We start from the raw sequence: 72089 nt of genomic DNA on the forward strand, positions 1-72089 counted from the left end.
CATGCCAATGCCACACAGAATACACCAATAGCCATAGAAATGTAAGATTGCATTGTTTTACCTGTGTGTCATTGGAATTACTGACGGATCACTAATGTTCTGTTGTTCACATCCTCATCCTCTGCCTCCACATCCTCACTGTCCTCAGGGTCTACTGCTGCCACAGGGGCATCTCCAGTCTCCTCCTCCTGCAGAAATGGTACATGGCGTCTGAGGGCCAGATTGTGAAACATGCAGCATGCCACTACTATCTGGCAGACCTTCGTGGGTGAGTAGCACAGGGAACCACCTGTCAGATGGAGGCGCCTGAACCTGGCCTTCAGGAGGCCGAAGGTCCTTCAATGATCCTTCTGGTTCACCCATGTGCCTCATTATAATGTTTTTCTGCCCTTGTCCTGGCACTCCTCACAGGGGTCAGCAGCCACAATAGGTTTGGGTAACCAGAGTCATCTACAAATATTGAGGTACAACATTTAGCCACACGCTATCCTATTTGGCCTACAGCATAGGCATAAACCAACATACTGTACACTGGGTGGGGACCAAGGCTCACCTATTAGCCACAGCCTGTGCCTCTGTAGCTGGGACATCACATTTGGGATGCTGCTATTCCCTAGGACAAAGGCATCATGCCCCAACCCAGAATACTTTGCATTGATGTGGGAGATGTACTGGTCTGCCATCTGCACATTCATGGAGTGGAAACTCTTACGATTCCTGTACACCTGTTCATTTTGTTGGGGGGGGGGGGGGAAGCAAACGCAATATGTGTTCCGTCAATTGCCCCAATTATATTGGGGATATGTCCCATTGCATAAAACCCGGCCTTCACAGTGGCCAAATTCTCCACCTAGGGGAAAGCAATGTAGCTGCACATGTGTTTGAGCAAGGCAGACAAAACCCTTGCCAGCACAATCGAGAACATTGGCTGTGACATTCCAGCTGCCAAGCCCAATGTCTCTTGGAAAGAACCAGTTGCCAGGAAATGGAGCACTGATAGAGCCTGCACAAGAGGGGGGATCCCAGTGGGATGACGGATAGCTGATATCAGGTCAGGTTCCAACTGGGCACACAGCTCTGTGATTGTGGCCCTGCCCAGTCTATAGGTGAGTATAATGTGCCTGTCCTCCAGTGTAGCCAAGTCCACCAGGGGTCTGTACATGGGGGTATGTCTCCATCTCCTATTCAACCGCAGCGGTAGGTAACTATGGGACACAAGAGTGAGTAGGCTGTCACAATTTGAACAACTATATCACAACAGCAGTCCACATCGTACAATCATGTTTTGGGACAGTGTAATTTAAAAGTATGTGCCTATATATCCTGTGATGCAGAAATTATCGATAGGCCTGTTCAACCCCCCTAAAGTGGCGACTGCCTTTCCTGTGTGGAGGGACAGGTGGAAGTGAGGTAATGCTGCTGATGGTGTTCGCCGTGCCAGTAGGCGGTCGTGAACCGCTGTGCAATTCCTCATTAGTTTATATTGGGCCCTATGGGGTACAGTGGCCAATGGGGATCTACGCCGGCGGTGAAATACATCGCTGTGGATGTGACCGCCATTTTATTTCACATTCCTCACTTGTTTCCTGACCTTCCATAGGAGAGGACATACACTGCATGTGCTGCGGTGACCTGTGTCTGGAACCTACCATGGCCTGTGTGACTGGGGAAAGGGCCCCAGCCTTTACTTTGGAGGAGATGGAGCGACTGGTCGATGGGGTCCTACCCTAGTAAGGACAGGTGTATGGGCCTCCAGACCAACAGGTGAGTACACTGTGGGAACGATGCATGTGGCATGAATGCATGGAGTTGTGTGTGAAGGCATTGTGTAAGGGGGTGGATTTCCTCTTGGCAGGGTACATGGTGTGCGTTTGGCTATGTGTGTGCCAATGGTGATGGAAATGGGTATGTTGGGCCATATGTGTGACAAGCTGGACTGTTTGTCTAATGGTGTTCTCCTGTCTGTATTGCCTCTGCAGATCAGCGCCCATCAAAGGAAGGGAATATGGGGTGCCATCGCCAAGGAGGTGCGGACCCTGGGGGTCTATGGCAGGTGGAGCACCCACTGTCGGAAAAGGTTGGAGGACCTGAGACGCTGGGCATGGAAGACTGCGGAGGCCTAACTGGGGATGGCCTCCAAACAAGGAAGGGGTGCCCGTCAGACCCTGACCCCCCTGATGGCCCACATACTGGCGGTGGCCTAACATGAGCTGGATGGGCGCTTGAGGGTATCACAGCAGCCACAAGGTGGTGAGTTCAGTGGCTATCATTTCAACTTATGGCTGGTAGGGTGGTATCCGGGTGGTGGTTGTGTGTTAGAGGGTGCCCCTAAGCCCAGGCCAGACATAGCAGCGTAGGTCCTCTGACAGGCTAAGGGTTGCATGGCAAATTCAGGTATCCTAGCTTGTTAGCATTCACTTCTAGGCAGGGCTGCGTGGGTCCCAGGTGTGCTGCAGTTGGTGGTGTGTGCTCCTCCTCATGCCTTGGTGACTAGCCATTTCACTGGTAGTGCAATGCATAGTGCGTAGGCCTGTTACCTGTGTGTGAGGGTGCTGTGTATGCCAATGGCAGTGTTGGTGCAGTCATTGACCCAGTGTATCCTTTGTCTCTCTCTCTCTCCCCCCCTTTCTTGTTTTGTCATCCTGTCCTTATGTGCATTAGCATCATCTGGCAGAGGAGCAGAGGCACCGGCGACAGAGGGCGCTGCATCCCACAGGACCCTGGAGGCAGAGTCCACTGACGCCGAGGGAACCAGTGTGACTGTGGATGAGGGAAGCACCACGGCGGAGGCTGGAGGGTACAACACAGACTCTGATACCTCTTCCGATGGGAGCTCCCTGGTGGTTGCGGACACCTCTGTGACCACCCCAGCTACAGGTACAGCCGTCAACCCCAGTACCAGCACCGCCCTCCCAGTAGCCCCTCAGTGAGTTGCCCAGGCCCGCTCACCCAGGAGGTTGGGCATCTCCTTCGCCCCAGGCACCTCAGGCCCTGCCCCAGTGAGCCCTGCTGCCCTGAGTGAGGAGGCTATTGCCCTCCTGAGATCCATCTCTGTAGGACAATCAACTATTGGAATGCCATCCAGGGGCTGGCATCCCAGATGCAGCAATGCAATGCATTCCTGGAGGGAAATCACGGTGGATTGGCAGCCCAACAGAGATCGATTCAGGCTCTGGCCTGCTCTCTGATGGAGCCATTGTCCCTGTTTCAACCATCTCCCCTCCAACTTCCACTTCCCAGTCCCATTCTCCTCAACCCCAACCCATCCCAATCACACAGGCAGACAAGCATGCACACAATACAACACACAAGAGTGGGACAGGCAAACACAAGCACACACTTCATCTCACAGGCACTCACACAAACACCATATAGTTGCAGACACAACAACGTCCACTGCCTCCACTGTGTCCCCCTCCTCCTTCTACTCCACCTCCCACTGAGTTACATCCACACTCACATCTGCATGCACTACATCAATATCCACTACCAGCATCATCACCACACCAAGCAGAACACACACCTCACTGGCAGACACCTCCACAACATCCATGCACACATCCCCTGTGTCCTCTCCCACCATGTCTGTCCCCCCCTCCAAAAGGACACAAACGCAAGCACTCAGACCTCACCCATCACCCTCAGCCATCCACCTCACATCAGCATACACCCTATGCACCTGCACCCAAATGCAGCAGACATACACCTCCAACAACCACTCTCTCATTCTTCACTCACATTACTCATCCCTCCTCATCCCTAAAAGGTTTTTCCTTTCCCAGATTGACCTCTTCCCCCCTCACCCCCCTGTCTTGCACATATGGGGAAGGTACCAAGGACACAGCCCAGCACCTCAGCCAAACAGTCCACAGTGGCAGTGGTAGCACCACCTACTCGTGGTGGTAGGGATACAAGGCCAACAACATTGAAGGGGAAGGAGCCAGCACCACCTGGGATGAAAGGGAAAAGTCCAGCACCAGCTGTGAGGAAGGGGAAGAAGCCTGCACCACCTGGGATGAAAGGGAAGAGTCTGGCAGCAGCTGTGAGGAAGGGGAGGGAGCCTGCACCAGCTGTGAAGAAGGGGAAGGAACCTGCACCCGCTGTGAAGAAGGGGAAGGAGCCTGCACGAGCTGTGAGGAAGGGGCAGGAGCCTGCACCACCATGCAGAGAGGGGAAGAGCCCATCCACCCCTGCCGGGAAGGGTAAGGGATCCCCAACCCATGACCAGGAGGACAAGAGGCACTCTTTGCCAGCGGAAGATGTCAGGCAAACACCGCCGGCAGCTGTCACGGGGGTCCCACTGCCAGACGTGGATGTGCAGCAATCAGCGAGTGCAGGGCTGCCCAGGAGCCTCCCCCAACCACCACTAGCATGCAGCCTTCAGAGAGTGTAGGGGCTGCCCAGGAGCCTCCCCCAACCACCTCCAACATGCAGCCATCAGTGCACCTCCAACATGCAGGGGCTGCCCAGGAGCCTCCCCCAACCACCATCAGCATGCAGCCATCAGTGAGATCAGGGGCTGCCCAAGAGCCTCCCCCAAACCCCACCAGCATGCAGCCATCAATGCCTGTGGATGCCATGTAGTCGACCCTTTAGGGGATACTGTGCGGGCTGCCCCCTCCAGAACCAGTGAGCAAGTCACACACTTAAGAGACTGTGGCCTTGCACTCCCCAGGACAAAGCAATGGGCATGTTGCCCCCTCCAGAACTAGTGCGCAAGTCCCCCACTTCAGAGACTGTGGCCTTGCACTCCCCAGGACAAAGAGCAAGGGGTATGTTGCCCCCTCCAGAACAAGTGGGCAAGTCACCCACTTCAGAGACTGTGGCCTTGCACTCCCCAGGACAAAGAGTAATGGGCATCTTGCCCCCTCCAGAACCAGTGGGCAAGTCACCCACTTCAGAGACTGTGGCCTTACACTCCCCGGGACAAAGAGCAGTGGGCATGAAGCCCCCTCCAGAACCAGTGGGCTTGTTCCCGCATCCGGCTGAGGTGCCCCCTGAGGTGCCTGATTATTTGCAAACTGATGCCCCTGCAGTGTTCTATCGAGATGTGGTCAGTATTGGAGTTGGGTCTTCAACTGTGCAATGTGGCCATGTGGGCCCTTTGAACTTTTGGCTGGCCAGTGTCCCTTTTTTATACATGTGTACATATATTATTCATTGTCAAATCAGATTATTAATTTTGATGTCGAACTGATTACAATCACTTTCATGAATTCCTGTTGTCCTTGAATTATTCTGCTGATTTTCGGGGTCAAATTGTTCTTGTAGTGCAGCTGGTTGTGTGTATGGTGTGTGTGTCAATGGTGTGTGTGGTCCATGTGTGTGTCACTGTCATTTTCCTCCCACCCTCCCTTGTGTGCTAGGCGGCTGTACTCACTGTCGTCGTCAGCGTTGGTGTTCCAGGTGGAGCATAATGTGGAAGATCATCGGGAAAACATGCAGTTCGGGTTCCATTGTGGCGTGGTTCTTCCCTGTGTCTCCAATGGTGAGTCCTTTCACTTCTGTGCTCTGTTTCCGCAGGCTTTTGTTGGCGTTGGTACCGCCCCGGAAAAGATGGCGGATTCATGTGTCAAAATATGGTGGATGGAACTTTAACTTCCGCCTGGGTGTTGGCGGCTACCGCCGTGGTGGGTGTTGTTTCCGCACTGGCGGTTGGTGTGGTACATTGGCTGTCTATAGGAGATATCACTGCCATGGTCATAATTTGGCGGTATTACTGCCAGCCTGTTGGTGGTATTACTGCCACTTTATCACCCACCGACAGGGTCGTAATGAGGGCCAAGTTGTCTCCAGCTGTACTGTACCAGAAAAGCATAACGATTAATGATCCAACCAAGCCTTTTTGCCACCTTGTGTGGTGTAGCTAATCTGCCAGCACCATTTGGGCATACAGTCCTGTTGGGTGCTCTTGTTTACCACACTGCCTGTGCTGCATGGGATTGGTATTTGGAGCCAGGAGGCAGCAGACTGTAATGACACTTCTTGTAGCATGGTAGGCTTCACTGTGGGACCATTCAGTGAGATGGAGGTGGAGAGATCACTGTCATGGGGGTCCTGTGTCAGCTTGCCCAGCAGGTCTCCAGATGGCTCCAGTAATTGGGTTGTACGAGTGCTGACAGAAGCGATCAGCAGTCAGGAAAGATGGGTTCTTTTCTCTTGAGCAATGCAAGACATTGGTCCTGGTATTCCTGGGGGAAAAGGGGCAGACAGGAAGATATTAGCAAGGAAAGAAGCACCTAAGGGGAGAACTTCAGGGGAGGGCAGTGCAGTGCTGTAGCATCTGCCTCCTTCAACCCTTGTTTCTTGACTGCTTGTCCACTTTGGGGGCTTGGGATCAAGGCCATGATGAGGGTTGAGCTGTAGAGCCTACCCTCCTTTTTTACATGTCCTTTGGCCACTGGCCTGCTTGGAAGGTTTGGGGGGCAAACAGAGTAAAGAGCTGGCAGACTGTTACAAATTGTTGATGGTGTCCAAGAGGGCAAAAGCAAGGAGGGGCCCGAGGCCCCACTGTAGCAGCTGTGGCCCCCACCATTGACAACCACAAGGTACCTCTTTAGATCGGAAAGCAGCCGGAGCAGCATTTAGATGGGTGTCCCACAGAAGCCCACAGCTCCCATGTACCGCTCGGTGACCCCAATGGAACATCTGGAAGAAACGTCAACCCCTAGCAGGATTGTGCTGTTCTTGCTATAGCTGTTGATTCCCTAGACACTTGGGGGGGGGGGGGGTTGAGAGAAGGCAACAATCAGGCCTGATAGGGATCGCCTACAACTTGCATTACATCCTACAACTAAGAATTTCCCACAGCCCTTCTCTACGCAAGCAGACACTTCCTCGACCTCTGGAGGCAACCGTTGAGTGTGGATCACCACAGACTTTGGCGACATGGGAAAATCAAAGCCAACTAAATTGGGGGCTATTTTGTTCCTGGAGCACTGGGCGTGGATAGTAGAGGAAGCCTCCCTGGATGTTGTGGATGAGCTAGATACACACCTGGTGGGAATCAAGATCAGAAGTAACTGGCAGACTAAGTCATTCAGTCGAAACACATGCTACAGGAGGTACTGTTGTGATGTAATTTAGTGAAATGTAATTGTATGACTAGCTAATTTTATTTGGGACCATGACATGTTTCCAGAGGCAGCGTTAGTTCCTTGATACATTTGTGGAGCTATGGTAATTTTATTTACAAGTGGCAGATTCATTGTTTTAAATATATATATATATATATATATATATATATATATATATATATATATATATTACATAGTAAAACGTGGCTTCAGGAAACTTTTTTAAACCTAACTCCACCTTATCTGTTTCTACCATCTTCTGGGGAGAATTCACTTAAATGGCAAGAATGGAGGGAATATGTTTTGAATTACGTATCTACTCTTAATGAGGGTTATGATTTCACTCCAGAAAAAAAAAGAAAAAATACTGTTACACTCTGTAGGACCAATGGGATTGCGACTGTAAAATTGAATTATGAAAAACCCTAGAGGGCCAGGCCAAGGAGATGTTTTTGTGAGTGCTTTGGAGGAATCAGATTTATATCATGCCTCAACTGTTTGTGTGGGAATAGACAGGTACATATTTTATCACAGGAAGCAGATGAAAAAAGAATCTGTAGAGGAATATGTTTCTGCATTAAAGAGCCTAGCTTTAACCTGAAGGTTTGGCCCATTACATGACAAAATAATGAGGGACCAAATCATCATGCACACTGCTAATGAATCAATACAAGACAATCTTTGGGACAAAGGGAAAACTCCATCACAAAAAGTTATAGAAATTGTAAAATGTTCAAAACGTACAGAAAGGTGTGCTAAAGCTGTATTGACAGATGACAAGAAAACGACTGAGAGTGGAGAAACATCAGAAGGGTAAAGAGGTTGTTAATAAAATAAAATCAAGCCAAAAAAAGAACATATTCGAGAAAGGAATATCAGTCATACTAAATCTACTTTTAAGAAAAAACAGCCAGACTATAATACAGAGTTGAAATGTTATAGATGTGGATTTGTAGGTCATTTGGCCAATGCCAAAAAATGTCCTGCACATAATCAGAAATGTTCTGCCTGTGGAATATTGGGGCATTTTCAAAAAGTATGCAGGAGGAAAGGCAGAAAAAATAGTAAAATAAAGGTGTTAGTATAGGATTCAGAATTGGAGTCACAAGAAACCGATAGCAAATAAAATAATATATGTGTCTTGAGTGTAGATACTTCTCCTAAAGTGTTAGAGGTTTGAGATGGGAATAGGAAAAAAAACAAATGTGATGTAAATGTAGGAGGTGTCATAAATACCATCACTGCAGGCTCAGGGTCATATAGTAAATGGGAGTGTATGGAAAGAGCAATGTGTGCCAGGGGTAGGAGAAACATTAAACTCACCTGACATTTCTCCCAAACGTTTTACTGGAGAAAGCATTGTACTATTAGGGTACAGAGAATTACTGTTTGAATTGAAGAATTGTAAAGCTGAGTGCATGCTGTATATTTGCTGAGAATGCCCTTACAAATCTTGCCCATGAAATATGTTGGAAGGGTTTAGAGCCTAAAGTTTCTTTAGTAGAAGCATCAAAGAACGTCCCTGCTGCACCCACTAACAAAGATGAGATGAGAGCATTCTTAGTAATAGAAGCCTTGTATTCCACATATATGATGAATTTTTCAAGAAAACAGGTCCCATTAGAAAACGTTTGAAAAACAAGTGTGATTTCCTATGATCAAAAGAGTGTCAGGAGGCATTTCAGCTAATTAAACATGACATTTGTAATGCCTTGCAAGGATTTGACCCAAAGTTAAGAAGTATATTAACAACAGATGCTAGTTGTAAAGTTGATGAATCTCCAAGATTGGCTTGCATGTTGTTATCTTTTTAGCTTTAGAATATGCGTGCCTTCATGCTCCAGCGAGATCAGTTACCGGTCTCTCCCTGGAATGGATGGATGCTAGGTCGTGTTTCCCCGATTAAACTCCGTGTGTTAAACTTACATCGTGTCCGGACCTTATTTACCACATTTGGCGAGGAGTTGCTGGTTCGACACAACCTAGGTCATCCCGTTTGCTTCCAGCTGACATCCGTCTGCTCGCCAAAATCCTCTACTTCGGAACTGTTATGGTGTCTCAACACTGGTGAGATTGTTCTTCGTCCATGTTCCGCTCACTATTGTGAAGCGCTTCTGGTGTATGCGCATACCGCGCATACCGGCGATTGTATCCTCAAGAGGTGAAGGTGTGGCGAGCGGTTGCAGTGTACGCGCATACCGGCGAGAAGAGAGTTGCTGGGGTGTACGCGCATACCGCACATCTCGGTCACTGGAGAGCGGCTGCAACGTATGTGCTTACTGTGCATACCAGCGAGTGACTCCCTGAGAGGTGAAGGCGGAGTTGTGGTAGATGCGTTGGCTATGCGTAGGAGTCATGGTGGATGTGCTGGTTGTGCGTCGACTTCAATTGCAGACAGTAGGCGTGTCTCCGACACAGGTGGATGTTAAACCGGAACTGGTGTTTTCCTGGAGTGGCATCGCTCTTCTTTGTCGCAAGCTGCACGTCTGGACTGCCAATTCTAGGTTGAGCTTGTTGAACATCTTTTCGGTGATCTACACACCATGGGCCAGATGTATCAAAGGGTTTTACCCATTCTGTGTCTATGGGAAAATGTGTTCCTACATATGGCCCCATATGTTTTACCATTTGTATGTGTGAACTTTGCAGGGCGGCGAGCTTTGCAGATCTTACGGTGATCTGCACACCCATTTATAATTTTTTAACTTTATTATTGTCGGTTTACTACACGTTTAAAAAAAAAGGTTTTTTTTCTTAGAACTTTTGCTTATGTATCTGCTCCATTGTGAATTCTTGTTTTTATGTTTCTTTGTGCTTCAAAACTAAAGTGTGTGAAATTTCTAGAATGGCTTCCCGGGGCAAAATTTTGCCTCCACCTTCGTTTTTATCCCAGCCTGCGTCACCTAATATTCCGTGGGAAGACTGAATAGAAATGTTGGAAAATTACATCTTAGCTTTAGATGGTCTGAATTTTTTCTCCCTTAAGGAAGAAAGCCATTTTATTGAGTGTTTAGGTTGTGAAGGCCAGCGTATTTTCAAATATTTACCTACTGCGATGGGACCTAATGGGCAACCAATGGATGATGTTTTCAGAGAAGCTGTTAAACGGTTGGAGATTAGGTTTGCAAAGGAGGCCAATTTAGTTTTAGCTAGATATAGGTTTTACATGCAGCCTCAGGATCAACATGAAACAATTGATGACATAGTGTCACGATTGAGAGAGTTGTCTGTTAAATGTAGGTTTGGTACTATGACAGAAGAATTGATACAGGATCAACTAATTGTCCAGTGTCAAGATAGGAAAATCCAAGAGAGGTTATGGGCAGCCAAGGATCCCACGTTACGAGAGGCGATTGAAATGGCAAAGGTTATAGAAGAATCACAAAGATGTATAAAAGAACTAGAAAAGAGAGATAAGACAAATGACGTTGCTATATGCAGTGACAACACTTGTGTGCAACAGGATGTCAGTGTTATTTAAAAAAAAATGGTTGGGCCTAAATCAAAGGGAAGAGAGTGTACCTGATGTGGGAGCACATATCATATGGCTGATTTAATTTTTTTTTTTGCCATAAACAAAGAATGTAGGAAGTGTGGCCGGAGGGGTCACTATGCGCGTATGTGTAGAGAGAACAGCAAAATGGTTAAAGATGTAAAGTCAGGAATAAATGTGGTAGGCGGACAAAATGACTTTCCCAATGAGGATAGAATTCTTGTGGTCGGTCAGGGAGAAGAGGTAGCAGCAACCAGTATGGAAGGGAGGATTTCTAAACCCACAGCACATTTTCAGGTAGATGGTTGTGAAATTAAATTGATGATTGATTCAGGATCATTGTATACTATAATTCCTGAAATCCTATTTAAAAACATTGGGAGAACGAAAAGGTATTACCAAAAGATATTTCTCCTGGTGGTTATCAAGGGGAAAGAATTCATTTATTAGGCTATATGTTGAAACAGATACAGTTAGAGGGGAGGGTATTGAAGGTAAAGTGCATGTGGCCTCAGATGGTCCACCTATTTTAGGATGGATGCATCAATTTGACTTGAACATTGTGATTAATCCCAGAGCATCCAATCACATTTTAGTGGTTGAGGATGTACAACTACAGGATATCTTAAGGGGGGCTCGGAATGTTTTCAAAGGAACAATGGGATGCTTAAAAGGCTATGTACATAAAATCATTTAAAAAGAGGATGCCTAGCCTAGACGGCATAAATTGCGGAAGGTACCTCTTGTAGTGAGGGATGAAGTCAGGAAAGTCATTGATGATATGTTGTCTGAAGGTATCATTGAACCAGTTGAAGTGTCTCCGTGGATTTCTCCAGTGGTTATCATTCGGAAATCTGATGGTAGGGTGAGGTTGTGTGTCGACTTGAGGTCTCTAAATCAGAATATTGTGGTGGACACATATCCTCTCCTTAATATCAATGAATTGTTGACAACTGTGAAGAATGGAAAGTATTTATCAAAACTGGATTTGAAGAACGCTTACCACCAGATTAAATTGCATCCAGAATCTAAACATTTAACGGCCTTTGTGACTTCTGAGGGCACTTTCCAATTCTCTCTCATGCTGTTTGGACTTGCATCGGCTGCAAGTGTGTTTCAACACATGATGACGAACATCCTTGGGAATATGAAAAATTTACTTTTCTTTCAGGATGATATATTAATCATGGGTGAAACAGTACATGAGCACAATAACATCTTGAAGGCAGTGTTGAAGATCATAGGAGAATCTGGGTTGTGTTTAAATCAAGATAAGTGCACATTTTTGACGGAGGAAATTGATTATTTGGGGTATTCTATATCCAAAGGAAATATCAAACCAAAGAAGAGTTTGTAGGAGGCCATCAAGTTGGCACCTTCACCTAAGGATAAGGATCAGTTGAGATAATTTCTTGGTCTTCTTGAATACTATTCTAAATTTGTGAATAAATTTGCCGACAAGACCGAGAACTTAAGGAAGCTGCTGCGGAGAGGAAATAGATTTAGTTGGGAAAGAGAGCAGTCGGAGTGTTTTGGGAATATTAAGAATGAGGTCAGTGATGCTGATATTCTTGGTGCGTTTGATATTAGGTTGCATTCTATATTGACAGTTGATGCAAGTGTGACTGGTTTGGGTGCTGTTTTGCCCCAGATGCATGGTAGTCAAGAGAGAACTGTTGCGTTCGCTGCTCAGAGCTTAAACCAGGCTGAGCGTAATTATTTGCATATGGAACGAGAAACCTTAGCTGCAGTTTGGGGAGCTGAGTATTTTCGAATATATTTGTGGGGATTCTAATTCATTTTGCGGAGTGATCACAAACCTTTGTCCAAGATTTTGTCATCAGGAGGGGCAGGTAAAGGTTCGGCAAGGTTAGGTAGGCTAGCGACGAGGTTACAGGAATATCTTTACAGAGTAGAGTTTGTACAAGGTTGTAACCTGTAAGAAGGTTTGTGGGTTTTCTGGGAATTAAAACATGAGCTCTCATTTGAGAGATGTTTTCATAACATATTTAAAGAGGAACAATGTTGTACATAATACCACCCCCATATATCATCTTGCAGAAAATGGTGCAGCTGAGTGCTTTAATAGAGTGCTAAAACATGGTACAATTGGCCAAAGAAGCAAATTTGTCTTGGATAAAGGAAGTGTGGTGTACTGTGTGGGCTTATAGGGTGACACCTTGCAGGTCCACGGGGTACAGTTCATTTGAAATATTGAGAGGTTGCACTCATGTCATGAAGGATAATGTGAGGTGATTGTCCAAATCTCGGATGAGTAAATGGATGAACTCAGAGGTAAAAAGGAAACTGTGTGAAGCTCAAAACTGTGGTGCCTGTGCTTGTCTGTGCAAGTCCTGTCTTTTGTCTCGGGTGCATGCTGGTCTGAATGTGTGCCTGGGATGGGTGGAGGGAGAGGGCTTTGCAACTGGTAACAGGTAGTTGGAGGGGGAACAGAAGAGCCAGCAACACTGGCTGCCGTCAAAGAGTAGGCCAGAGCCTGAAACGATCTGTGTAGCGCAGCCAAGCCACCGTGAATGCCCTCCAGGTAGGCATTGCATTGCTGCATCTGGGATGCCAGCCCTTGGATGGCATTCACTATGGTTGACTGCCCTACAGAGATGGATCTCAGGAGGTCAATAGCCACCTCAGAGAGGGCAGAAGCGCTGACTGGGGCAGGGCCTGAGGTGCCTGGGGCGAAGGAGACACCTACCCTCCTGGGATAGCGGGCACGGGCAAGTGGGTGGGGGGCTACTGGGAGTGCGGTGCTGGTATGGAGGTGACGGAAGATGAAATAGCTGGGGTGGTCCCAGAGGGTCTGCCACCACCAGGGAGCTTCCATCGGAGGAGGAATCAGAGTCAGTAGTATTGGCTCCTGTCTCCCCCTTGGTGCTCCCCTCGTCCTCCAACCTACTGGTCCCCTCGATGTAGGTGGACTGTGCCTCCTGGGTCCCGTGGGCTGCAGCTCCCCCAATCGCCGGGCCCCTGCCCTTTTGCCAGATGATGCTGATGCACACAAGGACAGGATGAGAAAAGGAGAGAGGGTGGGGGAGAAAGAAAGGGAGCACAGGGCCAATTTCAGCAACAACAGCACATGTGGCATACACATCACAAGGACTCCCTGGGACTGACACTGTGCACTATGAACCACAATACAAAATCATTGCCTAGGAACTTCAGCAGAAATTAACTCAAACACTACCATCTGCACACCTACTGAGACACACTAAGCCATGTCTACATTGGTATGCCAGCTACTTATCAATACCAAATGTACATACCACTCTTCATTGCTAAGCAGGATCCGCAAGATTAGCTAAACATGTCAAAGTTGGACTCTTGATCTAGGCAAGACTGCTGGTTTAATGATGACAATACTTATGTTTGTAGGTGACTATGCCAGTCCTACAACAAGTCGCAACTGTCGTCCTAACCCTCCTGGCTCACAAGCAGCACCTCACCAAAAACCCAAACAGTAAAAGGTGATTTGTGGCAACCTTTACGCATAGACTCAAGAGTGTGACACCTCAGGGAATGTTGTGGTTAAACGGAGATTACCCCCTTCTCACATAAACACCATGTCTCATTCAAACACAGGCAATGAAGAAGACGTAGTAAAGTTTCAATAGGTTTTATTTAGAAAAACTGCAATTTGTGATAAGTTGCATGGGATGCAATGATTAGGATAATGAACAGTGCAACAAACAGAATGGTAAAGACAAGAGTCATTAAGACAAAGACCCCTGCCTTCTTGCAATAATATGTAATGACAAAGTATGGGATATGTCCTAATACCCTAGCATAGTGAGCCTAACCTCTTACCTAAAAGAGAGCTAGGTATGTTAAACCTAATCTGCCAATGCCATGTCCATGAGAAGAGCCCCCAACCCTCGTTACCTTGGAATGAGGTCTCTTGCTCACACTCCATAGGGACACGAAGACTGGGTCAGCATCAAGGCGACGTGCAGCATTGATAACAGTGATGGCATCTGGTCTGAATCCCTCTGACTCATCTAAGTGAGAAGTATTTATACAGATCTACTTGGACCCCTGACATAGGTCTGTTCCCAAAAAATAGAAAACAAGACATACTTGGGATGATAACTTAAATAAACAATTCTCTTGAAAGCGTGAAGAGGAAAAGTACCTAATGTGAACACCTACAGTTTGTTTATCTTTGTTGCTTGATATTGATGCCTAAGTGCAGTGGCACTGATAACGCAAACTAAAGCATGGGCCTAACTAAAAACAAGGCAGCCATCTTAAAAGATTTAATTAAATAAATGTGCTAAAACAGAGCAAGCTAGGTAGGGTAAAAGTCACTAGGTGACGGGGCACGAGACTGCAAGCCAAAGTCTAAGCTAACTCCTGTATCCCATTAAAACAAATTAGGATTCACTACACCCTCCTCAGTGCTGTAACAAATATGACGCCACAACTCAACGCCACCGAAGGTGAATGAATCCAAATGCTAAAAATGCTCTGAACTAAAAGCTAAAAGCATAAAAATGAGATAAAAACTAATATTTAAAAACGTGTCAAAATCAATAGCTAAAAAACATACAAAGAGATATAGGGGGTCATTCTGACCTCGGCGGTAAAAGGCGCTTACCGCCGGTCAGAAGACCGCCATAACACCGCCGCGGTCGCGGTAAACCGCCACGGTCATTCTGACCCGCAACTGGCAAACCGCCAAAAACCCGACATCCACAAAAGTCCGCCACACCAACGGGCAGCGCAAAACAGGCGATGACCAAACCTCCACCGTCACGCCAACATAAATACGCCCATGCCATTCTGACCCACAAATCCCCGCAGCGGTCTTTCAACCGCGGTATTCCATTGGCGGTACACACCACCGCGCTCAAAATACACACACCTTTACAAAACACTACCACATTGGACAAATCAAAATACACACACCTGAGACACATACACACACCACTCCCACACACCCAATTAAATATAAAACACACACCCACATCACCCACAAACCCTTACGACCACAATTGCGACTGAAGGACATAGAGAGACAGCACAGCATAGAGTAGACCATCACACAGAGGCAAATGACAACATCACCCACACAATTTCCACGCACAAAACACCATACACCACCACACTCACCACACACTACAACACATACACCACCCCTCAACTCATCCACACCACCCCATGGCACCCCAAAGACACCCCAGGTTCTCTGACGCAGAACTCAGGGTCATGGTGGAGGAAATAGTTTGTGTAGAGCCCCAGCTCTTCGGTGCACAGGTGCAGCACACCACCACTGCCAGGAAGATGGAGCTATGGAGCAGAATAGTGGACAGGGTCAACGCTGTGGGACAGCATCCACGCAATCAGGACAACATCAGGAAGCGGTGGAACGACCTACGGGGGAAGGTGCATTCCATGGTATCAAGGCACAACATCGCGGTACAGCGGACTGGCGGCGGACCCCCACCTACTCCCCCAGAATTCACAGCATGGGAGGAGGAAGTCTTGCACATCCTGCATCCTGAGGGCCTCGCAGGAGTAGGCGGAGGAATGTACTCTAGTAAGGCAAATCTCCACTACTTCATTCCCCCCACCCCACCTGCATGCCAAATCATACCCCCACCCTCACCCCCACCCCCATCACACCAACTCCTTGCAAATCGCTCACCATCACAACCCACCCATCCCAAAACCTAGCCCTGCATGCCTCCCCAAAGCATGGACACCCATCACCAAAGCATGCCCACTGCACACACCCATCACCCCCACAAGCCACCGTCACAAAAAGCCCCCACAAGGGAATGCCAGCACTGGGGTACACGGCCACCCACCCATTACACGAAATGCAACACACAGAAGCAATAACCATACTCTTATACCCCTGCAGGACCCGAACGCCACCACACCGCCACGGAGGGTCCAGAGATGTCCATCCCACCCCCAGAAGAGGCCCCCAGTGATGACAGCAGCTCTGTCTCCCTGGACCCAGATGACCAGCCAGGCCCATCGGGGACCTCTGGACAGTCGGTTCCCCACAGACAGCCACAGGCTACACCCGACCTAACACCCTCTGGGAACACCAGCACAGCTCCCACCCAGCGGGCCCATGCCTCTGTCTCCAGGACACGTCAATCAGTGGTGTGTCCACCACTACAGGGCACCCAGGTTGACCCACCACCCCAACAACAACAGGGACCTGGGGGCAGTGGTAGTGGGCACACCGTCCAGGGGACAGAGGCCCAGGGAAACAGGGGAACTAGGAGGGCTGCTGTGCGACAGGGGGGGGACAGGCCCAGGGAACCGACTCTCCAAGAGGCCCTCTCCTCCATCATGGGAGCATACCACCGCTCCCAGGAGACGATGGCTACGGTACTGGCCAGGTTCCAGGAGATCCAGGTACTGCAGGAGGAACAGTACATGGGGTTCAGAGAGGAACTGAGGAACATTAGTTCCGCAATGGGGACCATCGTCGTGGCCCTTAACCAGATAGTCACCACATTGCGGGACCATGTGGCACCACAAAGGGCCCCTGTCACTAGCCTGGACCAGGAACAGCCTACCACCTCCGCCCGCGCTAATGGACAGGAGGCCCCCACACAACGACAGGCCACCAGAACCCCACCTCCTGCAGAAGAATAACCACCGCGCAAGCGGCACCTGAGATCTCACAAGAAGACAGAGTAGGATGCCAAGACCCCCGCCAGCAAAGGATACCCCCTGATGTCATCCCACTGTCCCACATTGTCACCCTGTCCAACCTTGAACTGCCCCTGCTCCATCCTTCCACAGGCATATGGACAATGCACCTGTGAGACTGAAAACTGGACTCTGCCATGGACATTACTCCACCATCACCCATCACCGTTTTACAATCATGTTCCTAAATGTAGCACTTTATTAAAATCACTTATTGCACTTAAAAAATCTGGAGTCTGCTTGTCTTTTGAATAAATGTATTAGACATAACGGTGCAATAATGTTCAGTCACATTGTGATGACAACATACCACTGTCACACAGCTGTAGTCCATGGGCAAACAAAGCAGAGGTCACGCAGTGGGGCCCACAGCTCTGAAAACGGAAGGGAAAGTCACAACTCAGTTAACAGGAACTGGGGGGAAACTCAGACAGTAGAGAGGCAGGAGTCTTTAAGTAAATGTAAAATGGCGTGGTTGATTCGTACCTGTGTGCTACTGAAAATACTGTTGTATCACAGTGTCCCTGTTGTCTGTGTCATCCCTGTCATCTTCCTCCTCTTCACTCTCCACAGGCTCCACAGCTGCTACAACACCACCATCTGGACCATCCTCCTGCAGGAAAGGCACCTGGCGTCGCAAAGCCAGGTTGTGAAGCATACAGCAGGCCACGATGATATGGCACACCTTCTTTGGTGAGTACATTAGGGATCCACCTGTCATATGCAGGCACCTAAACCTGGCCTTCAGGAGGCCGAAGGTTCTTTCTATAATCCTCCTAGTTCGCCCATGGGCCTCATTGTAGCGTTCCTCTGCCCTTGTCCTGGGATTCCTCACTGGGGTAAGTAGCCACGACAGGTTGGGGTAACCAGAGTCACCTATTAGCCACACACGGTGTCTCTGTAGCTGTTCCATCACATAAGGGATGCTGCTATTTCGCATGATGTACGCGTCATGCACTGACCCAGGGAACTTGGCATTTACATGGGAGATGTACTGGTCAGCCAAACAGACCACCTTGACATTCATCGAATGATAACTTTTTCTGTTCCTGTACACCTGCTCACTTTCACTGGGGGGAACCAAAGCCACAAGAGTCCCATCAATGGCACCAATGATGTTGGGGATATGGCCAAGGGCATAGAAATCACCCTTCACTGTAGCCAAATCGCCCACCTCAGGGAAAACAATGTAGCTCCGCATGTATTTCATCAGGGCAGACAACACTCTGGACAAAACCTTAGAAAACATAGGCTGAGACATCCCTGATGATATGGCCACTGTTGTTTGGAATGATCCACTTGCCAAAAAATGGAGTACTGACAGAACCTGCACCAGAGGGGGAATCCCTGTGGGTTGGCGAATGGGGGACATCAGGTCTGGCTCCAGCTGGGCACACAGTTTCTGTATAGTGGCTCTGTCAAGCCTGTATGTCAGTATGACATGTCTTTCTTCCATTGTCGACAGGTCCACCAGCGGTCTGTACACGGGAGGATTCCTCCATCTCCTCGCAAGTCCCAGCGGACGGTGCCTAGGAAGGACAACATGGAGCACAGAGTCAAGCAACCCACAGGTACGTAACCACAGCTTGCACAGTACACGATTCGCTATGCATTGAATGGCTTGTATGATTGGCAATGCAAGGCCTAGGCCTGTGTGACGCTGTAGAAATTTAGCCATGTGGGCCCTTGAAATGGCGGCTGCCTGACCTGTGAAGTGTGACAATGGGATGTGAGGTCAATGCGCTGGCGTGGCACACCGTGGCGGTAGGCGGTCGGAGTCCGTGGCGCAAAGCAGCATAGGTTAACATTGAACCCTATGGGTCTCAGGAGCCAATGACGATGTGCGCCGGCGGACACGGTATGCACCGCCGCGGGCGTGACCGACATTTTCTATCTGCTTAATCACTCGAGACCTGATCATCCACAGGAGAGGACCTATACTGCAAGTGCTGCTGTGACCTCGGTCTGGAAGAGACAATGGCTGCTGCGACTGGGGAAAGGGCCCCTGCCTTCACATCTGAGGAATTGGAGAAACTTGTTGATGGGGTCCTCCCCCAGTATGCGCTACTCTACGGTCCTCCAGACCAACAGGTAAGTACACAGGGAGCACGTTGTATGGGCTATGCCTGTGTTGAGTGGGGTGGATGTAAGATGGTGGGGAGGGGAGCGAATGAGGAATGCAACGCACAACAGATGAGAGCATGTGCCACATGGCAAGGTTGGGGAGGGGGGGCCACTCACATCGACCATGCAGAAAAGTGATGATATTTCTTTTCCCACCCGGTCCATGTCACATAGGTCAGCGCCCATCAGAAGATCGACATTTGGCGTGCCATCGCCAAGGATGTCCGGGCCCTGGGGGTCCACAACAGACGGGGCACCCACTGCCGCAAGAGGTGGGAGGACATCCGCCGCGGGAGCAGAAAGACCGCCGAGGCTCTGCTGGGGATGGCCTCCCAACCTAGGAGGGGTGCCACACGGCAATTGACCCCCCTGATGTCCCGGATCCTGGCAGTGGCCTACCCCAATTTGGATGGGCGCGTGAGGACATCACAGCAGACACAAGGGGGTGAGTCTCAGCACATTCTGCTATATCAGCGCACAGTGGAGGTGTCTGGGTGGTGGAGGAGGGCTGTGGCTATCTCTAGGCCAGGGCGGTTTCTGTAGGCTAGGCCCCTCCGTTAGGCATGGCCCTGTGCCCCCGCCCCCCACCTCTGTAGGGTGCTAAGTACAGCTATCCATGGCCCGGGCTCACCTATGTGTGCAGTTGTCCTCCATAGACTTGTAGGCCAAGTCACAATAATTGAGTAGTGTACCCCGAGTGCGTGGCGTAGTGCAGGGGGCTTCTGTGTCTGTCCTCTCCGCCAACAGTGCCGCCAATGCATGCACTCAACATGTCTTTCTTTCTTATCCCCCCCTTTTTTTTGGTTTTCCTGTTCATGTGTGCATTAGCATCATCAGACGGAGGAGAAGTGGCATCGGCGCACGTGGGAGCTGCATCTCACATGGCCCCGGAGGGCCCTGCATCCGACTCCGAGTTCACCAGTGAGACGGAGGGCGAGGGGAGCACCACAACGGGGACCCGTGGAGACGTCAGTGACACCGACACGTCCTCGGAAGGGAGCTCCCTTGTGGTGGCGGCAACATCCGTGCCCACCGCAACGACAGGTACAGCCGCCACCCAGCGCACCAGCTCCGCCCTCCCAGCAGCCCCTCAGCGTTCGCCCCGTGCCCGCTCGGCCAGGAAGCCGGGCATCTCCTTCGCCCCAGGCACCTCAGGTCCTGCCCCAGTTACCCCTGCTGCCCTCAGTGCGGAGATCATTGACCTCCTCCAGACGCTCATTGTTGGGCAGTCTACCCTTTTGAATGCCATCCAGGGGGTGGAAAGGGAGGTGCATCGGAGCAATGCATACCTGGAGGGCATTCATTCGGGTCAGGCTGCCCATCAGCGATTGTTCAACGCTCTGGCCTCAGCACTGACGGCAGCCATTGTCCCTGTCTCCAGCCTCCCTCCTCCAACTCCCTCCACCCAGTCCCACTCCCCTGTTCCTCTGCCTATCCCAGACACACCTACAGACCAGCCTGCACACACATCAACACCCAAGGGCAGCTCATCCAGACATAAGCACCACAGATCACACAAGCATTCACCCAAGCAACATCCACATGCAGACATGCCAACAGCCACTGCCTCCTCTGTGTCCCCCTCCTCCTCGTCTCCCTCCTCCCTCCCTGTGACGTCTCCACTCACACATGCAGGCACAACATCATCAGCCACTACGTCCATCACCAGCACACCCACCAGAACACTCCGCACATGTGCAGTCACCACCCCCACTGCCATTTACACGTCCCCTGTGTCCTCTCCCAGTGTGTCTGTCACCCCCTCTTCCAAACCACACAAACGCAGGCAGCCACCCACCCAACAGCCATCCACCTCACGACAGCCTCCGTCACAAGCCCCTGCACCCATAGACAGCACACTTGACTCTCCTACAACCACATCCTCTTCCTCCACTCCCATACCCACTGCACCTACCCTTCCCATTGCTCCTAAAAAGTTTTTCCTCTCCAAAATTAACCTCTTTGCATCACCTGACCCACCCCCTCCATCTCGTAAGAGTCCAAACAGCACCTCAGCCACCACAAGCCCTGCACCTACTAGGACCATAGTTCAGGGCTATTGGAGTCCACCAGCTCCTAGGGCTGGAACATCGGCCAGCAGCAAGGGGACAGCCAGCCCACCCCCTGGGAAAAGAACCAAAAAAGGGAAGGGCCGGCGCGACAGGCCTGAGACGGCTGCCCCCAAGGACACTACCCTTGCACCGTCACCTGGCACATCCACAAAGGGAGGCAAGGGCCCCATAGATTCGGCGAAGGAGGGCAAGGGCAGCAGGGCGGACAAGTCCGGCAGCAGGCGAGCTGCCCAGGAGGGCCCCACCAGCCCCATTTTGGGTGTGACGGAGGACACCCACGGGCCCAGGACTCCAGCACAGGAGGGCCCCGCTAGCGAAAGGTCGGATGGCGACTGAGCGGGAATTATTGGCCAGATCCGGTTCCCCAGGAACACAAGACAAGCACCGCTGAACAGGGCCCCGCCGTCTCAAGAACCGCTGAACAGGGCCCCGCCGTGACAAGCACCGCTGAACAGGGCCCCGCCGTGACAAGCACCGCTGAACAGGGCCCGCCGTCTCAAGAACAGCTGATCAGGGCCCGCCGTGACAAGCACGGCTGAACAGGGCCCCGCTGTGACAAGCACCGCTGAACAGGGCCCCGCTGTCTCAAGAACCGCTGAACAGGGCCCCGCCGTGACAAGCACCGCTGAACAGGGCCCTTCCTGTCAAGCACCGCTCCGCTGGGCCCTTCCTGTCAAGCACCGCTCCGCTGGGCACCGCCGTCTCTGAACTGCTCCGCTGGGCCCTTCCTGTCAAGCACCGCTCCGCTGGGCCCTTCCTGTCAAGCACCGCTCCGCTGGGCCCTTCCTGTCAAGCACCGCTCCGCTGGGCCCTTCCTGTCAAGCACCGCTCCGCTGGGCACCGCCGTCTCTGAACTGCTCCGCTGGGCCCTTCCTGTCAAGCACCGCTCCGCTGGGCCCTTCATCTCAAGCACCGCTCCGCTGGGCCCTTCAACTCAAGCACCGCTCCGCTGGGCACCGCCGTCTCTACACTGCTCCGCTGGGCCCTTCCTGTCAAGCACCGCTCCGCTGGGCCCTTCCTGTCAAGCACCGCTCCGCTGGACCCTTCCTGTCAAGCACCGCTCCGCTGGGCACCGCCGTCTCTGAACTGCTCCGCTGGGCCCTTCCTGTCAAGCACCGCTCCGCTGGGCCCTTCATCTCAAGGGCCGGATCTGTGTCGGGCAGGGCTTCACGAAGCACTCTGGCCAACATGCCTCCTCCATAACCAGTGGAGTCTGTAATCCACCTGATGGACTGTGGCTTTGCACTTCCCAGGATGTGACAGTGGTCAACCCACCCACTGTAGAGACTTGAGAGACTGTGGCTTTGCACTCCCCAGGATGGTACAGTGGGCATGGAGGCCCCTCGTGGATCTGGCGTCGTGGACTCATGTGGCTGAGGTGCCCCCCCTGCCGTGGCGGTCGGAGTGTTAAAGTGGCGGGCTGTGTTGGCAGTTCCCGCCAGGGTCAGAATTCCATTTTTTTTACCGCCTGCCTGTTGGCGGGTTGGCCGCCGCTTTAACACCGACCGCCAGGGTTGGAATGACCCCCATAATGTCAACCATGACAAGCACAGCAGGCCAAAGTAAGGGCAATAAATGTACACTTTGGATTTGGTGTAACAAGCCAATTATCAAATTGGCTTATTGTTATTGTCTAACAATAGTCATGATCTTGAAGAGCATCTTCGAAGCCATCAAATGGAAAGGACCTCAGGAAAGAGGCCACATCATCAGATGTTAGATCAATTACAGGATAGGCAGACGGATCCACGGACCAGTAGTGCGTAGTAGCCTCTTGTGCAGGTCCACCTACAGGAGTGGCATCCTCCATTGAGCAAAGAGCCAAAACGTTCAACAAGGATGGCTCATAAGTGCCCTGTCATGGCCCAATTCCTCTGGATCTGTGCGTTGCTGACCGGCCAGGCGGGGGAAGGGTAGATGGGATAGGAACTGCTTGGAGGGAGATCTGAAAGGGGAAAGGTTAGATACAAGAAAAAATGCCAACAATAGCAATCAAAAAATAAAACATCCCAAGATAATGTAATAATGCGTTCTTTCTACATGGCAAACAGAATTAGGGTTCTCCAGTATCGCAAAGAGCCTAAAATACAGTATATAGCACTTAAGACCAAAAACAAGACTTTATCAGAGGGCCTATGTCAGGAGCTTCGAAAACAACAATATAATTGAGAACTGAACTTAAGAAGCCAAATACCAGCCCAAACAATAACAGCGTTCCGAGTTTACTTAACTCGTTTTCTCTTTAAGACTCTAGAATCTTTGCATACACCAAAAAAACAATGCTACTAATATTCCTCACACTCGCACTGAAACGCAGTCACTCAAAAAGCAAATAATAACGTGAACGATCTGCACAGACTCAAAGTAGCATAGCTATGTTTTCACAGTTCTTCAGCAATTGTATTAAACAATACAATGTATCAAGAAATTATTTCAAAGTGAGCTGCTAGTTGGAAATGAGCCGGTAACCATGGAAACAAGCAACCGCTCGACTCCGGCTGACTGAGGAATGAGCAAGAAACAAAATAACAATTTTCTAGCAAAGTAAACACCGGCGGGGGAAAACCCCGTCGGAACGGGCTCACCGAGAGCAAGTCCACACACTCGCTTTTGAAGGCTTCTCTTGTGCTGGAAGTTCGAAGACTTCAGGAGGGAAGGCAGCTCAATGACGGTTCCAGAATAGTGAGCACTGGAACCTTGGTGTGGCTGGCTTATATAGAGTAGCCACACCCTAAAGATGGCTGCCACTGAAGGATGCTGGGGCATGGAGTCCTAGGGACAAAGTATGTGAAGGATGAGGGCAATGAAGCCACCATCGAGCGCTGCCTCCAGGCAGGTGAACTTTACCACAAAGAGGGCGGGAAAAAAGTGATCTAGCATAGGAGAGAGTGTAACAGTGACGCTCAGGAGAGGCGTGATTGAGACTGCGCCACAGCTTGTCATTACGTTGCACCCAAAGCCTGACAGTACATCCCCTCCCCGAGCGCGGTCGAGGACTGGGCTTAGTAGGATGAAGACGATGAAAACGCCGCACCAAATGGGGGGCGTGTACTTGTGCAGCGGGCTCCCAGGAATTTTCTTCGGGTCCATATCCTTTCCATGCCACCAGGTACCACAACGAAGAGCTCCGGAATCGAGAATCTAGAATGGCCCGCACCTCATACTCCCATTGTCCTTGCACCAATAACGGGGGCGGCCGAGGTAAACTAGACGAGGCAGCAGGTTTCAGCAAGGAAGTATGAAATACTGGATGTATTTTTATGCGGGAGGTAACTTCAACTTGTACATCACCGGATTGATTTGACGGAGGACCTCGTAAGGTCCATGTGGTCTCTAAACTTGAAATTCTTTGTAGATAGCCAAACCTTATCTTTTTCTTTATATATTGGGCCGGTTTGATGTTTTTTATCATAGTGTAGTTTGTAATCTGTTTTCGCTTTTTGTAAGTTAGTCTGTAACCTTGAGTGTATCTTTTGCATGTGGTATAGCATATCTTGAACCGCAGGTAATTTTTGGGTGGTGACTGGCAAATTAACTGGCAACACCTCTGGATGTCGACCATATAATCCATAAAAAGGAGTTTCCTTAGTGGATGAGTGGTATGAATTATTGTTTGCCAGTTCAGCAGAGAAGGTCAGGCCACGTGGTTGGGGTGTCGGAGGCGTAACATCGCAAGTACTATTTTAATGTCTGGTTTAACCTCTCAGTTTGCCCATCAGTTTGTGGATGGTAGCTGGTGGATAGGGCAGAGTCTATCTGTAAGGCTCGACACCATGTTTGCCAAAAGCGGGCAGAGAATTGTGTTCCTCTGTCAGATAGAATGGTCTTTGGGAGTCCATGAAGACAGACGACGTTTTGGAGGATAAGGGTGGCCAAAGCACTAGACGTTGGTTATCCCTTACAAGCGATAAAATGTGCATATTTCGTGAGGCTATCTATGACTACTAAAATGGAATTCAAATGGCAAACTTCTGGGAGTCCAATAATGAAGTCCATACTAACGAGTTCCCAAGAGTAGCTTGGCGTTGGTAAAGGAATTAGTAGTCCTTTTGATTTACTATGCGTGTTTTTGCAGCGAGCACAGACTTCGCATGATTGTACGAAGGATTTAACGTCTTTGGAGAATGAGGGCCACCAGAAGAATCTTTTCATAAGGTCTATAGTCTTTTGAGGACCTGGATGTCCTGCTACTGGGTGTGTGTGCAACCATTGGAAAGCTGTTTGTCTCAAGTCTATAGTTGGTAGGAAAACTTGAGATTCATACAGTGGTAAACCTTGTTGGATGGTATGCTTGGTGCCTTTTTTCAACCAATTTTGCCACTCTGTAATATGGAAATGAGAGTGAATAATGTTTAGGAAGTCTTCAGCGTCTATTAAGCAGAAAACCTTTGTTGGATCTATGATCAGTTGTGGTTTCGTTTCCTCATGTGAGAGAGAAGAGTCTTGTCTTGTTAAGGCGTCTGCTTTTCTGTTCTCCGTACCTGGTCTGAAGGTTACAACAAAGTCATATTCCGCAAAAAATAGCATCCATCGAAGTTGCCGGGGGGTTCACACTCTAGCTGAGCTCATGAACTGCAAGTTTCGATGATCAGTGTATACTGTGATCTTGTGTTGTGTTCCTGATATGTAATGTCTCCACTCTTTAAAAGCGTCTCGAATGGCTAATAGTTCTTTTTCAGCTATGGTGTAGTTTTGTTCGGCGGTATTCAACATTCTTGACATATAGGCGACTGGATGTAATTGTCCATTACAAGGATGACGTTGTGATAATATGGCTCTTACTGCTACATCAGAAGCATCTGCTTCTACTATAAAAGGTTCTGTGACTCTTGGGTGGGCTAGAATAGGAGCAGTAGTGAAGGCTCTTTTGAGTGTGGTAAAGGCTTTATCGGCTTCCGTAGACCAATGGAAGGGAATATTCTTGCGTAACAGTCTGGTGATAGGAGCTACCTTTTGAGAGAAATGATCTATGAATCGCCGATAAAAATTTGCGAAGCCCAGGAAACATTGCACGTCTCGTACTGATTTGGGAGTGGACCATTCAACCACTGCTTGAATCTTTCGTTCGGACATCTGCATCCCATCCGGAGTCAGAGTGACTCCTAGAAATTCCACCGTTCTAACGTGGAACTCACAATTACTCAGTACAAAATAAATGATGACTTCATAAACTACGTAGTAAATCAGGATATCGTCTACATAGACGATTACAAAAATATTGAGATATTTTCTTAGTACATCGTTGAGAAAGTATTGGAAGGCAGCAGGAGCGTTACACAGACCAAAGGGCATTACCTGATATTCAAAGAGCCCATAGCAGGTTTTGGGTTGCGGATCTATTTGTGCCAGAATATCTTTCAATTCCTCCTTAAGTCCTTGATAGAAAAGAGCTGACCTTTTCTCTTCTGGCCAAGAGGTTTCTACTACTAAACGGTTGAATTGAGACAAGTAGGAGATGAGGTCTTTATTGCCTTGCCGTAGCTCTAAAAGTTCTTTGTCAGCCGACATGGTAACAGCGCGTCAATCAAATACCTTCTCGAATTCTTCAACGAAAAGACTCCAATTATACAATAACCGTCTGTCTTGACGTACTAGAGGAACAGCCCAAGAAGCAGCATCGCCGGTTAGATACAAAATGAGAAAGGCTATTTTGGATTGTGGATCTGGAAAAGCGGTCGGACGACATGTGAAATGCAACTCCACCTGAGTAAGGAATATTTGCACTTTCGAGGGGTCACCTGAGAATCTTTCGGGGGCTGCAAGAGGAGTCTGTGTAGGGACATTCACATTTATGTTGCTGGGAGGAGATAAACGTGGTTGGGGCGTGACTGCTGTGCCATCAACCTTGGCTTGTAATTGAGTTACTTTTGTGACTAGTGGCGCCGTCGTGTTTTTAAAGTCCTGTAGTTCCTTTTCTAACTGTGTAATGGCTTGCATTACAGTATCCAAGGTGGCCATCTTGAGCAACACCCGCACAGAATGAGAGGAATGTAAAAAACTTGTGGGCTCACTATTCTGTCACGGCCCAATTCCTCAGGATCTGTGCGTTGCTGATTAGTGGCCCACCTCCCGGCAGCACCAACTCAGTTGCCGTAAAAGCACTGACGATTGGAGCAGCCAGGCGGGGGGAAGGGTAGACGGGATAGGAACTGCTTGGAGGGAGATCTGAAAGGGAAAAGGTTAGATACAAGAAAAAACTCCAACAATAGCAATCAAAAAATCAAACATCCAAAGATAATGTAATAATGCGTTCTTTCTACATGGCAAACAGAATTAGGGTTCTCCAGTGTCGCAAAGAGCCTAAAATATATAGCACTCCAGACCAAAAACAAGACTTTATCAGAGGGCCTATGTCAGGAGCTTCAAAAACAACAATATAATTGAGAACTGAACTTAAGAAGCCAAATGCCAGCCCAAACAATAACAGCGTTCTGAGTTGACTTAACTCATTTTCTCTTTAAGACTCTAGAATCTTCGCATACACCAAAAAAAACAGTGCTACTAATATTCCTCACACTCTCACTGAAACGCAGTCACTCAAAAAACAAATAATAACGTGAACGATCTGCACAGACTCAAAGTAGCATAGCTATGTTTTCACAGTTCTTCAGCAATTGTTAAACGATACAATGTATCAAGAAATTATTTCAAAGTGAGCTGCCAGTTGGAAATGAGCCGGTAACCATGGAAACAAGCAACCGCTCGACTCCGGCTGACTGAGGAATGAGCAAGAAACAAAATAACAATTTTCTAGCAAAGTAAACACTGGCGGGGGAAAACCCCGTCGGAACAGGCTCACCGAGAGCGAGTCCGCCCACTCGCTTTTTAAGGCTTCTCTTGTGCTGGAAGTTCGAAGACTTCAGGAGAGAAGGCAGCTCAATGACGGTTCCAGAATAGTGAGCACTGGAACCTGGGTGTGGCTGGCTTATATAGAGTAGCCACACCCTAAAGATGGCTGCCACTGAAGGATGCTGGGACATGGAGTCCTAGGGACAAAGTATGTGAAGGATGAGGGCAATGAAGCCACCATCGAGCACTGCCTCCAGGCAGGTGAACCTTACCACAAAGAGGGCGCGAAGAGAGTGATCTAGCATAAGAGAGTGTAACAGTGACGATCAGAGGAGGCGTGATTGAGACCACGCCACAGCTTCTCATTACGTTGCACCCAAAGCCTGACATGGCCTCACGAATCAGCCTTAGTCTCAAGGGTCACGACCATGAATGAACCCTCATCGGGGACATCAGCAGTTCTTGGTCCACAGGAGGCACTGGCGTAACAGCAAGACACACTGTAGGCAAGTGTTCGAAGAGGCACCATCCGCAGGAAAAGACTGGTGGCCAGTCAGAATGGAGTGGTCAGAATGACAATGACTAATCACACTCCAATTCCTCCAGCAAGGAAGCATCGAAGACCTGAACCATGCGTTAACGGCACAGTTGAGCTGGTGGCAGCGACTCCATTGCTTTGCGTAGCTGGGAAGGCACAACCACTGCGAATCAGAAGAAATAGCAGCTGTATTCCGCCAATCAATGCGAAAATTATAGGAAAGCCGATAAACACACTTGAAAAGAGTGAATGGATGGCGATAGGATGATGGAGGATGGAAGATGGACACAAATTCAGACCCAACACCCTTAAAGTAGTGAACAATCCCAGTAGTGCTCAAGGCGTTGAAAATTCTGGATACCAGCTCTCCAAAGTGCATGGGGAAGTTGGTATTTAATGGGGATTGTATCTCGGCTGAAGATCTCACAATCTGGAGAGCATACGTCTCTGTAGCTGATGTGTTTTTGAAACAGTAGCGCCTTTAGTCTGCTCAGCTTGTCATAATTTACATTAACAGTATCAATGTGAGGCCACATTTCTGACACTTTTATCTCTCGTGTGAGGGGGGGGGGAAACCTGTCCACAACACGTAACAACCTTAGAGACTGAAATTGCGTAGGCAATTCCTGGTCGCATACTGCAACAGCTTTGGTCGCTCAGCACCACGTAACTTCCATTCGAAAGTGCATGAAATGCTGGTCGAATCAAAGAGACGGGAGTCCCCTTCAGAAAACAGGCCAAGTTCGCGACCCCCGCATTCCAAAAGCCGTGAAGGGACATCTGCTTGCAGATCATTGAATGACTAACAGTAGTTTTGCATTCGTTTCCGCTGAGAAAGACCTCTGTGTCGCCGTTCAGACATTTGTATTCAAAGGGCAACTTCCACTCTTCTTTTTTATAGCTATCGCCCAGGCGCTCGTACCTGCCCATGGCAAGATGTTTCAGGCATTTCCAAAAAATAAAAAGTGGAAATGGGCAGATTAACCCCTTGTACGCCACGGATGTGATGGTTACGTCCGTGGCGGCACCTCTCATGCACCATGGAAGTAACCATTATGTCCATGTACCGGCCCACGGGGGAAGCGCTAGCGCTTCCCCCGAGGGCCACCCCCTCCCCCAGGTCATGGTGGAAGGGGAATCGCTTCCCCTTCCACCCCCTCACTCCCTCCCCCAACCCAACCAGTGACGTCTGATGACATCAGCACGCGATCGCGTGCTGACCTCATCAGAGGTCACCTCCCATAGCGCTGGAAGCACTGGGGGGACAGAAACCAGTAGTCACCAGGGAATTTTTATTTTTTTATACTTACGCATAAATGGAGCGGCCCCTTGGGCAAGGGCCGCTCCCGGGAGTGCAAAATATTTTTAGGCCAATTCTGCCCCCCCGGAGGCAGATTGGCCTAATATAATTAGGCCGATCTGCCCCAGGGTGGTCAGAAAACCCCTAGACACCAGGGATAAAAAAATATATATATTTTTTTTTATATATGTGGGGAGCGATACCTTAGCCAAGGGTCGCTCCCCAGGGGGCCAAATTATAATAGTAGGCCATTTCTGCCCCCAGGGGTGGCAGAAGCCACTAGACACGTGGGATTTTTTTTTTTAATACTAACGAATAAGAGGAGCGCCCCTTGGGCAAGGGCGGCACCCGGGGGCAAAATATTTTTAGGCCTTTTCTGCCCCCTGGAGGCAAATCGGCCTAATATATTTAGGCCGATCTGCCCCTGGGGGACAGAAACCGCTAGACACCAGGGATATATATATTTGTATTTACTTTATGTTTTTATGTATGGGGCGTGACCCCTTAGGCAAGGGTCGCTCCCCTGGGAGGCAAATTGTATTTAGGCCATTTCTGCCCCCCTTTGGGGCAGATCGGCCTATTTTTGTTAGGCCAATCTGCCCCCAAGGGGGGCAGAAACCACTAGACACCAGGGATTGGTGTGTGTTTTGTTTGGGGTGGCAGCCCCTTGTGCACGGGTTGCTCCCGATGAGGGGCACATTACTGTTGGCCATATATTTTTGGAAGGCCCATCTGCCCCCAAGGGGAGCAGAAAGCCCACCAGAGACCAGGGAAGATTTTTTTTTCTTCAAAATAAGAGGGGGAGTATGGCCATACACCCCACCCCAAATAAATGGGATCAAAGTTGTTCTGCCCACCAGTACGCAGATAGGGCAATTACCCCTGATTCACACCCCGGGGGCAGAAAGTCTACTAGATGCAATGGAATTAAAAAATAAAAATAAAATTGTGGGGTGGTGGCTACCAACCAGTATGGGCCTGGTTATGCCCCCACCCCAACTGAAGGGGGTAACAGTTTTTCAGCTCTCTCCCCGCACACTAAAACATCTTATCCGACAGCAAGCAAGAGGGCATTTGATTATTTTGGGTTTTGTTTTTACATTTGGGCCATGAGAGCTTGGTAACTCTCAAAATCGTCCCACTTGGAATGGTGAGGGCTGCACTTTTTTGACTTTGGGACGCTGCCATGTTATAAAATCCACAAGACCTAGACACATCTGAAAACTAATCATCTGGTTGATTCCAGGGTGGTGTGTTTCACCTGCACCTGCACTATTTTCTTACCCACCATGCCCTGCAAACCTCCGACTTTGCTGGAAATCACACATTTTTCCCACATTTTTGTGATGGAATCTTCCAGAATCTGCAGGAATCCACAAAATTCCTACCACCCATCATTGTCTCATATATACCAATAAAAATTCTGCTGCACTTGTCAGCCTAAAAATTTTTTTTTTCAAACTGCCCTTTTGAACCCTCTTTAATTCCCCCTCAATTTCGACATGTTTTTGGCTCTTCCCTGTCACAGGCACTTGGCCCACCTACACAAGTGAGGTATCATTTTTACCAGTAGGCTGAGGGGAACGTTGGGTGGTAGGAAAATTGTCCTGTTGTGGTTATCCCACACAGAAATGTGGGAAAAATGTGATTTTTTTAGCTAAATTTGAGGTTTGCTGAGGATTCTGGGTAAGAAAACATTGGGGGATCCACGCATGTCACACCTCCCTGGACTCCCTCAGGTGTCTAGTTGTCAGAAATGTCTGGGTTTGGTAGGTTTCCCTAGATGGCTGCTGAGCCCAGGACCAAAAACGCAGGTGCCACCCCCGGCAAAAACAGGTGGTTTTGTAGTTCATAATTTTGATGTGTCCAGATAGAGTTTTGGGGCATTTCCAGTCACGAGCACTAGGCCTACCCACACAAGTGAGGTACCATTTTTATCGGGAGACTTGAGAAAACGCTGGGTGAAATTTGTGGCTCCTCCCAGATTCCAGAACTTCCTGTCACTGAAATGAAAGAAAAAAGTATTTTTTTGGCCAAATTTTGAGGTTTGCAAAGGATTCTGGGTAACAGAACCTGGTGAGAGCACCACACATTACCACATATTGGATTCACCTAGGTGTCTAGTTTTTAAAAATGCACAGGTTTGGTAGGTTTCCCTAGGTGCCGGCTGAGCCTGAGGCCAAAAGCCACAGCTAGGCACTTTGCAAAAAACAGCTCTGTTTTCTTTGGGAAAATGTGATGTGTCCACGTTGTGTTTTGGGGCATTTCCTCTCGCAGGCGCTAGGCCTACCCACACAAGTGAGGTACCACTTTTATCGGGATACTTGGGGGAATGCTGGGTGGAAGGAAATATGTGGCTCCTCTTAGATTCCAGAACTTTCTGTCACCGAAATGAGAGGAAAAAGTGTTTTTTGGCCACATTTTGAGGTTTGCAAAGGATTCTGGGTAACAGAACCTGGTGAGAGCCCCACAAGTCACCCCATATTGGATTCCCCTAGGTGTCTAGTTTTCAATAATGCGCAGGTTTGGTAGGTTTCCCTAGGTGCTGGCTGAGCTAGAGGCCAAAATCCACAGCTAGGCACTGTGCAAAAAAAACGCTCTGTTTTCTTTGGGAAAATGTGATTTGTCCACGTTGTGTTTTGGGGCATTTCCTGTCACAGGCGCTAGGCCTACCCACACAAGTGAGGCACCATTTTTATTGGGAGACTTGGGGGAACGCTGGGCAGAAGGAAATTTGTGGTTCCTCCCAGATTCCAAAACTTTCTGTCATCGAAATGAGAGGAAACATTTTTTGGGGGCCAAATTTTGAGGTTTGCAAAGGATTCTGGGTAACAGAACCTGGTGAGAGCCCCACAAGTCACACCATCTTGGATTCCCCTAGGTGTCTACTTTTAACAAATGCACAGGTTTGGTAGGTTTCCATAGGTGCTGGCTGAGCCAGAGGCCAAAACCTACAGCTAGAAACTTTGCAAACACATGTCAGATTTCAATGTAAAAATGTGATGTGTCAATGTTGTGTTTCCTGTCGCAAGCATTAGGCCTACCCATGCAAGTGAGGTACCATTTTTATTGGGAGACTTGGGGGAACACAGAATAGCAAAACAAGTGTTATTGCCCCTTGTCTTTCTCTACATTTTATCCTTCCAAATGTAAGAAAGTGTGTAAAAAAGACATCTATTTGAGAAATGCCCTGTAATTGACATGCTAGTATGGGCACCCCGGAATTCAGAGATGTGTAAATAACCACTGCTTCTCAACACCTTATCTTGGGCCAATTTTGGAAATACAAAGGTTTTCTTGATACCTATTTTTCACTTTTTATATTTCAGCAAATGAATTGCTGTATACCCGGTATAGAATGAAAACCCATTTGAAGGTGCAGCTCATTTATTGGCTCTGTGTACCTAGGGTTCTTGATGAACCTACAAGCCCTGTATATATTCGCAACCAGAAGAGTCCATCAAACGTAACGGTATATTGCCTTCAAAAATCTGACAGTGCAGGAAAAAGTTACAGAGTAAAACGTGGAGAAAAATGGCTGTTTTTTTACCTCAACCTCAATATTTTTTTATTTCAGCTGTTATTTTCTGTAGGAAACACTTGTAGGATCTACACAAATTACCCCTTGCTGAATTCAGAATTTTGTCTACTTTTCAGAAATGTTTAGCGTTCTGGGAGTCAGCATTGGTTTCATACCCATTTCTGTCACTAACTGGAAGGAGGCTGAAAGCACAGAAAATAGTAAAAATGGGGTATGTCCCAGTAAAATGCCAAAATTGTGTTGAAAAATTGAGTTTTCTGATTCAAGTCTGCCTGTTCCTGAAAACTGGGAAGATGGTGATTTTAGTACCACAAACCGTTTGCTGATGCCATTTTCAGGGAAAATTCTTCTTCTGCAGCCCTTTTTTCCAATTTGTTTGAAAAAAACTAACTTTTCGCTGTATTTTGGCTAATTTCTTGGTCTCCATCAGGGGAACCCACAAAGCGTGGGTACCTCTAGAATCCCTAGGATGTTGGAAAAAAGGACGCAAATTTGGCGTGGGTAGCTTATGCGGACAAAAGTTATGAGGGCCTAAGCGCGAACTACCCCAAATAGCCTAAAAAAGGCTTGGCACCTGAGGGGGAAAAGGCGTGACAGCGAAGGGGTTAATGATGCCATGTAGGAGCCATACTGTCGAAGGACTCTCTGCAACTGTGAAAGGCAACTTTTCTAATTTCTCTATATGAAGCATGGTGAAACTTGCTTCCCTTTTTAGCCATTGTCTGCTGTTCCCTGGATAAATTAAAGGAAGTCATCAATTCACTACGGTTAATGTACTTCCATGGAATTCGGCCAGTTTTCAAGGTCTGTAACGTCCAACCTAACTGCATGATGGAACACGGCTGACTTTGTCCATGATATAAAAAGGACATCTCTGTCTGAATTATATCAATTGCAGACAACACTATGGCCCTCATTACAACCCTGGTGGTAAACCCCACTTATCGCCGTGCTGACGGCCGTCAAGAGACTGTGGCCGCTACGGAAATCCGCTACAGGTATTACGACCCACATCTCGTAATCCGCCACAATACAGACACCCACACAAGTCCACCACACCAAAGGTCAGTGATAAACTGGCGATAGCAAAACCTAAACCGTCATGCCAACAGGAATGCGCCCACACTATCACGACCCACGAATCAACACGGCAGTCATTCAACCGCGGTAATCCGTTGGCGGTACACACCACCTCGCTCAAAATACACACACATTTACAAACCACAACCACAATGGACAATTCAAAATGCACACACCTTATACACATACTCACACCACTATAAAACACACACCCACATTACCCACAACCCCTTACAGTGACATTTGTGGAAGAAGCAGGCAGAGAGAGAATAGCAAACACAACACCAGCATCCACAGGCACACAATACCATCACTCATACAACATCCACGCACCTCAAAGAACACACACCAACACAACACATCACACAGCACAACAAACATCACCTCACACATCACCCACACCACATTTCTTTCTTCAGGGTCATGGTGGAGGAAATCATCCGGGTAGAGCCACAGCTATTCGGATCACAGGTGCAGCAGACCTCCATTGCAAGGAAGATGGAGCTATGGCGGAGAATTGTCGACAGAGTCAACGCAGTGGGACAGCATCCAAGAACACGGGATGACATCAGGAAGAAGTGGAACAATCTACGGGGAAGGTACATTCCGTGGTATCCAGACACCAGGTAGCCATACAGAGGACTGGCTGTGGAACCCCACCTCCTCCCCCACAACTAACAACATGGGAGGAGCAAGTCTTGGCGATCATGCATCCTGAGGGCCTCGCAGGAGTAGCAGGAGGACTGGACTCTGGTAAGTCAAATCTATACTACTATATCCCCCCCACCCTACCTGCATGCCATCACAAACTCCAACCCCTACCCTCACACCCATCACCCCAACAACCCACAGATACCCCACTATCACAACCTGCACATCCCAAAACCAAGGCCTGCATGTAACACCAATGCATGTACACCCATCACCAAAGCATGTCCAGTAGAGAGACTCACCCGGGCCCCAAAATCACCAATCACACAAAGGTCAAGCCGATAATGCAAGCACAGGAGTAGAGGGTAACTCACCCAGTGCACAAGATGGCACACACAGATACAATAACTATGCATTTACACCCCAACAGGACCCCTACCCAACGTCACCAGACAGGAGGTGCCAGCCATATCCAGTCCCCCCCACAGAAGAGGCCCACAGTGATGACAGCAGCTCTGCACGCCCGGATCAAGATGGCCAGCCCGGCCCATCAGGGACCTCTGGACAGTCGGTTCCCGTGCCACAGTCACAAACCACCACTGAACCTCCCCCCTCAAGAAACACCACCACAGCACCCACCCAGTGGGCCCATGCCACTGTCCCCAGGACACGTCAATCAGCAGTGTGTCCACCACTACAGGGACCCCAGGCAACCCCACTAACCCAAGACAATCAGGGACCTGGGGTCAGTGGGCACACAGTTCAGGGGACAGAGGCACAGGATAACATGGAAGCTGGGAGGACTGCTGTGTGACAGGGGGAGGACAGGCCCAGGGAACCCACTCTCACTACAAGGCACTCTCCAACATCATGGGAGCATACCACCATTCCCAGGAGACCATGGGCACGGTACTGGCCAAGTTTCAGGAGACCCAGCGGCTGCAGGAGGAACAGTACCTGGGGACCAGGGAGGACTTGAAGTCCCTTAACACCACCCTGGTCATCATTGCAGGGGTGCTGGCAGACATGGCCAACACCATGAGGGACAACGGGCCCCTGACACTAGCCTGAACGATGAACAGCCCTCCACGTCCGCCGGTGCTAGTGGACAGGAGGTCCCGCCACGGGAACAACAGGCCACCAGCACCCCACGCCCTGCAGAAGGAGAATCACCCCGCAAACGGTCCCTGAGATCCAGGCACAAGACAGAGAACATTGCCAAGACCCCCGCCAGGAAATAAGACTCTCCTGATTGTCACCCTTCTGTCCCACTATGTCACCCTGACAACCTTCAACTGCCATTACTCCTCTTCCAATGCCCCCTTGGACAATGTACTGGACTCCACCATGGACATTCCTCCACCATCACCCCAGCCCATTGCACATACCCCTTCACTGATTAGCACTTAAATAAACACTCTTGAATCACAAAATGATCCGAAGTGACTCTGTACTTTCACAAGTGTGTTATTACAACCTCTCTGACAAATAGCAATGCCAATGTTTATTTTCACATACCAATGTTCGACTGTTGTTGGGCAGCAGTAAACATAGCAGAAGGCAGAAAGTAGTACCCAGATCTGTGAAATGGAAAGCCAAAGTGAACTGCCAGGGTCCATACACAGAGGTAAAAAGGCAGATTCATGCAATGTCCTACAGTAGTATGATATGAGAGGAGCAGTGCTAGTCTCTTACCTGCGTCTCACTGGAAGTATTGCATGATGACGTTGTTTCGGTTGTCTAGATCTTCTTCTTCTGCCTCCTCTTCCTCACTGTCCACATGCTCCACAGCTGCCACAAGACCAACATCGGGCCCATCCTCCTGCAGAAAAGGCACCTGGCGTCGCAAAGCCAGGTTGTGCAACATACAGCATGCCACGATTATCTGGCACACCTTCTCTGGTGAGTAGCATAGGGAGCCACCTGTCAGATGGAGGCACCGGAACCTGGCCTTCAGAAGGCCGAAAGTCTGCTCAATAATCCTCCTAGTTCGCCCATGTGCCTCATTGTAGCGTTCCTCTGCCCTTGTCCTGGGATTCCTCACTGGGGTCAGTAGCCATGACAGGTTGGGGTAACCAGAGTCACCTGCAAATATCGAGGGACAACTGTTAGACACACACCAACCCTTAGGGACTCTCCCATACCCAGACACCTATTCAAACCGTGTTGGGACCTTGGGCTCACCTATTAGCCACACACAGTGCCTCTGGAATTGGCCCATCACATAAGGAATGCTGCTATTCCTCAAAATGTAAGCGTCATGCACAGAGCCAGGATACTTGGCATTCACATGGGAGATGTACTGGTCTGCCAAACACACCATCTGCACATTCATGGAATGGTAGCTTTTGCGGTTTCTGTACACCTGTTCATTCCTGCGGGGTGGGACAAATGCCACATGTGTACGATCAATGGCACCAATGATGTTGGGGATATGTCCCAGGGCATAGAAGTCACCTTTCACTGTAGGCAAATCCTCCACCTGAGGGAAAACGATGTAGCTGCGCATGTGTTTCAGCAGGGCAGACAACACTCTGGACAACACGTTAGAGAACATTAGCTGTGACATCCCTGATGCCATGGCCACTGTTGTTTGAAAGGTCCCACTGGCCAGGAAATGGAGTACTGACAGGACCTGCACTAGAGGGGGGATTCCTGTGGGATGGCGGATAGCTGACATCAGGTCTGGCTCCAACTGGGCACACAGTTCAAGGATTGTGGCACGATCAAGTCTATAGGTGATAATGATGTGCCTGTCTTCCATTGTTGACAGGTCCACCAGGGGTCTGTATACCGGAGGATGACGCCATCTCATCATCTGCCCCAGTGGATGTGCCCTATGGAGGAGAAGGATGAGCAGAGGGTCATACACCACATAGCTTGCACAAGGGTGTTTTGAACAATTGTGATGTAATCGGTGTGTGGCGCTGTCTGTTCGTATTCCTGCCCAAAATTGCTGTGACGCAGTTAGTTGCCCTGCCATGTAGTCCCCTGAAATGGTGGCTGCTTGACCTGTAAGGAGGGACAAAGGAGAATGAGGTAACTGCGCTGGCATTCTACAGCATGGCGGTAGGCGGACGAAGACCGCGGTGTAATTCAGCATTGGTTATCATTGAGCCTTATGGGTTCCAGGAGCCAATGACGATGTACGCCGGCGGTGACGGTACGCCCCGCTGCGGACGTAACTGCCATTTTCTATCTGTTCACTCACTTGATACCTGACCTTCAACAGGAGAGGACCTACACTGCAAGTGCTGTTGTGACCTCAGTCTGGAAGCGACAATGGCTACAGTGTCTGGGGAAAGGGCCCCTGCCTTCACCGCAGAGGAGTTGGACAACTTGGTGGCTAGGGGCCTCCCCCAGTACACGCTACTCTACGGTCCTCCAGACAAACAGGTGAGTACACTGTGAGTATGATGGATGGGACATGAATGTATGGAGTGAGGTGGATGGAAGATACAGGGGTGGACTGAGGCAAGTATGTGAGGATGGTCAGTGTATGTGTTTCTGGGCCAGGGTAGGAAGTTGTGGCCAATGAGTAAGAAGAACCGGACGGGGAGTAAAATCCATTCTTACTTCACTTTTCCTCTAGGTCAGCACCCACCAGAAGAAGGGTGTTTGGCATGCCATCGCAAAGGAAGTGCAGACCCTGGGGGTCTACCATAGACAGAGCACCCACTGCTGCAAAAGATGGGAGGACCTGTGCCGCTGGAGCAAGAAGACTGCGGAGGCCCAGCTGGGGATGGCCTCCTAACGTGGAAGGGATGCCCGTTGCACCATGACCCCCCCTGATGTACCGGATCCTGGTGGTGGCATATCCTGAGTTGGATGGGTGCTTGACGGCATCACAGCAGCCACAAGGGGGTGAGTACAGTCTCATTCAGCTGACTCTGTGCGCTGTATGAGGGGTCTGGGTAGGGGAAGTGGGCTGTGGGTACCCCTAGTCCAGTGCAAACTTGCTAGGATAGGTCCATTGTTAGGCAGGCTCTGTGGCACTCCAACCCCAAAAGTGGTAGAGGCCATCTACACCAATCAGGCTCCTGTGGGTTCCAGGTGTGCATCAAATGGGCTTAGGCACTGTCCCCCATGGGCAGGTGATTTTCCCAAGTACAGTTAGTGCATGGCCTAGTGCATAGGGCTGCTCCCTGTGTGTTGTGTCCACCAACGGTAGTGTTGTTGCTGGCATTGACCATGTGTCTCCTCTGTCTTTCCCCCCCTTTTTGTTTTGTCACCCTGTCCTTGGGTGCATTAGCATCATCTGGCGGAGGAGCATTGGCACCGGAGCAGGAGGGAGCTGCAACCCACATAGCCCAGGAGGGTGAATGTACGGAGTCTGATGGCACCGGTGGGACGAAGGGCGAGGGGAGCTCCACGACAGGGACAGGAGGAGGCACAAGCGACAGCGACTCCTCCTCTGATGGGAGCTCCCTTGCAGTGGCGAGCACCTCTGTGCCCACCACAACAACAGTTACAGCCGCCACCCCCCTACCAGGACCACCCTCCACGCAGCCCCTCAGCGTGTTTCCCGTGCCCGCTCACCCAGGAGGGTGCGCATCTCCTTCGCCCCAGGCACCTCAGGGCCTGCCCCAATCAGCCGTGCTGCCCTCAGTGAGGAGGCTATTGACCTCCTGAGATCCCTCACTGTTGGGCAGTCAACCATTTTGAATGCCATCCAGGGTGTTGAGAGGCATTTGCAGAAAACAAATGCATACCCGGAGGGCATTCATTCGGGTGTGGCAGCCCAACAGAGAGCATTTCAGGCTCTGGCCTCAGCACTGATCGCAGCCATTGTCCCTGTATTCAGCCTCCCCCCTCCAACTTCCACTACCCAGACCCAATCCCCTCTACCGCAGCCTTTCCCAAGCACACCATCAGACCAGCATGCACACTCATCAACACACAAAAGTGGCTCAGGAAAACATAAGCACCACACATCCCACAGACACTCACACAAGCACCATACCCATGCAGACACACCAACATCCACTGCCTCCACTGTGTCCCCTCCTCCACGTCCTCCACCTCCCTCCCAGTCTCATCTCCACTCACACCTTCATGTGCTGCATCCTCAGCCACTACCTCCATCACCACACACCGCTCACGTGCAATCACCACCTCACTACCATTCACATGTCCCCTGTGTCCTTTCCCAGTGTGTCTGTGAGCCCTCCTCCCAAAGTACACAAATGCAGGCACACACCCACTCAAGAGCCATCCACCTCACAACAGCCTCCAGCCCATGCACCCTCACCCAAACTCAGCTGATGTACACCTCCTACAACCACTACCTCTTCCTCCACTTCCAAACCACCTCCATCTTCCCGTCCCAGTGTGTCTAAAAAACTATTCCTAGCTTCCATTGACCTCTTCCCTACACCTCCCCCCCATCCTTCCCCTAGGGCCAGGATGTCCAGATCCCATCCCAGCACCTCAGCCACAAAATCCTCGAGCACCGTGGTCCCTGCAAGTCCAGTAACATCACGGGCGGCACCCATAAGGGCTGCCAGTGTGCCACCTAGTGAGGCCAAGGATCACCCTATTCCGCCACCTGCCAAGGTGAAGAAAGGGCCCACATGCTGTAGGGAAAAGCCGCACCAACCACCCAGCAAGGCCTCCTCCAAGACAAAAGAGGACAGTCCCAAGGTCCCAGTAGCGACCAAGGCCAAAGGGAAGTCAGCTCAGGGCACGGAGCCTCCAGGTGAGGGACTGGTGTCACCCCTTCTGCAAGACAGAACAGCAACATGTATGGCGGTGGCCACCACCGCAACCATCCCCATCTGCACCGCCACCTGCACCACCACCTGCACGTCCGCTGTCTCTGCTACAGTCCCCAGCATTATCCCCAGTGGCAGCCATCCAAGGCTGCAGGAGATGTCCTGCTGTCTCCCTCCACAGGTGCTGACACCTGCACCACCGGCAGCATCTCTGCAGCAGACACCGCCACAGCCACCGCCACCTGCCCCACGACGTGCCCAGCCAGTGCCACCACAGCCGACATCAGCATCATCCCCAGTGGGCAGTCGTCTGAGGCTGCAGAAGACGTCCTGGACCCTGCACACACTACATGAGGCACCACAACTAGCACTGGCAGTACCAGCAGTTGGCAGGCTAAGTCGCTGCAGGGTGGAGTGTGTCTCTTCCTCCATAGAGTATCATGCTACCTGTTCCCAGGAAATCTCGTGGCTGAGACACCCAGGTGAGGGAATGGGAACTGCCACAACCCAGGTGCAGCACTCTGGGCACAAAGCCCCCTCCAGAACCAGTGAAGAACTGCATCCACTACCCCAGTCCTTGCCAGGATGAAGCACTCTGGGCACAATGCCCCCTCCAGAACCAGTGGCGAACACATACACATAGAGACTGTGGCCTTGCACTCCCCAGGACCAATCAGTGGGCAAACCACCCACTTGAGAGACTGTTGCTTTGCACTCCCCAGGACCAAGCAGTGGGAAAAGCACCCACTTGAGAGACTTGAGAGACTGTGGCTTTGCACACCCTAGGACCAAGCAGTGGGCAAAGCACCCACTTGAGAGACTTGAGAGACTGTGGCTTTGCACTCCCCAGGACCAAGCAGTGGGCAAAGCACCCACGTGAGAGACTTGAGAGACTATGACTTTGCACTCCCCAGGACCAGCCGGTTGGCAAAGCACCCACTTGAGAGACTTGACAGACTGTGGCTTTGCACTCCCCAGCACCACGCAGTGGGCATGGAGCCCCCTCGTGGAGCAGTGGCGTCGTCCCATCATCCGGCTGAGGTGCCTGTTTTTTTTTCGACCTGATGCCCCAGCAGTGTTCTCTCCGTTTTGAGGCAGGTGTCATGTGTGGGCTTCTCCCATGCTTTTTGGGACCACTGGTCCATGGACATGTAATGGAACAGTATCAGGACTTGTGTACTTGCTGTAAATATTTCTATATACTGAACTTTTAAAGTTATATTGGCCTATCTGGATTTTCAATGATTACACTCGTTACAATCATTTCATTTAGTCCTTGCGTTCTTCCAGGAGGTTACGGCGAGTTAATGTAATGTTGCTGCATGTGTTTATGTGTGTGTTGTTGGGGGTGGGGGTGTTGCATGTTGCATGTGTGTGTCACTCTCTGTTTCTTCCCCCCCTCCCCTGTGTGCTAGGTGCAGTACTCACCGTGGTCGTCGCCGCCGTCTTTGATGTTCCTGGTAGAAGAGGAGGTAAACCAACATTGGTAACCTGTAACTCGGGCTCCATGGCGTCCTGGTTCCTCGTTGGGTGTTGAGAGGTGAGTGGTTTCCGTTCCAAGTACTCTTTCTGACGTGCTTTTGATGGTGTTGGTACCGCCACGGAAAAACTGGTGGGTTGTCATGTGGTGGGCGGTACATTGTCTTCCGCCTGTCTGTTGGCGGTGACGGCCGCGGTGTTTGTTTCTACCGCCGTGGTGGTCGGAATGTTAAAGTGGCTGTCTGTGTCGGCAGTTTCCGCCATGGTCGTGATTCCATTTTTTTTACCGCCTAGCAAAAAGTCCTGCAAGTCTATATCCTCAGAAAGAGTGTTAAGATGTTCCTTAACTGCGGCTAATGTGTTAGGCTGTATCCATTGCTGGCACAGTTTACCCAAACTGCATGTTGTAACTATACCCGTGTGTTGACCCGAGACGAAGCAAGGATCTGGCAGGCTAATCTTGAAACCCCCTGAGGAATTCAAAAAACTTGCCTGACATCCATTGGTGTCTATTGGCCAAATCAACCACCCGTCGTGACTGGAAAGTGAAGTGTTATAGGTACCAGCCTGAACCTTTGCATCTAGCTCTTCCAATGTGACATTCAGGAAGAATTGCCAATCATTAAACTTTGCTGGTGTGGGGATACTGGGCATGTTCATTTCTTTTATTTTTGCTAACCCTAGCCAGGATGTCTGTTGAATGGTGTCCTTTAAAGAGATAATTTGCACAGTAATCAGGCATGCTCTAAATAAAGCTTCTATATCCTGTATTTGCCAATCTTGTGTTCCCCATACACTCTTTAAATCAACAGTGTTCCTCCAGTATTTGTAACCTTCAACTGCAAAATGGGAAACAAAGGAATCTGAATAAATCAGCTTTGTATCAGTTAGCAACATTCTCCTAATTTTGGAAGGAGGTAACTTGAAGTAATATGACTCAGGATATTTTGTATCATGCCCAGAAAAATATGTGAATTTATTTGTATAACGTTTTGGGCTCCTCACAGGTGGTGTTGAACAGTGTTCCCAGTGTGTGTAGTTAAGTACTGGTCTGTGTCTAGTGGCACGGTGCAGGTAGCAATGTCCCCAGTTATTATAACAGAGCATTTCCCCATAATTCATAGTATGTCTATATACATCATCCCTTTCAAATACTGAATAGTCCTTTATTTCAGTTAACATAGAATCAACTGTCTGGACAGCCCAATCACCAGATACAAAACCAGGTGTAATTACATCAGTCATAGAAATTTTGAATACATATGGAATTTTAATGACCTCGGTAGGCCTGTATATGTCAAATGGAACGTTGTCTCACACAATCCCATCAGGAATTGGTACAGCTGAAATGTCTACAAGGAACAAGTCTCTTCTGACTTTACGTGACGAATGATATGGAGTTAAGACTTCATCCACAAGCTCAACTGAGGAGCATTCATGAAGGTATTGACCATTTATGAGCAACATGAAAACGGTCACAAAACCAATCCATAGAAACAATGCAAAAAATCTCAATCTGACCCATAAATAGTTCCATGGGTGAATTAAATAGTTATTTTTAAGCCATAAATACAGCTTACGTGTTTTTGAAACATTTTCAATTACTGGAGTGGATGAGTCTGAAGAAAAGTCATCAATGTCGATGAAATAAGCAGCAGCAGTCTCTGCAAACGCAGGAGCAGGTGCATTACTGGTGGGTGGATCCACTTCGCGTGGAGGCTTATAGTAGACGGTGTCATCAGTCTGTGTAGTGTTGGTGTAGAAAACAGCTAAATCTTGGACAGGTGCTGTTGTTGAAGTTGTAACTGGAATCAGCAAGAGCTCTTTTTCCTTTCTCCCCATGATTGAGGAGGTATTTGTAGCATCATTGGACATTGTCGTGCAGTCCAAAGTAGTGTACTTATTTCTACTCTGAAGAGGTATGTCCTGTTGGGTAGTGAGATGGGACCAGGAACTACCCAAGGGACCTCTTGGTCTACTGTGCAGGATCGGCCACTTGGTGAACTTTGATGTCATCAATGGAAATGAATCTGTTTGCTTTGGAACCAGGCAGCTGTGGCAAGATGACAGTTCTGGTACCTTGTACTCCCAGGACTGGGACCGGTGCACTGTAGGATGGACCAAATTCCTTCTTCACAGTGATCTTCTAACGAACCAGATCCCTGACTTTAGGAATCCAGCAAGTAGAAGTTGTTGGTAAATCCCGTATTCCTAAGGTAGCAGCACTGGCGGATGATTTCTCATCACAAAAATGCTGAAGTTCCTGGAAAACAGTGAGACGTTCATTTATGTCAAAAGGTGTGTTTGCTGCCACCAAACCAGGGCCATCAAGATCTGGGACATATATAGGTATCCCAAAGAGAACCTCATAGGGAGTGCATCCCCCCCAAGGACCGTCTTGGCAGATTATTCAGTGCTTTCTGGACCCCATAAAGGTAATGAAGCCAGCTGCATCCAGAACCTAGTACTCTAGCTGTTAAGGACTGCTTTAGGTCACAGTTGCTCCTCTCCACAACTGAATTTCCCTCGGGATAGTATGGTGAGGAGTATTGGAGTTCAACACCCATCATCCCAATGGAGTCCCTCAATGCCTTAGAGGCAAATGCAGGGCCCTGGTCTGAATGGAATGCTGCAACAGCATATGTACCGATAAAGATCAGCAAGTCTTTTAAAACAGTTCAAGCGTCAGCCAACCGCTGACGCCTTACCCACAGGAATCTAGAACAAGAATCTACAGCGACTAAGATGAATTTGTATGCACCATCAGGTTGGAGTGGACGGCAATGTTCTAGGTACACACATTGTAGTGGCCTGCTGGACACTAGAAGGGATGTCTGCAGTGGGCATTTGAGGTGTGAGCCCTTAATCTGCTGGCAAATGTCACAACAAATGACGTACTGTTTTGTCTGTTTGTATAGATCTGGCCACCGGAAGCATTTCTGTAAGAGTGTTACTGTGGCTGAAATACCACCATGAGCAGAAGCGACACCCCCATGCACTGCTTTCATTAGATCTAACCTCTGGTCTTCGTTGGGGATCGCTCGATCTCCAACCCCAGGTAGTGTTGCATAAGCAACATTCTGTGCACTGATGTAGTAAGAATATTTTGTAGAGTATGCTTTTGGAAGGAGCTTGCCTTCAGACGAAGATTTCACGGCAGTCAGAATTTCATTGTTCAATCTCATCTGAGAACGAGTCACTGCATCCACAGAAGCCATAGCTACTGTGGATTTGGCTGCTTCATCAGCCAAAGTGTTGCTGATAACGTGTACTCCTTCACGTTGGTGGCCCAATGTATGTACTGCATGGACACACGGAAGCATATCCTTGAGGTCAGCCACCCTCCATCACAATGTTTTGTGTTTTACGGTGTTTGCTTTGGACTCTCTAAACAGGTTCAGGTTCCTATGATTGAGGTAATCATTGTAGGACTGGACGCAGTAGTATGAGTCACAGACAATTAAAGTCAGCAATCCTGGCTCTGTGTATTCTAGCGCTAGAATAAGGGCATTGAGTTCAGCCAGCTGAACTGTGCAGTCCCCAAGGGTCTGCGTGTTGGTATTGTGAGGGTGGAAAATTCCATCCTTCATCACTCCACTCATGGCTGCACAAGTGGCTGAATATTGATGTTTCGCACTTTCAGCTGGTTTTGCTGAACCATCAGTATAAATGACAGTATGGCATCTGTCAAGTGGTAAAATATCCAGAGGAGCGGGGTACTCCTGTTCGTATTGGAGAAATTCTTGTGTCTGAAGTTTTGGATTGAAGATGTAGTCAACATCTGTGGCAGTCAAGCAGGGTGCCCACTGAATCCAGCGTGGATGGAATGCTTTAACGTTAGGAACGCTTGCTTTAGTGACGGCCTCTAAGGCTGGCACTGCGTAACAACAATAATGCGTTTCCCTTGGGTAAGTGGCCTCTCCTTAATTACAGCCATCTGAACTGCAGTTCAAATTTTTCTGTGGGTGCAAAACGTTGTTCTGCATTAGAATATAAATGTGATTTATATGCTATGGGCACTGTGTCGCCTTCGTTAAAGGTGACATACGTGAACCCAATGGCACCAGCAATTATTCTGATGACCAAATTTGTTTTATTGTCACGTATGTGCAAGTGTTTGGTTTCCAGCATGTCCTGTTGCAATTCCCTAAAGATGCGTGTGTGTTCAACTGTCCAGTGTCTGCTAGAAAAATCAGGGCATATTAAGTCATAGAGTGGCTTGATACATTGCGCATAGTCAGGAATGTAAGTTCTGCCAAAATTAAAGAAACCAAGTAAAGACTGTAGTTTTTTTAGAGTGTTAGGTGGGTGGAGTTGAGCACATTTTTCTGTAGAAAGTGCGGGGCCAGGATCTTCCCCTTGTTTGATAGCTCGTATCCCAGGGGCAGTACCCTGAGAAAGGCTATTTTAGTTTTCCTAAAACTGAATTTGTAGCCAAGGGCTGCGTATCCTAAAAATTATCTGATTAACCCTGGCAAGATGAATGTTGAGGTCATCATCTGTGAGATAGATGTCATCCATGTAGGACAACGCCTCAGGATCAATATCATGTAATATTGATGTTACATGGGCTGTTCTTGTAGCCTTGGCGAAAACGGAAAAAGCGTTTTTGTGAGCCAAATGAGAATGCACTCAGGTCCCAACTTTCGTGTGTTAAATTTTGGCTGATCCAACATTGTTTTGTATTTTGTTACCCACTATATTTTTAATTAGTGCCGTGCTATGTGAATTTTGTATAGCGTATGTTTGTGTATGACTGTTTAAGTGTCTACAATCTAAGACTATTCTATAAGAATGGTCGGGTTTTGCAACTGGGAATAATGGGTTAGTCATTGCAGAGCCACAGGGCTCAATTACTCCCTGGTACTCGAGCTGAGTGAGGATCTCCTTCACTGGAGCTTTTGCTTTGTGTTTAACAGGATATTGTGGCTGAGGTTGGGGTGTAGACCTGATAGGTATTACATGACAAGAAAAGTCCTTGTCCCAATCTATATGATTGCGGTACAACGCAGGTGCCTGCGCCAAAGCCCAATTGACAGCCTAGGCTTGTTTCACTGCCTCCAGAACAAGATCAGAGAAAGAAGGAAAAATGACATCTTCCCCATGTGAGAGCTTACGGACGTGCTCTGGTGGCCAGACCCTTTCGGCCAGCAGGATATCACAACTGAGTTCATCCCAGAATATCACACCAATGGTGCGCTCCACGTCTCCCTCAATTTGTATATTTAAATCATAAACCCTGTTGGGTGGGAGAATGAGGCCGTCCGCAGTCTCAACTGCAATAAAATCGCTAGTTGCTGTGGCATCCAGATGCTATTTCACACTCTGGTGACATATTGGGACCTCTGCTGCGCTGTCTAACAGTGTCACTGCCCACGTCTTGTTCTTCAGCAATGCTCTCAAGTGTACTGGCATTTTTAATTGACAGTGCTGCCACCATTTTCTTTTTAAACTGTGGATTTTGTTATGGGGATTTCACTTCTTGTTTGTCTGAAGACTGTGGTGAGTCTTTCTTCTGTATCACATATTCAGGACGTCGATCAGGATGGCCCCCCTCTCTCGCTGCGTCTATCCAGGTGTGTCCTGAAAGGAACGAGAGGGACGTTAATCAGTATATCTGTCAGAAGCCTTAATATGTTCTCTATTTCTGAGAGTGTATCTCCTTTTGGAGTTCTCTGGATGTGGAGAATCTGCTCTCTGATTTTGTCTATCTTTAAATTATTTTTGCTTATCCCAGCGCTTCTTAGAACCCTCCTGTGCTTGTTTAGTGCCTTACTTAGGGGTGGTACTCTGTAATTCAAGCTTCTACGGCTTGACTCCCAAAGTATCCCGTCCTATACTTGTATAGGTGTCAGAAATAATGTTCAGTAGCTCTTTCTCCCGGTCCAAATGTGGACTCTCTTGGAGGCGCTGGCGTATAGCCAGTGCTACCGCTTCTCCTTTGATATTACTGAGTATTTTTGAGGAGACTGCGTCAAAATTACACATTAATTTCATTCCCAAATCTAGGGCTGGTGCAGCCCTGTGCTCATTCTGTATTTGTTTTAACACTTCTGGCAAATTGGTAAGTGTTGGGGTACCATGTGTGGTAGTGTATATTGCAGCGAAGTCTGTCCCTCATGTGGAGCAGTCATCCACCAAGGGAACCATCCCGAAGGTCAAGCACATTGTGAGAATTCTATGTTTCTCCTGTGGTCCCGTATAGGGAAACACAGTCTCCAGCTGATTTGTTTTCTGGGCTATCCACAACGGTATTTTCTCTCGTTCTGTGGGTATCTTACCCTTGATAGTATGTACTGTTTGTGGATTAATCCCATTAGCCAATTGATATCCAGCAGGTGCTGGAGGTGCTGGGCACGCTGGTGTAGTGTTCAAAGTTCGCATTAAGAACTGAACAAGTCACCTGGAAAATGTTACTAGTTCAAAATATTAAGTTTCACAGGCCTGCTGCCTGCATGTTTTGTATACCTGGGTGAGGTGTGTATGTGAGAAACATAGGCCAAGTTGGTCCTTCATTACCTAAGGGACCTAATCTCACGGGTGGTATTACATGCGGCAGGGCGCCTTCAAACCAGTTCTGATGCTCCTGATAAGTGAGCGGTATTTCATGATACTGGAATGCTTGGTACTGTATTGGTACATTTGCAATTCTGTATGCGTGGACTGTGAATGTGGTGTTGTCTTCCTTGGGAAAGTACCCAGGAATAAAATGTTTCTGCTTGGTAAGCTTCACTAGCTTCCACTATGAATGTAACATCCCCGCTTTCTTCTCTTAGGCCATGCACTACTAGGTGTAGAGTTAGTGCTTGTCTAGCATTCTCAGGAATTTCTATGGCGTTAGCCATATTGTGTAATAATTAGGTGGTCCCTGTTCAGCTGAGAAGGATCTTCCCCAAGACCACGGACGCCTCCATATAATGGTACTTAGGGTACCTGCAGTATGTGAGACAGTGATAGTCGGGGTATTTGTAAATTAGTGCCTAAACATGGTGGTGCCATGTCGTAGTTGGACTCTTGCTCTAGGCAAGACTGCTGGTTTAAGGATGACAATACTTATGTTTGTAGGCGACTATACCAGTCCTACAACAAGTCGCAACTGTCGTCCCAACCCTCCTGGCTCACAAGCAGCACATCACCAAAAACCCAAACAGTAAAAGGTGATTTGTGGCAACGTTTACGCATGGACTCAAGAGTGTGACACCTCAGGGAATGTCGTGGTTAAACGGAGATTACCCCTTTTTCACATAAACACCATGTCTCATTCAAACACAGGCAATGAAGAAGATGCAGTAAAGTTTCAATAGGTTTTATTTAGCAAAACTGCAATCTGTGATAAGTTGCATGGGCGGCAATGATTAGGATAATGAACAGTGCAGAATGGTAAAGAAAAGAGTCATTAATACAAAGACCCCCACCATCTTGCAATAATATGTAATGACAAAGTATGAGATATGTCCTAATACCCTAGCATAGTGAGCCTAACCTCTAACCTAAAAGAGAGCTAGGTATGCTAAACCTAATCTGCCAATGCCATGTCCATGAGAAGAGCCCCCAACCCTCGTTACCTTGGAATGGGGTCTCTTACTCACACTCCGTAGGGACACGAAGACTGGGTCAGTGTTAAGGCGACATGCAGCATCGATAACAGCGATGGCATCTGGTCTAAGCCCCTTTGACTATCTGTTTAAGTGAGGAGTATTTATACAGATCTACTTGGACCCCTGGCATAGGTTTCCAAACAATAGATAACAAGACATGCTTGAGATGGTAATTTATATAAACAATTTCCTCGAAAGCGTGAAGAGGGAGTGCCTAATGTGAACACCTAAAGTTTGTTTATCTTTGTCGCTTGATATTGATGACTTAGCGCGGTGGCACTGATAACGCAAACTAAAACATGGGCCTAACTAAAAACAAGGCAGCCATCTTAAAAGATTTTATTAAATAAACGCTCTAAAACAGAGCAAGCTAAGTAGGGTAAAAGTCACTAGGTGACGGGGCATGAGTCTGCAAGCCAAAGGCTAAGCTAACTCCTGTATCCCATTAAAACAAACTAGGATTCACTACAAACGGGCATATTGGACTATCCACTGACTAGAACTTGCACCCATACACCATGGCAGACATCAAGAAAGAATTCCACACAGCACTCACACCCTTGTGGCTGCTGTGCCGCCCTCAAGCGCCCATCCAACTTCGCTTGGCCACCACCAGTATGCAGGCCATTAGGAGGGTCAGGGTCCGACAGGCACCCCTCACTCATTGGGAGGAAGCCCCATCTGGGCCTCCGCAGGCTTCCAGGCCCAGTGTTGCAGGTCCTCCCACCCCTTTCTGCAGTGGGTGCTCCGCCAGATATGTACCCCCAGGGCCCACAGGTCCTTGGCGATGGCACGCATAACCCTTTCTTCTGATGGGTGCTGACCTGCTTAGGGAACACAGACCAAAGGACACTATAAATTTAACACTACATTCTGCCACACCAATGGCTTACATACTGCATAGATCCCACATTGACCTCACACATTACTTGTACCTCTGCTTACACACTGCATGCAGCAAAAATACACTCCCTAAATGACACACTGACAGCACACACTTACATCTACATACAGCCATGTTGCATCCAAAGTACTCAAAAGGGGCTCACCTGTTGATCTGGAGGCCCATTCACCTGTCCATTCAAGGGTAGGACCCCATCCAAAAGCTTCTCTAGTTCCTCCGATGTGAAGGCTGGGGCCATATCCACTGTAGCACGGGCCATCGCGGGTTCCAGACACAGGACAAAGCAGCACATGAAGTGGAGGTGTTGATGTGTTGAGAGTAAGGAATCAAGTGAAGTGTGATGGAGAAAATGGCGGTCACGTCCGCGCCGGTAAACACTGTCACCACTGGCGGTGATCATAATTGGTTCCTGTGCTCCATAGATTTCAATGTTAACCAATGAGGAGTTGCACGGCGGTGCAGACCGCCTTCCGTCATGATGCCAAACACCAGCGGAGTGAGGTCACTTGCATCTGCCCCTGCATACAGGCGGTTGCCAATTCCTAATGTTGATACTTTTTATTGTTAATCTTTAATGTGCGTCATAGGTACCGATGGTAGTCACCAATGCAATTCCAGTCCGCTACATACTTTGGTTTGCTTATAGACTCTGGCACTCAAATTAGATCTCTTACCAGTGCACTGCTTGAAGAAGAGTAGTTGACAGTACATTTAAAATGGGATGCTACTAATCACAACACACGATTCCAACTACATCTGTGTGCCACAATGGCTAATGAACAGTATTGGTATTTTTGAGTAAGTCCGTTTGCATGTAGAGGACACTAGTGCAAATTACAATCATTGTTGGAGTATATTGGTTGTGACTGCTCTGTGTACTGTGATATTGTGTGTCCAACCTTGCTGTAGTCACACACTTCTGATGCTTGGTTTACTTAGATACCAACCTCTGTGGAGGAGGAGGAGGAGGAGGCAAGCACCCATGTACAGACCCTAGTCGACTTGGCTACACTGGAGTAATGTCTGGACAGGGCCACAATCACTGAATTGTGTTGTGTCAACAATTGGAGCCAGATCTGATTCCTGCTATTCGTACCACTACAGCAATAACCCTTGCAGTACAGGTTCTGACAGTGCTCCACTTCCTGGCAAGTGGTTCTTTCAGGTGACTGTGGGCTTGGCTGCAGGAATGTCACAGCCAATGTTTTCAAATTAACTTAAAAGAGTTTTGGCTTCTTTGCTGAAACACATGAGCAGCTATATTTCATTCCCCCAGAGTGAAGATTTGCCCACTGTGAAGGCTGCATTCTACACCATTGGCCACATACAACATGTGATTGGGGCCACTGACGGGACCCATATTGCCTTGGTCCCTCCCAGGACAAATGAGCAGGTCTACAGGAATAGGAGAGGTTACCACTCAACAAATGTCCAGATGTTATGCCTTGCAGATCATTACATCTCTCTCACGTTACTGCCAAGTTTCCAGGATCTGTGCATGATACCTATGTATTGAGGAATAGCAGCGTACCACAGGTGATGGCACGACCACAGAGGGAGAGAGTGTGGTTCATAGGGGAGTATGTCACTGTATGCCACCTGAAGTTGTCCTCTGTGCCATTGTACAATGTGTCTCTCAATACTTCCAGGTGACTCCAGCTACCCAAACCTATCCTGGCTGTTGACACCAGTGAGGAATCCGAGGACAGGTGCAGAAAATCAGTACAATGAAGCACATGGTCGTACCAGAAGGATAATTGAACAGACTTTTGGGCTACTGAAAGCCAGGTTCCAGTGCCTCCAAGTAACTGGTGGATCCCTCCACTACGCCCCTGGGAAGGTCTGCCAGATAGTGGTGGCTTGCTGCATGCTGCACAATTTGGTCCTCAGACGCTATGTGCCATTCCTGTAGGAGAAGGGGGAATACTCTTGTCCCCTGTGCTGGCTATTGGGGTGGTGGGCATGACTCCTTGTCTTTCATAACACAGGAGTCATGTGGGATGGTAGGTTTAGCATCAGAAAATTATGCTAGGCTGGTTAGAGTCTTTTTTTTTAAACTCTAACCAGCCTAACGTCATTTTTTCACGCTAAACCCACTACTCCTATACCACCACCCCCACCCGGCTAACGTCATTCTCCATGACTTTAGCCCACCCTTTGTGCTGGTTTGTGCCATTCCATAAATAAGATGCCTGGCCGGCATCTTGGAATGGCGCTAGCCGGCGTATACTTTTTTACGCTAAGCTGTGTTAGTGCAGTTTAGCTTCAAAAAGTATAAATATGAACCTAAGCATGTTGCCCCTTATGCTTCCACATCTCTTTGCTTTGTCTCCTTAAACATCAAGGCTGTCTTACAACTGGTAACTTGAAGCGAAGGGAAGATGCAGGCTTTGCATCTTTGAGAAACCTGTTTGCAGGTGGCTGGCTGCTCTCATTTGATGTACTCCAATAACAATTAAACCTGCACAAGGGGCAGTTCTTGTTTCTCTAGCTCATAATTAAGACTATTATGGTTAAATGAAACATTACGGACACAGAGCCCTTGACACACTAGTAGTGCAGACACTATGGGCCAGATTACAAAGCATTTTACTGGTCAAATATTGTTCATTGGTCTGTTTGTGACCGGTAAAATGCTTTTTGCCATGTGCAGTAACTGGTTATCAAATAACATTTTGCTTTTGCTATTCAATATCAGGAAGGGATGTGTTTAGGGGGTCCTGAAACTGACTTGTATGTATGAATGTTTTGTGACAGGAATGCAGTCACAAAACGTTTGCAGATTACCAGCAAGCTATTCGCAAACAAGAAGGGATCCCCAAGAGACCCTTTCTCTTTTGTGAATTTAAGGACCACTGCCTACTCCTACAAAATCAAAACAAAACTTTTCAGTTTTTTGTTTAAAATGGATCCTGTTTTCCTTTGAGGAAAATGGGCTGCATTTAAAAAAAACTGCTTTATTTAAAAAACAGTCACAGATATGGTGGTCTGCTGACCCGAGCAGGCCACCATCCCTGTGAGAGCAGGTCCCTTGCAAACTGTTTGGAGATTGCAAACATTTGCGGACACTGTTGTAGATTAGATTTGCGAGTTGCAAAAAATTGCAATTTGAGAGTCGCGAAATTTGACAGTGTTACATCTGGCCTCATGGATTGCGAACCAGCAAAAGGAGATTTATCCGGTTGTATACAACACTTTACTACAGTCGCAAATTTCACTCCAGCCCATTCAAGAAGCATGGGAAGTTGAACTTACAGAGTGCCTAATGACGAAGAATGGGAAAAGGTGAAATCATACCCAATACAACATTGAGGACCGCCAAGTTCCAATTATACTGCAGAAGGCTTACTTAACTCCTGACAAAACCAATAAAATCTTTACCACTGCCTCGACCTCCTGTTCCCCTGTGCAGCGGCTTCAGCGAATTTTGATCACGCCGACCTACCTATGTTTGGCAGATTACTTGTCCGCATTTCTGGACCAACAGATAGCCATCACAAGTATAACTAACTCGACCAGCCTATTCTGAACAGCAGGGAGGTGTGTGCGTTTGGTTCCAATAAGCCACCTACAAAGAACAAAGTTGTTACCCGTTTTCTATATTTAGCACTGCCTCTGACCAATCACACAATTACTGTGAGATTGAAGGATTTGCGTCAGCGCACACCCACAATCAATGCTTTGCATCAGGTTCACCAATGCCCAAGGAAAAGATCGGAGTCCTGCACAAATGCCTGATTGCAAGGGACTGCGACAACCTCGTACTCTCCCTAAAGGAGATTCCTAAGTTCTTTGATGCCAGGCTAGAACTGAAATGGTGTGTAGATCTCCCCTGATTGTAAGGAGAGGCAGAGCACTACTCACATGAAACACTAACACTCGAGCGATGCCTCCTCCCATAAATCGGGTCCCAACCTCCTATTCTCTCTGCCTCCCCCTCTCTTTTCCTTCTTGCCTTGCTCCCCACCACACTTGTTGGCGCAGGCGTTTAGAGTCGAATTCACTGACGCTGTCCTGTTTGCCTTATTTCTCATTGCCACTATAGCAATGCCCCCACCCCACCCCGATTTTGAAACTGATGTTTTTTTGTTCACCACATGTTGTTCTTCTTATTGTTCCTTGATCATTGACAGGGCTAACATGTATCCTTTACTCTGGGAATTAACTCGGGGGAGGGAAATGGCCTTTTTGTTGCCTTCCGTTTAAGTTGTGATATTCATATATATAAGGTGAAGACACTGTACCAACAGCTATAGTACATTTGTAACTCTCACGTTTGTTTTGCTTTTTTTTCTTCAGAAAATGTCAATAAAGACAAGTTTAAAAAAATCCGACGATTCTCTACCAGAAAGTGAAGAATTTAATAATGACTTGCCACAATATTTGGGCAAAGATATCGCTCACCAGAATATTGGGTTTCAGCAGGGGCGGCTCCTCCATAAGGGCAGAGGAGCTTGCCCCCACTTCCTGCCAGCAGCGGCAGCTGCAAACCTTTTCCCAAAAAACTATCATAAACTGTGTTTATGATTGTTTTTTGGGAAAAGGGGCGGATCACGGGGGTGACGTGTAATGAGGGGGAGTGCCCAGCACTCCTCCTTAGAGTGCATGTGTGTTTGGCCGGCCGTCTTGGGCTGGCCAAATTCAAATGCGCACAGGGCTCTCTTCAGCCCAGCAACACAGGTGCTGGGCTGGAGAGAGCCTGCACAGGCTCCCAGTCTACGTGGGAGTGCCCTGGCTGGGCGCTCCCAGCCAATCCTGACACGGCTTTGAGCAGCATCAGGATTGGCCGCAGGGCAGGCGGGGAGCCTGTGCCTGCAGTCGACGAGGGACAGAGGAGCGGCACGTGGCAAAGGAGGTAAGTGTTTTTTTTTTTTTATTGTTTTTTATTTAATTTAATTCATTCCCCCCCCCCACTGCGCATGCCGCCCCACCCCTTCAGCTTAGCGCGAGCCACGACTGAGTTTCAGCCCCTCCGGAGTGTGTCTCAGCCCGAGCTGCTGCAGCTTACGGGACACACACAGATCTTTATCTGATCTGTGCTGGACTGTGCTGGAGATAGGGACTCAATGACATCCCCAAAATATGTCCAAAATATTTGCAGTGCTTCAAAAACTCAGCAGGAGCTCTGATCCCAAGTACAATGTCGCTGGGGCCAGAGATGTGAAATATTCTGCAATTGTTTTGTCATCTTTTCATCTTCAGGCAATTGGTTAGAAACTATAGAGCATGCCTTAATTTAAAAATAATTGCCAAAGTAATCTCTTGGGAAATGCATTCATTTAGGCTACCAAACCTGGATTTGGCAGTGGGGTCACTACTGGTCTCTTTGTGTGTAACCAGACAGTCACACAAGGGATTCATGTTTGGGCATGCTAGTATAGTGATCTGTATTTATATTTCTACCTGGTCTCAGTCTGTGACTGAAAGCACTGTGAACATGCAAGTTTCTGTGTATATTACATGCAGTGTAAGAAAGGCTGCTGCAACATTTGCAGAGATTAAGAGGCAGATTTACTATTTATGCAACACAGTGCAACAACCAAAGTTGTGCTGCATTGCATGAGAAGGAGAGAGTAGAATGGCACAATACCCAATAAATTATGGTGAATAGCACCATATCTACAAAGATATGGCACTATTTTCTTCTTTCCTTGTGCTTCCAACTTATGGTAACATGAGCCAACATACACACTTGCCCTTGTGCAAAGGTGTATGTATTCTGGCAAGCATATGTTTTGCACAGGAAATGCACCCTTTCAGTACAAGATACTATGCTTAGACACAGTCTAAAGCTTTCCCACTTAGTTAGTGTGCTGTATATTTCTTTCTGGTAGCTGGCAAATAGGTTTGTTTCTTCTTTTTGCTGCATGGCTCTCACTTTGCTTCACATAACAGGAGAACACACCACTCCTTTCTTTTCAGCCAGAGGCACCTGAAAGCAGTATTCATTCTGCAATGGTTGTTTTTTTTCTCTTAAAAAAAGAATGGACACCTATTGTAAAAATATAGAAGATTGGGAATGTCGTTCCCCATAGAACTTGCCCACTTCAACCACTGAGTTCATCCAAATCCTTTTACTGGTAGAGAAGACGTTGATTGTTTTTCATTGTTTCTCATGCCGCATGATGTTGCACTCTCTCTGCCTACTCAGCCCACCTACAAGATGCCCATAAAAGGCATGAGCCCTGGCTGGAAACTGTGCAAAGCAGAATTCCCATTTAGAAACCCATTCCACAGTATTATAAAACGTCCAGTGTTCCTGCACCCAGGTACTGGGTTGTTATGAGCAGATCCTCTTCGGCTACCGGGTGGAGCAACTCCCTGGGCAGGAATCTGCGAACGTTCCCGCAGCAGGCAGAACTCCGCGAGTAGCTGCCAACATCCGATTAGAAGCAGCGGCGGCGGCAGCACAGTCCGCCCGGCTTCGGCTCTGAGTGGCTGCTCCGGGCTCTCGGGGAGGAGACTGCGGACAGGGAACCGGGGAGGAGGTACGAGAGCGGCGCGGACTGCCGGACGGTGGCTGCGGGCCCCGGGCAGCAGGAGGAGCCGGCAGACGGCGGAGAGCTTGAGGCTTCAAGGACCCGCCTGCCAGTTGATCCCCGGAACATCGCGCTAAGCTCTCCCGAGCGTTACAGGCAGTGCAGCGTGGAAGCACTGCGGGAAGCTCTCTCTCAGAGCGTCCCCAGCAGCGCAATCCCCGGGTGGGAATAGTGCGAACAAACGAAACAAACGACAGCGGAGCCCATAGCCTACCTGGGTGCGAAGTGCCTGGATTCAGCGGCGACTGTGTACTGTGGAAAAGCAACGAGAGGAACTCGCTCCCCGTCAAGAGAAGCGGAAACATCGCAACCTGACATACTTCAAAACAAAAGCCCCAACTGTGTAGAACTGGTGATACGCCTTCAAAATAAGGGCATTAGGAGGTTTTCCTTTACTTCCTAGTGACTGAAATAACAGTATCAAGAGAGTGTGTCCGGAGATAAGAAGTGGGGTCCTGCACCCTTTATGTATCGTGTCCCACAGCCAAGGTTGTAAATAACTGTATAACACCAAATGAACGATGAAGATTTAGGCATATTGATGGTAAAATTGATTGTAAAATAGTACATGCACGGATACCGTCGGACTTGCTGTTTGTTGCTGGTTTGCCTTTGGACTCTCCTCACCTCTACTCTCCTCTGCGTGAGAGCCGCTTGTGCAAAACCTACGGACAGTTTCAGTGAGGACTGGGCGAGTGCAGGGCTGCGAGCGTTGGGACAGGACTACGTCTCCCAGCAGTCCTGTTAACCCGCGCCTCCTGTCACCTGGCTGCTCTCCCTGCAAGCCCCGCCTCACTCATAGCTTAACTTTTCTCTTATAAATTCAAACAGCTACTTCCGCGTCGCGGGAGCGCCCGGGGATAAGCCCGGGACAAGGGCGGGACCGTCTGTGACCGTCAGGGCACGCAGGAGGCTGGGCTGGGCCCACTCTCTTTCACCTGCATTTCCTTGATCCTACTTGGTATGCGAAAAAGGTTCTGGGTATGCCATTATCAGCCCTAGGTGGAACAGCAGCGAAGGAGGGGGGAGCCAACACTGGGACTCTGGACAATTACTTTAAATCGGTAAAGGGTGATGGAGGAATCGAAACCTCTCTAGAGATGCGTAGGACAGAGCGTCGTCGCTCGATTGAACACTTGAAAAATAGGCCCCTCAGTGACATAATTTCCTATCCTATCTCCCAAGAGGAAGGTTCCCTCAATGGCAGCCCGGATCTTTCATTCCAAGAAGACGTTCCCCTATTACTCCGGGATAGTTCTCCCATTTCTGGCCCACCTCCTAAACAAACTACGGACGCCACTCCACTATTAGTTGCCAGTAGTTCGGCAGTTGACTTATTCACCCAAACACACACCAGAGCCAAAACCAAGATTAATAAGCTAAAGCAAACTGTGGTGGCAGAGGTGTATGACCTACCACCAAATAAACGCAGAAGGAAGATGAGGGGTGGTCAGGGGAAGAAAAAGATCCCCCACTCTGATTTTGGAAAGTCACTCAAGTCCGTACCTACGTTGGACAGGCCTTTAGTTAATGTGCGGAAGGCTACTCCCCCCAAGGGTACTAATATTATTACCACTGCTTCCATTAGCGACAAAGGGAAGAGCCCACTTAACACATTATTTCCCGGTAGCTCTCTGGGGAGCATTGAATCTTTAATTAGATCACTCTTGTTGCCCATTAGCGAGAGCTTGCAGAAAATAGAATTCAGGCTGACCACTCTAGAGGCAACTTTAACCACCCTGAAAATTTTGGACAACAAACAGAGTAGAACCACTGAGTCCAATCTACCAATAGGAACCTTCCCCAATATACAAAACCCACCGATCCACACGGGGCCTCCCCTGGGCACCACTGCCGCCCCTCTTTTACAGCCACCTATGGCTATCCCAGTTCCAATTTTACCTACTAACTCTAACATCCTACCATCAGAAACAGATGGCCCAGCACTCCAACATATACTCCCTGGTAAGCCTGCCCCTAGACCACGAGGACCCGACTTACCACCAGAGGCTAACAGCCTCATGGTGGTGTTGGCTGGTGTTCCCTCTCTAGAATTGGATGAAAATGAGAACTATCACTCACTCAAGAGGAAAACCATTAAATGGTTGAATTGGAATAGACCTCTTCCAGCTCACCTCAACAATGAGATCATTATGGTAAGAAGGGTACCATGGTTGGGGAAGTCGGGGAAATCAATAGTAGGGGACTGTATCATTGTGTCTTTCCGAGACCCTGGAACAGTACTATACATTTGTGCTGGGTCAAATAGATCACTAGATTCTACCATACAGACTTTGCCAGTTTCTTTCTTTTTCCCTCCCATTCGCTTGCACCATGACTTGTCACAAGGTAACTGGACAAGGGTGGAACGAAGATCTAGACACAGGGGATATGCTCCACGTCCAGTTTATCGACCTTTGGAGACTCCCTTTTTGGACCACAATCGTTTTAATTGTCTGAAGGGTCTGGATGGTGTGGACTGACTGCCCCCAAACCCGAACTCAATTCCTGTGACCTTGGATAATGGTCCCAGTAAACTGCCTGATCCGGCTGAACCCACTTCTGAAAATGCCCCTGTTAGAGCAATTGGTGTAGTTTCTGGCTTTGGTACTGGCTCTTCCCCCCATTCCATCCCTGCAATCTGTTCCGTGGCTTCTCCAGCGCACATGAGACTAATTTGGTGGAATGTGGCTGGTTTAGCCAGTAAACTGGGCACTCAAGATTGGATAACTTACATTGAGTCCGGGGATGTTTGCATGTTCCAAGAGACTTGGGCTAGGGAAGATTACAACCATCAAGGTTATGAGTCATTTTCCATCTCGGCTAGGTGGGAGGGTAAGGGCCGCCCCTCTGGTGGACTCACAACTTGGGTGGCTTCCCACTTAGGATGTCAGGCTTCACGCCTACCGGTGCCATCAGATGATATCCTAGTGGTTTTATTAGCCTGGCCGAACCTAGCGAAACTAGCCCTGATAAATATTTACTCTAGGCCAGTGGGAGCTTCGCGTGAATCCCCCACTATAGAGGAGCTTTCAGTATATTTAGCGGAAATGCCAAGAGATATCCCTTACATAGTGGGAGGGGATTTAAATTCCCATTTCGAGCCGTTGGTCGGTCTCATAGAGGGATTTCCCATGGAAGAAGAGTTCAGGTGGTCAGTACCCTCTGTTGTAGCACCTTCCCCAAAGGCATGGACGCCTGTGGCTTTGCAGATTACTGCTCTCACCCTAAAGCATGGAATTAGAGCCTGCAATGGACGTATTAAGTCTGATGTACCAAGCAAAACCACGTACAATAGAGTGGGAAGAGAGTCCCGCTTGGACTATGCTCTTGTACAGATAGTGAACTGGTCTTCTATCCCGGACTTTAGGGTGGTGGAGAGACTGGATAGTGACCATAACGCCCTTGAACTCGATCTTAGCCATCCTGGGCCAAAGGCCTCCACAACAACCATGGGGGAGTCCAAACCTGAACTACTATTAGACAATAACAGGAGAAGAATCAGGTGGGATAAACTAGCTACGAGCCAAGTGAAACTTTCGAAGCTCTACGCAGGTTTTATCCCCATTTTGAAAAAAGTGGGAGAGCTAGCTAACGATGTGGGCTATATAGTCCACTATGAGAAATTATACCAGGCTCATGAGGACCTTATAAAGGGAGCGGCCTCTGAGCTTTTCACCAGGGTCCAGAATCAGAAGAGGATCCAACAACATAACTCCTTATGGTATAATGCAGTCTGTAGGAAGGCAAAGGGAGAACTCCTCAGATGCATCAAGGAGGGAACAGATAGAGAGAAGCTGCGAGAAAGTAGACGGGCTTACAAAAAACTGGTCATCCATGCTAAAACCGAATGGGAGGAGAACCAGTGGGAGGAGCTTACCACTTCCCTCGCAACAAGAGACCACCGAATGTTTTGGAGAGTAGTAAACGGGGGGTCGGGGAACCTCCTTTCGGCAATAGAACCAAATATCGCAGCAGGGGTGTGGCAGGCACACTTCCAGTCTCTCTACAGTTCCGAGCAGGGAGAAACTAAGATTGATTCTGGTACTGGACTGGTAGAGTATGGCGGGGATTTGATAACAGTGGGGGAGGTGAAGGTAGCACTAATGGGACTTAAAGCTGGAAAGGCGCCAGGATTGGACGGCCTGCCCGGGGACCTGTTTAAGCAGGAGCCCGGTGTTTGGGCCCCCTATCTGGCTGCAGTGTTTAATGGAGTTTTGTGTGGCATGGAAATTCCGAGCACTTGGCTGGGGGCAGAGGTGGTTCCCATATTTAAAAGGGGCTCGCCCCTGCTCCCAGCCAACTACAGACCAATCAGTCTAATTGACGTGTCACAGAAGCTGTTTGGCAGGATACTGCTGAATCGGCTTCAGGACTGGGTGGAAGAAACGGGTGCCCTTAGTCCGTATCAGGCGGGATTTAGAAAGGGAGTTTCTACAGTGGACCAGGTTTTTCGTCTGAACGTTATCTATTGGAGGGCAGCAATATTGGAAGGGGGTAGTTTATACACTATATTTGTGGACCTGAGGGCTGCGTTCGACCTCGTGCCCAGAGGGAAACTCTGGAGTGTTCTGGCTGAGATGGGGGTCCCCCCAGACATCCTGATAATTTTAAAGAGATTACACCATAATAACTATGCCCGGGTCAGGTGCGGAAAACATGGGGAATTAACAGACAGATTCCCCGTTGACAGGGGGGTTAGACAGGGCTGTGTATTGGCACCGACCCTGTTCTACCTCTTCGTCAACGGGGTAATCGCCCATCTCAATGGAACTGAATACACTGATGCCCCAAAATTGAATGGCGGCAGGGTGCCTGCAATTATGTTTGCAGATGACGCCCTGCTGCTGTCCAAAACCCCCATGGGGATACAGAGGATCCTTGATTCTTTTGTGGCTTTTTGCACAGATAGGGGGTTAGAAATCAATGCTAACAAAACCAAGTTTATGGTTATGAACCCAACCCCAAGATCACGCCCGAACCCCTTATTGGGAGCTTCACGTTTAGAGAGAGTCTCCACCTTTGAATATCTAGGTGTAACGTTGAATGAAACCATGTCCTGGGGAACTCACCAGACTAGGGTTAACCTTAAATTAGTGCAGACCACTGGCGGCATTGCTCGGTTGATGAGAAGCTCCACATATCGACCGCTGGGGCCGCTTATCCAGATATACAAGGCACAGGCTAGAGGAGCTCTGATGTACGGGGCGGAACTGTGGGGTCACACAGCTTCCTGCAGTTTGTCTATAACTGAGAACAACTTCATTAGACAGATAGTAGCACTTCCGTCCAGTACTCCGCTCCTCCCCCTGAGGATGGATCTGGGTCTGAGACCAATAGCAGATGAATTAGGTCTCAGACCCATAGTCTTCTGGCGAAGGCTACGGAGCACCGAAGAACTCTCTTCTTATAGGGCGGAACTGAGGGAGTTTTTAACCCACCCCAAAGCCCTACAGATCCCGTGGATAAAATATATAAAAAAGTCCTGTATGGGATTGGGCCTCCCTGACCTGTGGTCGGATCCAGCTAACGCCTCACTAAGGATCCCACGAAGAGCTTTGGTCAGTGCTTACCACGAGCAGAAATTAGCTATGGCCCTAGACTGCAAGAATGAGGGGTCATTAACATCTGTATTCGCGCAAAGCAAGGACTCATACCGTTTGGAGAGGGTTCTGGATGCTATGTCTCCTGTGCTGGCCAGGAAGCTTTTTCTCCAATGGAGATATGGCACATTGCCTCTGCGATCTTACACCTGCTCCTGGTCAACACTGCCAAATACCAAGCTATGTCCGACATGTGTGGGAGCAGAGGAAAGCGATCTGCATGTGGTCTTGTTTTGTCCAACTTACAAGGCCGCCAGGAAATATTGGCTCCTACCACTTATTAGAAACTTTGGTTTTAGGGAGTACCTCCCGGTGTACAGAATTTTAAAAACTGATGTTTCAGGTCCAATTGTGTTTGCACTAGCCAAATTCCTTACCAATGTCTGGCATATTCGTACCCGTATTTTAAAGTTGCAGGCTCCTATTTAATTTTAAGTTTTCATTTCAATTGTATGGTCTTTTATCTGATGTGTTTCCTGTTTACTTTCCCTTGATGGTTTTACATGTTCATATGTGTGTTTTTGTGTACATCTTTTATGGCCTAATTGGCCGAAATAAAGAAAAGAAATATATATACTGAGTGTAGGATCAACAAATCTCAAAGTGCAGGAAAAACAAATCTCAATGTAAAGACCAGAAAATCCAGCAGCTAAAATGAATGTCAGAAAAGGATGCATTTTGGCCATGACCCTTCCTATGTCCCCTTCCCAAGCCTCAGACAAGACACAAGATGCTTCCCTTCCAGCCAACATTTTCCAGTCCTTCCTTCATCCTTCTCAACCCCTCTGTCTACCCCAGCCTTAAAACAGCCTCCTGCACACTTTTACCACAACACCCTGCATGCTCTTACCACCTGCTAGAAGTAGTTGGTAAATGTGCGCATTAAACCTTTAAACCCAACCAAAAAGGAGATAAAATGTGGGATTCCACCAGGTACATTTGGCTTCTATTAGTAATTTCCCCTTCTCTGGGGTTTAACTTGTAATTGCCTGATATGGGTAGGTTGTTACTGCCTAGGACTGGTAATTACTGATGCGGAGTTTGCACACCACAGTACACTGCAACTTGTAATTGGGGCTATTGTGAGCTACTTAAAGTGCCTGGGGATCGATTGGCACTGTGAAAAGGACTAGTTATCACATCCCCCCACATCTACAAATAGACAGGCGGATAATTCATCACATGTTAACATTAAAAGATAGAGAATGCAAGATCCCATCATATCTTGCATGTATAGTTTTTCAATATATTTTAGCGAGTGTCCTTGGGTACTAAACCTATTGCAGGTTGCACATTTTAGAAGCAATTGTGCAAAGATGATGGGTTGTGGCTTTTTCCCTTGGAGATGATGCATTCACATCTGCGGGCACCTGACCTATGGGTAGAATGGGAGATGGCTCAGTTATGTGATTAACGAGAGGCCTACCTCTTCCAGCTAAGTAAAAACCTCTATGATCAGTTTCTCAAAGTGCACTGTAAGACAGATATAGAATTTGCTTTAACATGGATTGTGTATTTTTCTCTACGATGGAGTCACTGCAGAGGTAGTACACCAGCACTCCCCAAGTGTACTTGTAGCATTGCTGTATCCTGTCTCTTCAAAATAGTGCAGCTTGGCAGCATAATGCTTGTGAAACCTTCTGCTACTGCCAAACCAAGCTTGTGTCCTTCAACAACAGCATGAATCTGACATTGGGTGTAATATGTTACCAGAGCAAAAGCACTACACAATGAACCCACAATTTTGTGCACTGTTTTTTCCTGTTACTAGACCAGGCTAATTGCTATTAATAGTATAGACTTTGTGGACAACCAATTATAGAGAATATGGCCATTTCTTTAAAGGAAATTTTGGGAAATGTGTAATAAAATGTCATTTTATAATGCACATTGGGCCTTTACAATATGGATAGTTTAGTGGGTTTCACACTTTATATGCTAGTGCTTCAGAACAAAATTATAAACATAGCTTAAGTGGCACTATTTCAGTTTCTGTTGGAGTGATCGTTTTTTTGGGTATCACCGATCAGCCAAACTTTCTATGTTTTCTGGAGCATGAAGGAATACATAAGTCCTTTGTATGAAAGAACTGTGTTGTAAAGTTATTTCAAGGTAACTACCTTTTTGTCAGATTTTTAGACCTGATGATTTCTTCCCTGGATGTAGCTCAGTCATTTCATATGAGAATTGCTTGATGTGTGGTGAGAGTACAATTATTTGGTTTTGATTTTGAATACCGAAGATTCCTGTCAGAGTAATTAACAGGTGGTAATAATTTGCTTATTCAATTTCAGGAGAAATGGAAAAGGCATTAGGAATCAAACTCAAGACTTGCCAGCCACACATCAAGTTCACTCACCAATCACTGTGTTCTGAGACCTGTACATGTGTGTGGCCTCCAATAAGCATATGTTGCAAATGCAATGTCCTAATGGGCATACAGAAAACATACCTTTGGTCAACATTCAGGCATAAGCATCTAGAAAATGAAACTGAGAATATTCCCTCATCTTCATCGACTGAATTATTTTGAGAATTGGCAAAAATTGTTGTTGTCACCTTTCACAAAACTGGTTCTAATGTGTTTTGGATTTAAAGTATAAAAGCTGCTTTCAGGTTGCCTTCCTCATTTCCCTTTTAAGAGATCTCTTTCCGGAGCCTATATACATTGCCAAATCCACCAAATCATGTGTGTTATAATCAGATTAAATTTGATCAATATTTTTAAAATGCACAATTTGTCTCTCTATTTTTTTTGTATTGCCTCCAAAAATAGCTCCGGCCCATTGTTTCAATTGTTAAACCCCCCCCCCCCCCCCCCCTCCATTGGTTGACCTGTCAGCACCTCTCGAGGTTCAGGTCTAGTTGCGCCCCTGTACCTAGATGTTCAGTCAAGAATATTAAATCTTTACACACCCATATATACTTATCTTCAGTTTATTTTTAGTCAACATTTTGGCCAAAATATTTTGGCAAGTTGATATTTTGCACTGACATAGAACCACTGGGATAGTACCTCTTCCAAAAGACCTGCCCTTACATTTTACTTGTGCAAACAGGTTGGCTTTGCTGGATCTGTTTGTGAAATGGTAAATAGTTAGGAAATAAGACCTGATGATTTTTGAGGCTGTTGCTCTCCCAGATTTTGAAAGCAGTGCAGAAAAGTTTACTTTTATTCTCTGAGCTAATATAAGACAACGGGGTTCCTTCGGGATGTGGTCCGATAATACTACGGAAGCCTCGAGTGGTGGGCAAGTGTGACGGTAGAAGTGTTATGTAACATGAATAAAGCTTCATTACTAATTTAATGAAAATGCTTTACGAAGCTGAGTTGGTTCCCTGCCTAACATTCTAATTAAAAACAGTAAATTCCATTTGTAATAAGATTAGAAAACAAACTGTCAAAAGTATCGTTTGCGTTCCCAAGTAGAAAGATATATCTGAAACTTGGTTAACAGTAACACCCAATGCATTACTTAAACCCTTCAAGTTATTTTTCGTATTTTCTCAAGTGTCCACGAATTATAATATTTGCGAGCACTCGCTGAGATCTGAAAATACCTAACAATCGTAAAAGAAAGCACAATACATATCAATATTTTATGCCCTGACAAGAATATTTTTCAAGCTTTGACTTTGAAACGAAGGTGCTGCCTTTCAACAAGAAGCTTGCATTATTTATCAGGCGTCCCTTTTCCGTTTGCAATTGTTTCACAAATCAAGAGATTTGTTTGATTTATAAAGAGTAAACAATATTGAGCTCGTTTGAACCATCAGTTTTCATGCAATTGACAATTTATATTGCCCTGTCTTGCTATGACTCAGACTTTTCCCTTTCAGTTTACATCTGTTTTTTGGTGCTGAACTATGTCATGGCTTCTTTTGTTAAAAAAAGTAATAAGTTGAGTCACCAAAATTTGAAAATCACATTTACATCCTGTTTTTAGGACCACATGGATTTGATCTTGCTAGATATTTGTGCCACGTCTAAATGATTTGGTGCGACTGACCTTATAACTTATTGTACAAATCATTTTAAATGCTTACTGCATATGTACAGATAGGTCGGAGTAACTGTTTAACCTTGGGAAAAGGGCAGTTATACATTTTAAAGATGTGTTTCTACTTAATTTTTAAAACGTTATCAGTCTATCAGTCTGTTTTTTCATGGTTCTCTTTAGTACTCTACATTAGGCCTTGTGGAAACTTTTATCATGGGAGTGAAACCTTCTGTAAATTACGAACAATAGGTTTCATGTATTTTAAGTATTTTTTATTTTCTCCTTATGCGTTTCACTTGCTTTTTGACTGCAGGAGATTGGTTCATAAGAAACTTTCTCACAGAAACTGTGAAACTAGAGGTGTGCTGTGTGAGTAATAGAGTATGCTTTACTTAAGAAACTGTACCAAAACTACATTGAATTGGTATCTCGCTTGCCTTCGGAACATCAGGGCATACTTTGCGTGCAATTTTTATGCACTACACTGGCCAAGAGAATTAAGTGTAAAGTTCATTAAAATTACACATCTTTGTTGTGAAAAAAACATTTACAATTTTGCATACCTACTCTCGACATACTAATGTCAAGAGCAGCGGGGACTCCCAACACAACATAAATCCAGTAATATTCCAACATAAGTAAGCTGCACCTCTGTCAATCTTCTATAGCCAGGTTTATTTTCCAGTTTATCAATATTTAAAGACAAGAAGAAGTCTTCAGCCTGAGTGGGTGCAGTGTTCCCCATTGTATGTGTAGAGGAAGCCCTAATGCCCAAACCACACCTGTAGGAGGCTGGCCTGGTTTGTAGTGGGTACCTTGGGTACTTACACCTTATACCAGGTCCAGTTATCCCTTATTACTGAAATGTAGTAGTGTTCTAGCAGCTTAGGCTGATAGAGGTAACTATAGCAGAGCAGCTTGGGCTGAAGTAGGAGACATACAAAGCTCCTGCAATACCACTATGTCATATAGGTACAATATCATAAGAAAGACAATACTCAGAGTTACTAAAAATAAAGGTACTTTATTTTAGTGACAATGTGCCAAAAATATCTCAGTGGATATACTCCCTTGGGAGGTAAGTAATATACACAAAATATACACAAATAACCAAATCAGGTAAGTAAAACAGTCAGAAAATAGTGCAAACACTTTAGAACACAATAGAATGCAATAGGCCTAGGGGCAACACAAACCATATACTAAGTAAGTGGAATGTTTACCACAAATGCACCACCAGGCAAGTGTACTGTGTAGAGGGTCACTGGGAGTGTCAGAAAACACCAAGGGTATAGAGGAGACCCTACCCCAGGACCCAGGAAAGCAGGAGTAAAGTACTACTACTTCCCCCAAAGCACACTAAAGTCGTGATAAAGGATTTTGAAAGGACCACACAAGACTGAAAAGCACTGAAGATAGATTCCTGGACCTGAAGACCTGTAAAGGAAGGGGACCACATCCAAGAGTCACTAAAGTGTCCAGGGGGGGCAGGAGCCCACTAAACCCCGGATGAAGGTGCAAAATGGCTGCATCTGGTTGGAAGAAGATGCTGGTTCTGCACCAACGGAGTGAGGTAGGAGGTTCTGCTTTGTGCAGAAGATGGCCCACGACGTGCTGGCAGATGCAGGGTGGTTTCCTTGGCAAAGTACTGCAAACAAACCTTGCTACACGCACGAGTCAGGTTTGAAGAAAAATGGTGCTGCCCGGGCCCAGGAAAGACCAGGATGTTGCCACTCAGGAGGGGAGGCAGGGGGGTCCTCAGCAACGTAGAGAGCCCACTGACAAGGAGGAAGCACCTGCGGGACTCCTTGAACACAGGTTCAAGAGGAGTGAACACAGCGGCCGTCTCAACACTGCACAAAGAGGTCCCACGATGCCGGAGGTCAACTCAGGGAGCTGAGCATCGCAGGACGAGTGCTGGGGACCTAGGCTCAGGTGTGCATACAGGAGTTCTTGGAAATGTGCACAGAAGACCTTGTAGCTGCAGATCACACAGTGCACGGTGATACTGTCTGGGGAGGGGAGGCAAGGACTTACCTCCTCCAAATTCTGGCAGTTGGACCTCTGGACAGTCGGGGTCACTTGGGTCCATCACCTGTGTTCCAGGGACCATGCTCGTCAGGATGAGAGGGGACCCAGAGTACCAGTGATGGTGTAGTTTGGTGCTTGCTGGAGCAGGGGGAAGACAGCCCTCAGAGCGTGCACCACCAGGAAACAGTCGAAAAAGCCGGCAGGATTAGGTTCTACAATGACTCTAGTAGTCTTCTGGCTACTTTGTTGCAGTTTTGCAGGCGTCCTGGAGCAGTCAGCGGTCGATCCTTGGCAGAAGTCGAAGAGAGAAGTGCAGAGGAGTCCTGGTGGATTCTTGCAAGTCGAAATCAGAAGAGAAGCCCACAGGAGAGACCCTAAATAGCCCTGAGAGGAGGATTGGCTACCTACCTAGGTATGCACCTATCAGGAGGGATCTCTGATGTCACCTGCTGGCACTGGCCACTCAGAGGCCTCCAGAGTGTCCCCACACCTCTGTAAACAAGATGGCAGTCCTGTGTAAAGGTTTGTCTGAGCTCCCTATGGGTGGCAAAAGAAATGCTGCAGCCCATATGGATCTCCTGGAACCCCAATGCCCTGGTACCTAGGTGCCATATACTGGGGACTTATAAGGGGGTCCAGTATGCCAATTAGGATTGGTACTTGTAGTCACTAGCCGATAGTGACAAATTTAAAGGCAGAGAGAGCGCGAGCACTGAGGTTCTGATTAGCAGAGCCTCAGTGACACAGTTAGGCACTACACAGGCATACACATTTAGGCCACAAACTATGAGCACTGGGGTCCTGGCTAGCAAGATCCCAGTGAGACAGGCAAAAACATACTGACAAGCATGTAAAATTGGGGGTAAGATGCCAAGAAAGATGGTACTTTCCTACAACACCCCCTTCACTCTCTTGGCAAACTATTCAGAAGTGCATGATTTCAGTGTGTTCATAGGCAACATCTTTTTTTATTAGCATCCCAGCTAAGCAAGTAGAACTCAAGCACAGATCCATCTGGGCAAGTTGATGCTTTGCTACAAACCTTTGCTATCTTGTGATCTCAACTCTGATATTCACAGACAATGGCTATCCACGCCAGAGCTGACTACCTCACTTTCAACAAACACTCAATACTTATTGATACTGAATACCCTATAAACCAATTCCTCCTTCTAGTAAACACCTTAAGTTGATTTAGAACCTGTTTTAGCGTCTGGCAGAGAGAATGAGGCAGACAGGTGGCAGAGCATTTATATTCCCCACCCGGCCTTTACTTCATCCGCCAAAGTAAGAGACGACCATAGGCCCAAGGAGATCACTATACGTCGGCAGGGACTGCCATCACAGCGTTTCCTGTCAGTGTTAGAAGTTCAACAGATGACACCAAAAACATGATGCCCACCATCAAATTTTCCCAAAGATTTTTTATTTTTCAAAAACAGATTCCTAAAAAAGAAATTTTCTCTTTAAATAGAAAACAAATGTGCTGGTTGTCTATTAAAAAAATTCTGTCTCAACACCAGATTTTACCTGGCAGTGATGGACGAAAACACATAACAACATCCACCATCATAAACAGAGAAGGCAGTGTTAAGCACTTTCTTTGATGTCCCCACGCCATCGGGCCATCAGAGGAAGGTTGACTTTTTCAGAGTAAATTTTACTCTGCCAGCATAAATTAGGTGGTCTGCCAGAATCAAAATTGGGCGGGTGGACCAAGAGCTTGGACCATCGCAGCTGTGACAGAGGACCCTCTCTGGGCCCTAAGTTTGCAGAGTGGTGCAATACACGTTTATTCATGAATTTCTTTTTTTCACTCATTCATCTATACAAAAATGCTTCACACTTCATGAAGTAATTAAAAGCTGATTAAATGTCTACTTGAGTGTAGGATTCCCATCAAAACTCCTTCCCTTTCCTCTCCCTTACGAACTCAGAAGGACTTCTCATCTGTATCCTCTTGCTGCAGACTACACTTCACTGAGTGGTAGGAGCGTCACCTTCCCATGGCTCACCATATTAACAGGTCAATTACAATCCTGAATCTGTTCATTTTGTTTTGTTGATGTGCCTCCAGGAAAAGCAGCCCAATATTCTGGACCACTGGGAATTTTGTGTAAGTTGGATGGTGCCAGAATTCCCTCTAGTTCTGTCATATCAATTCATGTGGTGTATCAAGAGTAATAAAGTGAGATGGAGGAGTTACGTTGGGAAACGGTAATGTGCATTTATGTATGCAAAAACAAGATAACTATAACGTTATAGATAATGTTTATTTCTAGTCCAGAGTCTTTCATAGTTCCAATCAGTGGGGATCCTGTCACCTAGAGGCAGGACCAGGAACTGTTTTGCAAAACAGTTTCGCAAAGCCAGGCACAGCTTGTCCACGCTTGCATCTACACACAGTACATGACCATGCTCCTTTTGGTTACTTAGGTGTTCACCTTGCTCAGTTCCCTAAGTACAATTATGTGTGTTGATGTAGTATTCTGACAGATGACAAAGAGATAGTTGGTGGATTTGACGTACTGGGGAACTGAATAAAACTCTAGACTGACAGAAACGGATTATCCAGAAAAGGTAATGATATCCTACTCATCCATACTGTGTTTATCTTGTCCTCAATCAAGTATTAACATATACAGCAAAAGCTAGACAGAAAGGAGGAAGAAGGAAGGTTACATCGAGCTGCCAATATTTACATAAATACATTTTTAAGATGTCACTGAGCAGAAGTACAAAGAGCTTTTTTCCCAGAAAATGAGTCAGTAGATATATTTGATGGGCACATGCTAAGAGCATTACTGAAGGCACCTTGGCTCTGTTAGAGAGGACACAGGCATTAATGGCACATGCAAGGAATATCAGT

This window comes from Pleurodeles waltl, chromosome 8 (assembly GCF_031143425.1).
Source record: "Pleurodeles waltl isolate 20211129_DDA chromosome 8, aPleWal1.hap1.20221129, whole genome shotgun sequence".
NCBI lineage: Eukaryota > Metazoa > Chordata > Amphibia > Caudata > Salamandridae > Pleurodeles > Pleurodeles waltl.